Source organism: Scleropages formosus, chromosome 15, assembly GCF_900964775.1.
Source record: "Scleropages formosus chromosome 15, fSclFor1.1, whole genome shotgun sequence".
In the NCBI taxonomy this organism is placed as follows: Eukaryota; Metazoa; Chordata; class Actinopteri; order Osteoglossiformes; family Osteoglossidae; genus Scleropages; species Scleropages formosus.
The window spans coordinates 12,118,865-12,190,375 of NC_041820.1; the positions used below are offsets into that span (position 1 = coordinate 12,118,865).

General features: G+C 44.6%; 3 protein-coding genes across 4 annotated transcripts; all 3 read left to right on the top strand.

Moving 5' to 3' along the window:
• Positions 1–6,050: 6,050 nt before the first annotated feature.
• slc24a4a (solute carrier family 24 member 4a) lies at positions 6,051–44,257 on the top strand. Its single transcript, XM_018754385.2, has 17 exons — positions 6,051–6,879; positions 18,355–18,462; positions 33,082–33,158; positions 34,249–34,323; positions 34,688–34,772; positions 35,045–35,148; positions 35,273–35,347; positions 35,749–35,774; positions 35,859–35,912; positions 36,562–36,707; positions 38,279–38,448; positions 38,794–38,929; positions 40,319–40,485; positions 40,690–40,804; positions 42,491–42,603; positions 43,033–43,098; positions 43,390–44,257. Exons 1-17 carry the CDS (start codon positions 6,720–6,722, stop codon positions 43,540–43,542), a joined length of 1,830 nt encoding a protein of 609 aa, XP_018609901.2. The 5' UTR covers positions 6,051–6,719; the 3' UTR covers positions 43,543–44,257.
• Positions 44,258–49,017: 4,760 nt separating this feature from the next.
• rin3 (Ras and Rab interactor 3) lies at positions 49,018–59,728 on the top strand. Of its 2 annotated transcripts, none has more exons than XM_018752724.2 (10): positions 49,018–49,619; positions 50,414–50,666; positions 51,637–51,751; positions 52,439–52,511; positions 53,103–53,194; positions 53,898–55,115; positions 56,943–57,251; positions 57,572–57,706; positions 58,009–58,172; positions 58,262–59,728. In XM_018752724.2, exons 1-10 carry the CDS (start codon positions 49,573–49,575, stop codon positions 58,604–58,606), a joined length of 2,751 nt encoding a protein of 916 aa, XP_018608240.1. In that variant the 5' UTR covers positions 49,018–49,572; the 3' UTR covers positions 58,607–59,728. The 2 variants fall into 2 exon arrangements, with proteins under 2 accessions (XP_018608240.1, XP_018608316.1); XM_018752800.2 differs by having other exon boundaries at positions 57,575–57,706.
• A 3,728-nt stretch (positions 59,729–63,456) lies between these two features.
• pth2 (parathyroid hormone 2) lies at positions 63,457–64,269 on the top strand. Its single transcript, XM_018727987.1, has 2 exons — positions 63,457–63,545; positions 63,900–64,269. Exons 1-2 carry the CDS (start codon positions 63,457–63,459, stop codon positions 64,267–64,269), a joined length of 459 nt encoding a protein of 152 aa, XP_018583503.1.
• The last annotated feature ends 7,242 nt before the right edge of the window (positions 64,270–71,511 follow it).

The window sequence follows — 71,511 nt, forward strand, 5'->3', positions numbered from 1 at the left end:
AAGCAGGGTGGTGGCGAGCTGGAGCCTAACCCGACAACACAGGCACAAAGCCGAAGGGGGGAGGGGACGCAACCAGGACAGGATGCCAGTCCATCTCAAGGTACCCCAAGCAGGACTTGAACCTCACACCCTCCACACAGCGGGCCCCGGCAAAACGTGCCACACCACCACACCCCTCTCACTTCCAGGTACACAAAACCCCAATATATAATTCCACTACAGTGTGGCTATTCAGGACTAATTAGAAATTATTACTAAAATACCAGAAACACAGTGACAGTACATGTAACTGACTCTTCTCTCCAAAGCAACACGCAACGTTAAGCTACTTCCGATTATTTATCCATTTATGCAGCGGAGTAAATCTAGGGTGCGTACCTTGTTCGAGGGTAGTACAACTCCAGTCGGATTTGAAGCTGTAACCTGGGGGCCTAAAGGCAGCAGCAGCACTAACCACTACGCTACCAGCTGCCTGGTGGTGCTCTTACACCAATCACATGGTGCATTTACAGGGCAGCTGGTAGCGTAGTGGTTAGAGCAACTGCTCTTAGACCCCCAGGTTCGAGCCTCACCTCCTGCTGTAGGACCCTTGAGCAAGGCACTTATCCTGAATTGCTCCAGTAAAAAAAAAAAAAAGAAAAAATTGCCCAGCTGTATAAATGGGTAAGTAATTGTAACCTTAACATTGCAAGCTGCTTTGGAGAAAAGTGTCAGCTAAATGAATAATAAATTTAGGGGCACTGGAGAGCACAGTGGTTATGGGCATGGATGTAACCTGACCATGGTAGTGACCAGCTTCACACTTATCTCCTACTGTAGAACCCCAGAGCAAGACACTTACCATGAGCTCCTTCGGTGAAACCTGCTATGTATTTAAATGGATCAGTGCTCAGTTTTTTTCATATAACAGCATCAGCTAAGCGATGTGTTGATAAAAATGTAGTGCACCATATCAGATTTCTCCTTCGTCTTGTATGGCAGCTTCAAAGCTCTAACGTACAGTTAAACAGATGCCGTGTAATATTTCTTCAATGAAAAGCAAGCGGTTCTCCTCATTCAGTTATGGTCATTCAATGAAACCAATTCCACATCTGAAACAGTTCCCTAGAGTGAAAAAAAAAACAATTCGGAAACCACGCTCACAAAGCAGGGCGATTTCCCAGCAAGAATCAGAGTAGCATTGAATGAATGCTAATCCTAATGACTCTAGACCTCATCCCCTATGAAGAAGACTCCAAGCGATGCTGCTGTATCTGTGACGTGATGAATCACGTTTTATTTAATCTGCTTCCGACAACTGCCTGAAAATGGTAGGTTTTTCGAAGAATCTCGTCTTTAGTACATTTTTGCAGTTTTTGTAACATTTGACCACCCGTGATGCTGCAGTAAATCTGTTCATGTAAAGATAGTAACTTAAATTATTGCACTGCAGAATAACATCCTCCCTATCCAGGCAGCAGAATCCTGCACACACTGTGCCCCGTGACAGGACAGCAGACTGTCCTACTCATTTCAAACAGCTCTCTCCTCTTGTGGAACTTGTCGAGTCAGCTACTAGCCAAAGGGTAGCTCTGTTCTCGCCTCTTGAATTAAACTGCGTGTAGCACGTCTGGGCTTGTTACATTACCCCTGAAATGTTGCGGTGATGGTACGGAGAAGCAATACAGGTATCACCGATACAGAGATGTAGAATAGTGGTGGACACAAGTGCAGGGTTTTGTTTGTCGTGACCAAAACTCAACGGCCAAGATAAGACGGAAAGAGGAAACAAGAGTGCAAATGGAGAATGACTGCAGGGACACTTTGAAGCCAGACAGAGCAGATCTGGGTGGGCTCTGGTGGCTCTGAGCATCACTCCGTGATGACTGCCTCCGGGGGGGACTCCTATTTGAAGTCCTCCTTGATTTGCTGACGCAGCTTTGGTGTGCGGACAGGCAGCCAGATCTCAGCGGATGAGGGGTCATGCTGTTTTCATAGGGCACATCTTGTGGAGTTTGTAACAGTTTACGGGTTTCAATCCTCATTTGGGTTTGGGTTGCAAACAAACTTAGTGATTTAAAAACTGCGGACAATAAAAGTAATATTTAAAGATCAGTTTTGGATTTGCATGGATGGCGCCGCAGATGGCTGCCGTGATGCATGCTCCAGCACGGCAATGCAGTTTTTTGTTCATTTTAACTATTTTAGCTATTTATTTACTGTTTTTAGTAGTAGAAGTAGTTAGTTTAATAACGTATGACAGAGATGCACTTATAAGAATAGTCCATTCGGTTGCTCATCGTAAACCGGATTTTAATTTCCTAAACGTCGGCCATTAGACTGTTCAATATGCAGGACTGAGACTAAAATTCAAATCCGCTGTTTTATTTCCCTGTATTCTCTGTACATACATATAGATAGTTTGTTTTTTATTTCTCCATTTTTTTTAATTATTTTATTTATTTATTTATTCTTCTGTTGTATAATCTGCGAACACAATTGGTATATACACTGGGTTTAACTTATGGCATACTCTTAAAACTGCATTTTCTGGAGCTGCACTAAAGATTTTCACTCTTCTCTACATGTTATGTTGACGATGATGTGACAATAAAGCTTCACTTGACTTGACTTGACTTTTGTAACAGATTTGCAATCGTTAATTAGCTGGACATTCATCATATCAGGCCTGTCAACCTTGCGAGAGCCTGCAAATTGTGGACACCGACATTCTTCTCCACGCCAATTCCTTAGCGCTTCCAAAAAAGCCCAGGTGCAAATTCCAGGCAAAACAACGTGCAGATGCGTGACTTGGAATGGCGCGACAAAGCGCGGCAGATGGACAGCCGTGGGATGGCATCTAGAGAATTAGTCATCAGACACTTCAGGCTGCGCTAACTCGTTTGCAATTTCATAGAAGAGTGTGCGCCGGGCATCGGACTGTTCGAAATCAAGAGCTGGCAGCGAAGGACACAGCGGTTTTGCTTTGAAGCCAAGGTCACTGGAGCACAGCATAGTATCAAAGGAGTGGCGACATACTCCAGCAGAGAAAAGCCCATTAAAAACCCTTGCTGGCTCCTGAGATTGCCTGCTGATTGGGCCCAGGCATTGGGACTAATCTCTTGGCACTGGGGCAAACAGCACATGTTGGTTTGTGACCTGGTGCCACCAGGCTCCAGTGAGGCCTGAGGGCCTCTGTTGACTCGTCTGTAGATGCACGTTTCCCAGATAGCAGTTTGAGGTTCATGTCTGCTACTCAATCTCACGCTGGCACAAATATCTGGATCCGAACGCACTCGTAGGATATCATATTCTCGGAGATGTCTTTTCAACGAGCGCTCTGATGTTCTCTTTTCTAATGGGACAGTTATTCACATAATGAACCAAAAGATAAAAGAAGGATGACGAAAGAGGAGGGTGCGATGGCACAGTGGTGCAGTGGGTTGGACCAGGTCCTGCTCTCTAGTAAGTCTGGGGTTTGAGTCCTGCTTGGGGTGCCTTGTGATGGACTGGCATCCCATCCTGGGTGTGTCTCTTCCCCTTCAGCCCTTTGCCCTGTGTTGCTGGGTTAGGCTCTGGCTCCCTGTGACCCTGTATGGGACAAGCAGTTCAGATAGTGTGTGTGTGTGTGTGTGTGTGTGTGTGTGTGTGTGGATAAGGTAAGGCTGAATTCTGCTAAACAAATCCGTATGACAAAAAAAAAAACATTTTCCAAAGAAATACAGGCAGCACTATCTGAGAAGCATGATTTACGATAAACTAATAAAAATTGCTGTTTTCATCAATGTTATACATGCAGGCAACTCTCAATCTGTCTGTTATTTATGGACTATCATTTTTGTCTTCATTCTTCATCTGAGAAGCATAGAATGACTAGTTAGTTGGGTGCCGCTTCTGTAAAATTTTTTGCTGAAGCACCTCCTACAAACTAACGTAGGAGGATGGAAGCTACCGGGTGTTTGAGATGCACCCCTCCCCGCTCCCGGGGGGGCACTACGTCACCCATCCACCCAACCTAAAATGTAAGTAATGGACTTGACACAGAGAAGAGGTGGGGGAGTACTATCACTTAAGACTTTATACAACCCCAAAAAAAAATCTATCAGACCTTACAGCACAATACTTAAACTCAATGGCAGCAACATCTGTGACTGATGCTGTGACTTTCACAAAAACATACCAATGTGAGTGTCCGAACATGACTGACAACAATATTTGTGTCATTGTCTATTAGAGCAAAGATTTTCTTGGATTTTCTTCCACGATATTAGGTTAATAGAATAGCAAAGGGAGCAAGAAGTTAACAACTTAATTATAAAGCATCTGGTGTCAGTATCCTACAGTATTTGCATGCTTTTGAGTACTGGGGCACTGCTCATCTTTCCCTCACTGCATTTTGTTGTCTGTTTTACAAGTGCTATTTTGAGTACAAGACCCTGTAAGAAGGTGCTCTACTTCAGGCTCCCTTTCTCTTTTTATTCTTGCTCCTGCAAATAGCAACCAAACCACCATGAGCCACCCCTCATGTGCAACAAGGCTTGTTCAGGTGTTCCCCCAATGTTCAACTGAGGTTACCACGGTATGTCCACCTAGTTGTGTATAACTGCACTGAGCACTACAGGTAAATATTTTTGGTCCCCCAAAAACCTGACGATGTGTTTAACACCTGAGACGCAACCATGGGACCAGGGTAGCGAAGGGACAACAATTGATGCGGTGGGTAGTTTGTGACCATCACCCAACGGTTGTGTGACTTAATATTAAAGGGAAACTTCCGTGGTCCCTTTGAAAACACGGGTGCAACAGTTGTATGTCACTGCAATGGACTGGCATCCTGTCCATAGTGTGTTCCCCGTAGCCTAGCTTAGCTTCCAGTGATTGTGGGATAGGCTCCAAAGTGCCGCGACCTTGACGAGAATAAGCGGTTAAGGAAAGTGAATGAGTGAGTTGGATGTCAGTGTATGCATGATAATCTATTTGTGTGTCGAATTGTCCCAGTTTCTCAAGAGTTTCACACGCATGTACATTTTAGAACACTGTGGATTTAAATTATTAACGTAAAAGTCCGAAGTAAAGATCTGCTACCTGGATTGATACATTTGTTTTTGGCATGGGGAACATGGTTTAGTTTGGGGTCAGCAGGTTGTGTCCTATTTATGGCTTTTGACTTGCAGTGTGAAGGTTTCTGGTTCAGATCCACACTCCTGCTATAATACCCATAATTAAGCTATTTAAACCATACCAAACCTACCACATGAATAGGTAAATCACCGTGTTTTCTTTTGCATTTAAAACCAACACTGAACAAAGGTGTCAGCTCAATAAGTAACAGTAATAGTGAAGTGCCTCAGTAAACACACTACGGTAATGGGAACACACACACACACACACACACACACACACACACACACACAGAGGTAAAATGGTGGGCTAAATCACGCTGAAGAAGCATCTCCTAACTAAGCGGCAGGATCTGTTGTGTTTGTGAACAGGGTTCGCTGCTGTGGACGTGGTAGAAAAAAAAACATCATCATGATCATCATGTCCCGAATGATGGCCCAGATGCCCCGATTGTCCGCTTGAACAAGTGTGGATGACGCGTGGCGGGGTCTCGTAAACAAGCTCGCGGTCGTCCGGAGCAGCGGCATCCATCCCACGAGACGACGATCAGGTGTACTAGAGGCACGCATCGCGAGACGCTTTGCTCGCGCTGCTTCCACTCGTAGCGACCGGCGTCGTGTCTTACCGTCATCATCATCATCATCACCACCATCATCATCATCATCACCACCGACTCCGTGTGTCCTCCTCGAGAAGCGACCCGCGATCCGGACGCACACGACGAGCGGGTCCCAGACAATTTTGTCTCTGAAGGTGAACGACACGGATCGCGAGGGTTTCGAGGTGAACGCGACTCGCGAGTTGCATTTTCCGCACGAAGAGAGTGTAGAAACAGACGGATCCATCCATCGCGTCGCATCGCCGTGGAAGCGTCACGTGCCCGCGCGTGACATTCATCCCTGTGTTACAAGTAAAAGTTGCAGGTCCAGTGAGGGAGGGAGGGAGGGGGCGAGAGAGTAAAGGGTTTTACTACATGGACCAAAACGGTGTATTCGGGTGCGTCGGCGTTCAGGCAAGGGGAGGGATCATTTTTCGCTGCTGTTTTGGAGGGAAATAGTGAGGGAAGAAGAAAGCAAAATGACAGAGATTCATGACTCCGCTGCCCTGCTGCTCCGTCCACTGTAACACGAGCCTGTCATTCACTCATTGAGCTGCGAAGTGCACGCTGACTGAGATATCGCACCAAAGCAGGCGGTACTTTACGGGGAAGAGGCGCTTAAATCTGGGCTCGGAAAGTTGGAATTTATTTAGCAAACCCGGAATTAATTAAAAAAAAAAAAACAAAAAAAAAAAAAACAGGAATTCCTTTAACAAAAGTGGAATTTAATAAAAGCGCCATTTGCTCGCACGCTGCTTTGCCTCTGGGACACGCCGATCGCAGGCAGCTGACGAGCATCTCCCAGAGCGGCATCCGCACCGCGCGGCCACTTGGAATGAGGAGCGCGACGCGCGCCCGTCCCGCGTGAAGCCAGTCGCGGGCCATTCCCGCGGGCTCGCTCGCACGCTCCCTCGCTTGTTCGCGCGCCTGGCGGACGGAGGCGGGAAGGAGAGGACGAAGAACACGAGGGCGAAGAGAGACACGGGTCGGGAGAGGGCGAGAGGACGACAGAGGCGCCACCATGGAAGCCGGCGACGGACGCCGCGAGCTGTCCAAAAAGGACGTTATCGCCAAGATCTTCAAAGTTCGCAAGCGGAGGGAGATGCTTCTCGCGCAGGTGTGCGTCATATGCAGCGTCCTCTTCGTGGCGTGGTGCATGTCGGCGCTGCTCACGAGGACAGGTGAGTGCGACGGCAGGGGTGGCGCGTGTTGTGAACGGCTGGGGCAGTCTGCAGTGCGCGCGCGCGCCTTCTTCATGCATCAGCCCGGCTCACTGAATGAATCCCCGACACGCGGGTCCTTCACAGTGCAGGGTCATGCGTGTTCTCTACATGCTTCACACTGACTGACTGTGCTCGTTGCATAGAAATGCAAAAAATCCTCCACGGTATAACGTCGATTTTTTGGCATGCGATCTCCACAATGTGAAATGTATTCTTTGAAAACAAGAAGAACCATTAGCGTTAGGCTGTTTGCTGCTCTCATTTTTAGCACTGAAAAATATTCATCCCATAAGGTACATGATGATGATCTGATCATGAGGGTCGCCTGGCTGTCCTGTCACCTGCGCGCGCATGGCTGAATGCGTTCCGACACGCTCCTCCAAGCGGCTCCTCCAATACACTATTTCATTTTCACATAACGTCTCGACTCCTGTGGTTATACCGTAAGGTCGAGGCTCCGTGTGTTCCTGACGCCGCCGCGTGCGCGCGCTTCGGTGAACGGGTGCACGCGCAGGGCGCGTTCACGGCTTGCCGCAGTAAGCGAGCGGGACATCGCGGGAATGGTGCGCGTGTGTGGAGAACTCGGTCGCTTCGAGCGCGGCGTTATGATCTGCAACAAACCCACTCGGCCGTCCTGCGGCCCGTCGAGCATTTCACGTCGTTTTTTTTTTTTTGCTGCGCGGGGATGCAGATGATGATGATGAAGATGCTCAAATCTCCCACGTCCCAGAACTTCACACAGACACATACCAATCGGACGGGGACTGACGGTCACACACACACACGCACGGCACGCACAGTGTGTTAAAGTGATGCGGGTGGGAGAGATGTGTCGTGCGGAGTCCTCCAGACCACCTGCTGTGGACATGTCGAGTCTCTCTTGTTGTCCCACACATTGTCCACGTGGGGTGGACAGCCGAGGCAGACAGCGGAGCTCATTTCGCTGGTCATCATGCCCAAACTATCGATTTTATTATATTCACACACAGACACACGTACAGCATTATATACACCTATATACATAATACATGTAATACACTATATACATTTAAATTATATATATAAATTAATTATATAATATTATATATGTACTTTTTTTTCTTTCTACATATAAACTAATATAAGAAAAATACTGATATTTGTTATATATACATGTAAACTGTATTTCTTTATACATATGAACTGATATAACAAATATACAGGTAGATGAAATATAGCATTTGTAAACAATTATATACATACATGTATAAATAAATGCGTATATGAATGCACAGATTCCTACATTACAATTTTTTTTTTCTTGAAAATGTTCAATAAAATCAGAAAACCGAGTATTGTCAAGTATTGGGGCTGTATTATTATTATTATTATTATTTTCTTTTTTCCCCCAAGTCTTTTTGTCTGTGAATAGATTTTCAGATTTTCTGATCATGAATTTGTTTTTGATGTTAAAGTGTATAAATAGAGATTTCAGGGTAGTGTTCATGTTATGAATGCATTTGAAGAAAATTGTGGCACATTTCACTGATCAATTTGCTCTGGTTTTGACCACATATATACTTATTAATGGAACTTCAGTTATGGGTCTCAGACTTTTTTCCACCCCCATCCCACCCTTCCAGCTCAGCCTCTGAGTTTCTAAGCCAGACTAAAGGTCAGAGATGCCTGTAAAAGTTCAAGAAAAGGTCAGTGCTGAAAGGAATGATTTTTCAAAGATGAAGTTCTTTGTCTTGTCTCCTTTCAGTGGAGCAGTAAATCTGCCTGTGAGGTGTGTGATAATACTTATATTGAACCCTGAACAACACTGTAGGACAGAACTGTGGAGGGGCGGATGTAGAAATCTGAAATCCAGATTTACAGCCACACTGTAACACTACTACACTTTGAAGTTTCAAAGCCCAGAAATCAAAGCTGCTGTATTGGAACTTGGGAAGAAAACATGTTTATACATTGTTTTATTTATCTTATACCTTTGTACATTTATTTTGTCTGATACCTGACAGGGTTTCATGTGTGCACTAAGATATTCATAATTATCCATTTATTCAGTTCAGTAGTTTTTACTGTATAAACCTGAGCAAATACCTTACTCAGTGGTACTACAGCGGGGGCTGGGATTGAAACCAGCACGTTGCCTCACAGCTTTGGAAATGTGTTCAGTTCTGAGTCTCTGTTTGGAGCTTGCATGTTCTCCCCATATTTGCATGGATTTCCTCCAGGTGCTCTGGTTTCCTCCCGCAGATGAAGTGACGAAGTGACGATTCTGACTTGCCTGATGTGTACGTCTGAGTAAATGAGTGTTTGCGATGGTCTTGCGATGGACTGGAATCCAGGGTGTACCTTTCCTCATGCTCTGTGTTTCCAGGATAGGCTCTGGACCACCGAGACTCTTTCTTCAACACAGGCAGACAGAGAGACACAGAAATATGGAAGACCCTTAGAAAATGATGGGTCTACCTCCACATTTGTGTCATTCATTCATCCCCAAATACTGTTTATACAACTGAATAATTTATTGTTTTTAGTTACATTCTTTGTGATAAAACAGCAGGCATGGAGGATATCTAGCTTGTTAGCCTAATGATTTTTTTGTAATGCTTCCTTAATGTGGTTGCAACAACAAGGAGCACGTGACAGCCTGAGACTACTGCTTTTGAAAATATAGAACCCAAGCCAGGCTGACATCAAACCACTGTTGATCTTATGCTGAAGTAGTAACACTGCAAAATAAAGCTGGCGATTATATGAAATACGTTATTTGTAGGATGGATTTAAAAATTAGCTTCTTGTGCCTTAACTGACTGACCTCATTCTTCATGTATTTCCACTAAATAATCACAGGGCTTTAGAAACATTCTATAAACTTACTGAATTCTAATTAAAAGTCACTTAAAATTAGCAGTAAGCAGTTTGTGTCGTTAAACTTGCTTAAGTGTTTAATCTTAGATTACTTTTCAAATGTAACTGCCTTAGTTAAAACCCTGTAATCTCCGAATTGCAAATCTTTCAGATTTAGTATCGGTATTCCACAAAGACTTTCACTCAGGCTACATCAAATCATTTGAACTTGCTTTATTATTTAGCAAGGAATCTGTTCCTATTCTTCCGAGAAACCTGATCTCATGAAAAAAAGATAAAAAATTTGCTTTTTGTAGTGTCTGAAGTAGACTGTTTTTATTAAAACACTCAACTGTTTGCTGAGCACATACACGTCATGCAAAAAAATTGACACGTTTATGGTTAAATTGCACTTTTTATAGGCTCCTGTCCTTTAGTCATAAGAGATTATTTTGAAATGTAGACACAGTTTGATCATTCAGATTGTAAAAACAAAAATCTATTTTGCAGTTCTGCATTACAGTTCATTTTAAATTAGGCTGTTTTGAACCTGGCGGTTTATTAAAAGCAGACTGAAAGAGCCTCCTATCGTTTTCCAGTGCTGTATCTGTCAATTGTCACAAAAGTTCCCGAGGCTAACATACCACAATGTGAAATATATATAGAAGCCTGATTTGATAAAGTTTTTAATTTCCCTTTTTTTCTTGTTTTGCTGCTTTTGTTAGTGTCCTCCCCTGTTCCACCTGAGTCTGTGTTATGAAAAGGGATTAATGAGATAACTCATGTAAAGTTCGACTTTTCCATTTTCTGAAGCTCGCTTTAAAAAAAGCAGGCTTCATTTCTATGGTAATAGAGGGACCATCAGAAAGCAGTGTCAGGGTTAGGCTAACTCCGAGCAATTCTGAGTCTGCTCATGGAGACTTTCATTTACATGTAATGAAAGGACATATCCTCCATATCGAGAGAACAAAGACCCCCCCGAAGTCTGAGCTGATTCAGTTGGGAAAGCTCTGCGATGGGGAAAAAAATTAAAAGTCACTCCCGTCTTGCCTAACTGGAAAATTAATTTGCAATGAACTTGTTTGTGATGTTTATTTGGTTCATAGTTGGAACGGCACCTCGGTTTTATCATTGTTTGATCACTGGAGCAACGTTGTTTGTTTACATAATTTTTACCAGTACTGTAAATTTTATTTCTACGTAGCGCGCCTCGGAACAAGATGACGCTGATTGCAGAACAATACAATACATACAAACATAACAAGCAGACAATAAATTAGGTCAGACAACAAAATTAAAAGGTATATTTTCACATCTATTCTCGCAGGCCACTTTATTAGGTACACATTGCTAGCACAAGGTGGGTGTCATGCCCCTGGGAGCAAGCGGAGCAACGACACCTGCGCTCAGTTAAGAAGACGCGGATAAAAGGAGCTCCATGTCTACCCGTCAGTGCGGATTCTTGCAAACGCCCTTGCGGTTTTGCAGTCTTAGCGTCTTCGTCTTGCTACGTGTCTTGCTTGTTTTCTCGTTCCTGGTTTCTGACCCTCACCTGTTCTCCTCGACTACCGAGTTTGGATTGCCTTTGTTGTGACATTCACGCCTGGAAAGACGTTTGCCTGTCCATGACCTTGACTGTGTCCTGTCCTATGAACCTCGTTAAAAGATGAAAACCAACCCACATTTGGGTCCACTTCTCACCTGTCTCCAGCCTGCCTGTCCTCAGCATGCCAGAGGGACCTTTTGGCTCTTGAACAGCAGGAGTCTAGCAAGGTGCTGGATACATTGCACAGTGTTGTTGGTCCACACCGGCTGGAGAACTTCACACACTTTCTGCAGATTTTTTGGCAGGACATTTATTCTGATAATACGAAGCTCCACCACATCCTGAAGATGCTCTGTTGGCTTGAGTGCTTGGGACTGTGCAGGTCACTGGAGTAAAGGCACTGTCATGTTTGTGGAACCATCATGAGATGATGTGAGCTTTGTGACATGGCATTATTCTACTGGAAGTATCAGCTGGAGAAAGGCTAGACTGGCTATGAGGGGATGTTTTGTGGAATTCAAATGATGCTCAGCTGATAGTGAAAAACCTAAGGCGTATCAATAAAATATTCACAGCATTACAGCACTGCTACCAGTATTGTTGACACCAGACAATGGTTCCATGGATTCATTCTTTTTATGCCAATTTCTGACCTTTCAATCAGTATGACACATCAAAAACTGGGATTTGACAGACCAAACAATATTTGTCCACTGTTCAATGGTACAGTTTTGATGTCTGCATGTTTGTTGTAACTTCATCTTCTTCTGAGGTCACAGGAGATGAACGTGGCATGGTCTTCTACTGCCGTAGTCCATCCACTTGGTCATGATATGGCAACCATGTGATTCAATAGCGATTCAGGGGCACGCTGCATGTGTAAAAAGTCCGATTTTTCTAATAAAGTGGCCGGTGAGTATCTGTAAGATGTTATATTACATATTAGAAAACATGCCAATAGCCAAATAGAGCAAGAATTGGCGGGGTTGCTATTTGTCAGAAACATACATGACCAGAACTCATGACTACAGATGTTCCTCAACTTACGATGGTTCAACTTACGATTTTTTTGATTTCACAATGATGTGCTACCAATAGAAATTCAGTAGAAACTGTACTTCACATTTTGAATTTTGATTTTTTTTCCTGGGCAAGTGATATGCGGTGCGATACTCTCTCGAGATGCTGGGCAGCGACAGTGATCCGGATCTCCCAGTCTGCCACGCAGTTGCTAGTGTATACAACCCTTACTCTACAGTGTTCTGTTTCCAACGTTTTTTGGATACTCCCGCTACGTTGTGTTTTGTGCATCCATCATGTGTACGAAACACCCATCTGTGTCTCCTTCTACTGGCGAGAATAAGAAGAGGAAGGCAATTACTCTTGAGGAGAAACTCAAATTAGTATGTTTATGTCTATAGTATTTATTATATTGTAATAGCTTCTGTTTTTTTACTGTCTATTGTTTCTTGTTTAGTAATTACTGTACTGTCTTGTGCTATTTTGCATACATCTTGCACACATCTTGCACACATGCACTTTATGTAGTCCTCTGTAGGTAGCTTTGTGTCGTTTTATGTAGCACTGTGGTCCTGGAGGAACGTTGTTTCGTTTCACTGTGTACTGTGACAGCTCTATATGAGAGTAATTCCACTTTGACTTTGACTTCAATGAAGGCGACAAGCCCGTAAAGGCCATCGCACTTGATCTTTGACTTTCGCAATCAACGATCTCGACTATCTCAAAGGATAAGAAGCGATGATGCTCGATGCTTTTTCGACTTACGGTATTTTCAACTTACGATGGGTTTACCGGAACGTAACCCCGTCGTAAGTCGGGGACCACCTCTGTGTACAGTAATAATTTGTTCATTAAAGTAATATTCCAAATGCACTGTGGTTTGGTTCTAAACTATGAAGGACATTCACAGTGTTGTACTCGTGTTGAGGTGAATGGCCATCTACGTCGTCTACAACTCTGCTTCTCCTAGGACACACAGTCCGAAAAGCCTCTCCCAATTAGCCACATCTGGCCCCTGTTTTGCAAACAAGGGAATGATGAGCAGGAGCCAGCTGTGGTGCTGTGAGGAGGGGAGCGGGGAGGACGTAGGCTGTGGGAGCCGCTTCGGACCCCGAGGGGCCTCAGCCCCATGGGCTTTCAGGAACTGTACCTTTCAATTAATTGCACATGCGGTACCACGTGAGACATCTTAATGCCCAAATAATGACTTCAGACACACTGCTGAGTGCCGAGATAAAACAAAAGCCAGCACTCGCAGCGGCCCTCGAGTACTGCAACTGCCCACTCCCATACTGACACTTCAGCGTTTTGGGCTTGTTTCAGTAAAAGCTGAAATCCGTTCTCACGTTGCCATGTGCCTCCCAGAGCTTTTTTTTGCTGAAGACCTACCATTTTCATGTTGTATTGGTTTTTCTGTGACATAGAAAAATACATTTTCAAACAAGATTGAAAAAACACATGCATATATATATACTGTATATTTGTGTGTGTGTGTGTGTGTGTGTGTATATATATATATATATATATATATATATATATATACACATATATATAACATGTACACACACCCATACCCTTATTTGCTCTTAAGCAATTTACAGTAAAGGTCAGTCGGTCTGAACCATTTTACTCTCAAGACACTGAGTGTGTTTAAGTTTTTTTTCTTCTTAAAATTTTGAAGAATTACTTTATTGCAAAAGTCTTGGCCTTATAGTATGATTCTATAAGTTTTAGCCCTCTAATTAGCAAGTTTTATATAATTCAGTACAGAAATGATATTAGATTAAGAGAAACGAAATTGTGGCCTGGATTTCCAGCCTATATTTATGCATGTTCACATCATTTAACAAGATGTGAAAGCAATTCTAAAAAGGTTGATCAAAAATACATGGTTCATAATTATTTAAATGCTTTCTTTATCTTTTAAGTAACATTACCATAATCTCTTGTTCTCGATTTCCTGTGTAGTCTTTTAAAAAATAATAATCCAAAGAAAGTCCAAGTCTTCTGCTCACTGGATTTATACAATTATGTACATATAGAAAAACAGTTAATTAAGAGGACAGCTGCGCTGCTACACCATTTCTGTTTTGCAATGCTTCCGATATTATTGCATTGTGTATATTGCATTTTGCACACCTCAGCAACATAGATAACTTCCTTCAAGTATATTGCATTATTGCACCTGTTAATGTTTTTCATGCAGTCATTTATATTGCTTGTAATATTAAAATTCTAAGTCAATTGCTGTGTATCCACATTTTTTAAAATTCTATGGAGTGGCTAATTGCTAATAAGAGTTTATTTTTAGATTGCTTTATTAAAAGGTGTGTGACCTAAGGACCTGATTTTCCAACATTAAAAATGTCTATTTTGCAACCGGTCCGTTGCCGTATGAAGCCTAAATTAATTAAGTTTTCTGGTCTGCTGAACCAGACCATTTTGGGGAGATTCCATTTATGATGGCTGGTGTGGGAATGAGGAAGGCAAGCAGTGCAGTTGACAGGGGCATGCAATCTGCAGGTTTCTGGCACACATTCCGGGAGAGAACCTGCAGTTGTACCTCTCGTACGAAGCACTGCTGTAGAAATGGGTTTCGGTCGCTTTGGATAAAACATTGATTTTTAAGGTGGGTTTTGTCTGTTGTTGAAGTCACGCTTACTTGTGCGGAATGATTAATGATTAGCTCAAGATAAAGGTTTGGCTGCCTTCATGAAAGTCAACCTTGCTATAGATGAAACCAGTGCAAAACCCATCCATATTTCAGGGATGGTTGACATGGCAGAGCTTCTGAATCGGCTCTCTCTTCCCCCACTGTGACCGACCTCAACACTAAGCATCTGTGGATATAGTCTTGTAGATAGATACCCACCCCTGCCCTGATTGAATTATGAAAGCCAGCTGCCAACACCTAAGGACTAACTGTAGGGAGTAAAAGGCAGCTGGTCTGAGGACTTGTTGCAGACAGTGTTTTGGGTGCTGTTTTAGGGGGATGGAGACTTGTTTCGGTTTAAAGGTTCAGCTGTCCTATGCCTCAGTCCTGCCCTGTGACAACCTCTTTCCCATAAAATATATACAGTATTGTGACGCACAAGACGCCAGAGACCGCAGGTGCGTGCTCGTGTGTCCCTCATTTTCACTTGACACAGACAGTGGATCAGGTCACGGGAAAGGGAGTGGAGGAAAGGAGGGAACCGGGAAGTGTTACAACGAGAGGGGGTCTTGAGGTGCGTTCGGGGTTGGGCGATGTCGTCTGCGTTCCGTGATCCAAGCGCGTGCGTCTGGCTTCCGTCTCTATCTCCTTCTCCGTCTCTGCCTCTTGCTGTCGGCAGAGTTTGAAATAGCAGTTGTTATTAGCCCCAGGTGTGGCAAATCCTTCCCTCTCCCATCCCCCCTCTCCGTCCACTCGGGCGTACGCACACATCTGTATATATGACCACAGTTGTTGAAGTCCTTCTTTTTTGGCTATGTTCTCAGTTAACTTACTTCCTCATCAGATAATTTGAGACAGATATAGACATTTACGATACCTTAATTGGGATTGGTTGATATTTACAATATATGGTGAGTCAAGAATAAAATGTTATGGTAAGGCAAAACATGAAGAAAACATTTAAATAATATTGTAGTTGGCACCAGCAGTACCCACTGTGCCATCACATCCCCTATTAGTTCTTATAGTAGGGTAATTTTTAGTGTTAAGTACACTGATCAAGGGTATATCAACAGAAGTAGATGTTTCAGTCCAGGGAATGTGATTCCATATGGAAATAAAATACAAACACGGAACTTTTAATTAAATTATGTAAGTGATGTCAAATGCTTTTATAACTTTAATGACGTTAAAGTAGTATTTTCATGTGTCCGTGATTTTGAGATAAAGAAGATTGTCTAACGTCAGGAATTTGTCATAAAGGCTACACAGTGATCTTGTGAACTTTGTCTCATTAATATCAAAAACATCCATGGGAAAATTATCAAATTGTTTCCATCCGATTAATGAATTATTGCATAGATAAAGAAGGTGTGTGTAAAAATAGCATCTGAACATTGTTAAAACTGTATATGTGGGAGTGAAGGAACTAGATGGGGAAATGTCCTCTCTGTGCATATTGCAGAGATATTAAGAACACCACTCGATTTCCATATTTTTCTCACTGCAGCAGTATATACTCAGTCCTTTAAATGACTCGTCCACATCATGAATATCATACCGCTGCTTGCATTCTGAACAGATATATCTGAGTTCATTAATGATGTTTAAATAACAAGAGGCTTAAAGGATTATTTTGGGAAAATATCATGTAAAAAAGGCCAAATCTGGTATATCTGAAGAGCACCTATTAGAGTTAAGTGAGCTCTGCCAGCCGTTGATAGCACTTTGTTGTTTAATCGTGGGAACACGTTGTTCGTAGTACATTTCGTTCTTCTGTATGCTGTCAGGCAAGTAGAAATTAAACACACATTTGATTTTTATATTTTAAAACATGTTGGGCTGTGGCAGAATATGATTAATGTTATGAACCAAGTTTAGAAAATACTTGAGTTTGGTGTTTTGAAGAGACATTCAAATATAATATGCTTTTAATGCTCACATCTAGGCAGCAAATGCATTAATCATGGACTCTAACCTCCTTGCATTCAACCATTTTCTTCTAGTTGGATATATCATCTACACATTACTGTTCAACTGAGAATTTATTCTTCCTTTCTTGCAATCTTTCAATAACAGCATCCCAAACATCTGAGAACATAAACATCTTTATGTTATCTATCATGATGCCATGTAGCTCCAGTTTTCCTGTTCCAAATTTTGGTATTATTATTCAGCTGTACTGTATGGAGGTTACTGCATAGTTATCATACTGCAGTAACCTAGTTTTATGCCTAATGAAATCCATTTTTCCTGCAGATATTTTTTTTAGGAAATTATTTTGTGTAACTTTCATTTCATACAAGACTACGTTTTGCATTCCTCTATTCCTGTATAGACAGCATAGCAGTATTTTGCAGTGTCCTATGTGATTATTAGTATATCCATTTCTTGAATAAGTAATCTACAAAAACAATAATACATCTGCAGCAACGAGCTAAGGCCCCACGGTGAGAGTACGCTGGAGATCGAGGGCCGCCTCTCTAGCAAAGGGGCAGGTGGGCCAGGTGACAGCTCAGGAAAAGACGGATCGAGGGCTCCTTTACCTGTGTCTGGACCTCCTGGGGACAAAAGCCGGCAGCGTTGACTGATGAGCTGTGATTACACAGCCAGGGGGTTGGGGGGGAGATGCTCATTTTCAGGGTGCTGGGATTTTTTCTTTGTAGAATCCTTCAAGTTGCTGTTCTGTCTCGGTTTATCTTGCACCCTGTGCACACAAGCAAACTTGGGGTTTGTTTGTACTTTCATCACTGTTTAATGCTCAGTATTGACAGAGTCAGTTATATTTTTGACTATGACAAATTGAGGCAGTTGCACATTCTGTTGGTGCAATACCCTGCAATCCGTTATTATGGCTTTTATTAGATGTAGTTCAAGTTTCACTCAGTGGTGTGATGGTGGCATTGCTGCAACTAGTGCTTGAGCAGTATTTAAGAGTAGTACTTTTTCATATTGATTGAACTCAGCATTTGGGTCTGTTTCAAAATATTTACATTTGCTTTAGCTGCGCAATCATTTCTTTTTTTTTTTTTTTTTTGCATATGCTTTGGCTTCGCTGGTGCTGTTGTATGCCTCATGGGGTCAGCGGGTACAGTCACAGTGAAAAGTCCTGTTTTGCAGTCACAGTGTGCAGTTACGGTGTGCTGGCAGTGTGCAGTCCAAGTGTGTAGTCATGATGTAGGTTCACAGTGTAATACGGTTTGATAATTGCATGTAGTCCCATTACGAGCCTATGGTGTGCAGTCCAAGTGTGAGGCCATGGGGTAATCACAGTGTGCGGCCTCAGGGTGTGCTCGCGGTGTGCACTGCCAGTGTTTCCTGGTTTCCCGTGTAAAAACTGAAATGCACAGTAACACTCAGTCTCCTCACTCTGCAGGTCACGGACTGGTTATGGAGGAAGGCGCTCAGAGGCACTTTGGCCGGAGGTTAATGGCCACGGCGGGGGACAACGACACAGTCGAAGAGAAGAACTGCACAGAGCCAGGTAGGCTGGGTCCAGTTCCACCATGGGGTCATCTTAGGGGCCAGAAAGCGAGTGGGGGAGGTGAGAGTGGGATGGATGGAGCCTCTACATGGGTGGCCACACAAATTCATGGCCTGACCTCAAACAGCAGTTTTAGGGAAAACACAGTTGACACCTTAAAAACTGAAGGGGTAAACACATGTCAGGTCAGGTGAGGTCAGCAGGGTACGAGTTCATATCATAAACACCTACCTGTATAAATACATAAACTGCATAAGTTGTTATCTGTGTAAGTTTTCCTTCCCTTTCGTTTTTGGCAGGAAAAGAGAGTTTTTATAAAGGTCCGTTATTTCACTTGCTACCTAGTAAGGTTTGCACCCGTGTTGTTTGTTGCTGTTGCTTTTTGGTGTGCGTTTTTAGTATAAATTAACAGTGTTTGCTTACAGTTGATCGCCACCTTCACAACGATCCAGTGAAAGCTGTTGGCGAGACCTTCTCTGTGTTAATCCATTACTGGGCAGATTCTGCCTTTCAACGATTACGTTATATGATTACAGCTGCATCGAGGATAATGTCCTGCTGGTGTTTAGGCTTTTTCCTTGTTTACTGTTTGTTGGCTCTGAAGTACATAGAATTTTAGTTTATATTTCACTCTGTCAATGCCATGCAGGTGCTGACCCTGTATACATCCTGCACCTGCTAATTGATGTAATGCTACTAATGGCAAGTTACAAATTCGCACCTTTGGTCACCGATGCACAACTCAATTCTAACATGAGAAGATAATGGGAGAATTATTTTTAGATCATTTCTTTAGCCTTGAAAGTCTAATATTTCCTTATTTCAAAGGCAAAGCATGTGTTTTTTCCCTGTGTGACTCTTATTTTTAAGATAAAACAGTCTAAAAATTAAAGTAGCACTGATTTCAGTTTTCTCCTGTTGAATAATGAGCCGTTTTTGAGAAATCAAAGGAAAATAGCTCTTGGACACGGATCCTAATAGCACAGGCTGGTCAAGAATCAGCCGAGGGCTTTTTCTGTCATGCTGCTTTCATCCTGAGTCCGGTAGGACGAGCCTTAACCTCTAAACATATGGTGGGATGTGTCCATCTCACTGAACAGCTGAGGAAGAGCTCGAGGTCAAGTGGAGGTCACTTTTCTCGAAGGCCGAGCAATATTTCCCACAACTCAGTGCATTTTAACCAAGCACTGACCAAAGAGCGAGCAATGCCGTGACACACAGCAAGCGCCGCTTTGGCAGTGTGCTGTCCGAAGGGTGGGAGAAACTCAACTGACTGTGGCTCCAAGGTGCCATTATTTAAGTGCCTTCACCTCATAATTGAGGTGAAAACCAATCAACTGCTGTCGAAACTGCAGAAATTCCAATTATTTGTCTACACATGGATTCATAACCAAATAGATAAGCACATTTTTTTTTCGAGAGCCTTTTCTTATTTCGAGAACTGGCTTTTAAGAACCGTTAAAATACAGCTGTCAGCATGCAGCACATTTGTCAATATAATTGACGTTGCACAAGAAGCTTGATTCTGAAAACTCGTCTCAAAAGTTATAATTCTCAACTGTCTTCCTGACCATAGTGTTAACTCATTCCAGTTTTGAGTGTATGCTTGCGTTCCACTTGACTCAACATTAACTCTTAATTAATAAGCTTTGTTCTGTTTTCCAGAGAAGCTGGTCTCATTCTGTGTGGACTCTGCTACGTAAACAGACATTTTCATCATTTATTATGCCTTTAACGGAGAGCATTTTATACTGCCTTCACACTTTAACGCAGAAATAGGCATGTTTTATATTATTTAATGTTAGTATTGTGTGTTAATAATGCGGTGTATATTGATAAGGTCAATGTGGTGGTGCAGTGGGTAGCACAGGTGCCTCACTTCGCCTGGGCTGTCTGAGGTACGTTCCATCCCAAATCGGCCTGTTATAGTCTGGCACCGTACCCAAGGGTATCCTGATTTGTACCCTGCCCTTAGAGAACAGGACCGATAAAGTGCAATCCTATTTATTGTTCTCGGGATTTAAGTTTTTCTACCTTTTAACATTTATTCACTTAGTTGACACTTTTCTTCTGACAATGTTAAGTGCCTTACTGTTATTTACCCATTAGTACACCGTTTTTTATTTTTACTGGAGCAATTCAGGGTAAGTAACTTGCACAGGGTTACTACAGCAGGAGGTGGGATTCAAACCTCCAGCTTAACTTTTGGATCCAAAGGCAGCAGCACTGTCCACTACTCTACCAGCTGTCCCTGTTTTATTTCCAGTACTCTGGCGTCTCTAAATCACTTTTAAGAATTATTTCTGTAATGCTTTTATATGTGCTATGGAAATAAGTATATAGTTTCCGTCATAAGGCATCCGCTTTAAACGAAGGAAATTCAATGCAAGAGGTTACCTGCTTTCTCATCCATACTGTCATATATCATCAAATCAGATTATGTATATATGAGGGAAAATGGCCCTGAGGTGGTGTAAGATTACCTTAAAGCTTTAGGCAGTGCCAGATCACAAGATCAAGTTCTGGAAATCTTGTTCCTAATCTCTGGGGATTGTTCCTTTTTTAAATTGTACCACCCACATGCCCAGGGTTACTACATTTAAACTGCAGCATATTTAGAAGGAAAAAAATGGTCTTTGGAAATCCTGCCTTGTTTTTACCAGTGTGGCTTAATAAGTCATAAGGTTCAATCCTCTTGGTGACGGATAACTCCCTGTCTGGGGTTACTGTTCTCTCCTGGGTCCAGCACCTTCACAGCACATCTGAGGCTGGAGTCCCCGTTGCTATGGAAATGTCCCCCTACTCTTAGTCCCTAATTTGTTGCAAGACACAATGTTGTGGAAAGGTCATCCCAATACTTGGGGACATACATAAAACAACACATTTATTAGGTTGCGCTAATGGCCCATGTGCTGCCTTCTTGTCCAAATAGTTCGATTCCTAATCGTTGTTATTACCCTTGACTGAAAAGGCTGAACTGACATGTTTATTTTTCAAACAAAAAAGCTATACCACAATGACAACAGTAATCATTTAAAATATAGTGCGGGACAGTTCATTAGAATGATCCCAGAAAGGGTCGAAACAACACAACAAAAGCAAAGACAACATGGTAGATATGTAGTAGTTCAAATTTTGTTAGAAACTCAGTTATTTTCAATATGAGAAGCTTGCAGAAGGTTCGAATATTAGAACAAAACTGATACACCCAAAATGAGGTGGGTGGTGTTACGTTATCGCGTTCATGTCCCAGTGCTCCGCATAAAGGGTAATACTTCCCTTCTCTTTTTAAGATCCCCGTTATTTAAAAAAGGGGCCATTATATAAAAATTGCCCTGAGAAATGCTTATATCATAGAATTTATTCTGCAAATTGTCTTTTTTGTTGAGGTTTTAGAGTTTAGTTATATCTCTTGTTTGATAACTGCTTTGTGTAACCAGACCAACTGAATGTGATGGTTCACAGAGATTCAACGTGTACCTCTTTTGGTTTTGCTGAGCCAATGCGTACACCTATTGTTTAGACCCCTCGTGGATTGTGGACCCACTCTCGTCATGCCTGACGCACGCATGAAATGAAAATGAATTTGAATTTTCAAATAAAAACAGTCTGGTCTGACCTTCGTACTGCATGTCTACGGCAATTGCTGGGTGATCCATCCTTTCAGCAGAACTGATCATTAATTAGGTGCCAGTTTTTAATTCAGTATTGATCTCATTTCCCAGGCGAAATTTTTTGTTGACATTCTTTGTGAAAGGGATGTTTGCACTGACAAAATAAGTGTTGAAATTATGTAATCTGAAGAAAGAGGAAGTTTTTTCACATTTAACATACATTTATTCACATATGGGAGCCAGAATTTTTTGTACTGCAGTAAAGTTCAACTGTAATACCATTAATTGAACAAAAATAGCTTTTGTTGGTGTGGTCTCACATTCTTGTTTATCATTTATTTCTTGAACACAACTATGGAGGTTGGCTAAGAGTATTTGATTATCAAGTAATAAACATCTAAGAGTCCCATTTTAAAAGAAAAAAACACTTCATACATGACTGGTTTGGAAAACTAGGGCTAGAAATGACTTTTCCATCTGAAATAGATATGATGTTATCTTGACAGCGGTCTCTGTGTTTCCGGGGAGGATTGTGTTAATATTTGATGCTTTATGTAGCTGTTCCAGTAACAGAGGATTCCATGCATAATGTAAGGTCTGGTCCTGAAGTGCTGCGAGATCAGAATGCCTCCCCCCAATCTGGAGTCTGCCGTGAGTCAAACGGCAAGCAACTGGGCCTCAGGAGGAGCAGGCGCTTCTCCGTTCGCAGCTTTACCTGTTTGTTTGTATCCGATTTACACCTGAAATGTGAGGTTGACTTAGGTGAAGCAATTAGGTGAAACTGATGCAGAGTACCTTGAGAGGCAGACCACTGACTTAGGACTTTACTTTGCTGGAACTGTAATCCCTTTGAAAGCAGAAGTCACTTCTGCACAGTCATGGTGTAACCATTTTAGAAATGTGAGCACTTGGTTTCCGTACGCGAACCATTTCCGCAACACCATTGAAAGGAAGTGTCTTGAAATCATGACCCTGGCGGTGACTGTGCTGCAAAAGCACCGTGGCTTGGAAATCATGCAGTGAAGTATATTTTACAATGAATCAATTAATCAATTCAGTATATTTCATAACGTGACGAAAATAAAGGAATTTCCCTGCTGAAAGCATCCATTTAATCCATAATTTTTAATATTTAAAGTTTTTTTTTTTTTTTCCCCCCAAACACCATGTAGGACTCCACCACAAGAAATAAAGTCCAGGCATTGTACTGGGGCAGAATGGAATATTATCTGTGTATGCATGGGAATTCTCACAATTTACAAGGATTTAGAATAGGTTAGTTTTCTTAGGAGGGGCTGCGGGGGTGCAGCGGGTTTGCCTTGCTCCTGCTCTCTGGTGGGTCTGGGGTTCAAGTCCCACTTGGGGTGCCTTGTGATGGATTGACGTCCTGTCCTGGGTGTGTCCCCTCCCCCTCCAGCCTTTCGCCCTCTGTTGCCGGGTTAGGCTCCAGCTCCCTGCAACCCCGCATGGGATAAGTGGTTTCAGACTCTGTGTGTGTGGTTGCCTTAGAGAGCATGAGGTATGTAACGATGAAGGCCAATGTATGTAATCATTTACACTTGTTTACCACTCTTAAAAACTGTGGTGGGGGTATGTGAGGATAAAGGCAAATGTGCAGTACGTAATCATTTAGACGTGTTTACATACACACAGATTATGTTATTGATTTGCAAATGTACGCAAGAATTTATAGTATAATTAATAATTTTTATAGATTGTTTAAGTGAACCATGAAGAACACATCTAAGCATTGCATACATTATGTAATCTTAGTCATTACTTTTTACAAAACATTATCCTTGAAAAATGTTGTTTCACTTTAAATTCCCCTTTAAATGCATAAAAGAGGAGAAAATTGAAAAACTTGGCTTATCTTTAGTGTTCTGACATGACAAAAGTGGGACATATGGCAGTGAAACACAATAAGATGTTACAACTGGCCCTCTGTAAGCAATCTCTCTGCCTACTATATTTTCTGTTTTTAAATCAGGTTCTGTGGGTTGAGTCAGTTAGATCAGCTTTTTAGAAGAGCAAATCTCTACAGGATTAAAATAAGTCAGGACAATATAATGTAGCATAAAAGCAGGTCTTTGCTCAACATTTTGCAACAGAGAAGTGAAGGGCTTCTTCATACACACACAAGTGGTGGTTGAGGGGGGAAGTGCTTAAGTAGAAGAAGTAGAAGCAGAGACACTATTTATAGAGCTCCCTTTTCATAGTTTTTTTCATTCAAGTGATAACCACTAATAACCCTTTGTCCAGTTCAGGTTCATGGTGGTCTGCAGCTTATCCCAGAGCGTAGATCATGAGGCAGGGTACACCCTGGACAGGATGCCAGCCCATCACAGGACCTTTTTAAAAACTTCTAAAACTTCATTTTATTGTTTTAATTCCAGGGTTGCATACCATAGCTAGCCTAGTATGGACTGTAGAAGTCAGCAAAAAATTCTTAGTTTACATCTTATTGCAGAGGAGCGTTGATGTGGTGTGTGTACGTCACCCAGACGTGGTAGTTGTACCATTTTCGGGAGTCAGTGGAAGGGAAAGGTCAATGCAAATAGTTCTACCCTCAAAAAAGTGGAGTAACACTGAGATGCACGGTGCACTGGATGTGTGTGGCTGGGAGTGTGCACGTGTGCGTGCACGTGCCTGTGTCTGCGGTGGAGAATTGCACACGTAGCACGTGGCCAGATGTGGAGAGAATTGCACGGACAGGCAAAAACGAGGTTCCGGAGAGTGCGGGGAGTGCACTGCAGAGCATATTGTGGATCCCCATATCGCATCATTTCAGACTTGCGTTCCAGTGGCAGCAGGATAAGCGACACACAAATGGGCCTCAGGTCTCTCGCCCGTGTCAGATCCTCTGTAGAGCTGAGTGTTGCTGTGGACTGCAAGCGTTGTATTTTTAACAAAGCAAAAAAGAAAAAACATTTAGCTTTTGGTTGAAAAATTTCCAGAAATAAGATGTGGAATCAATCGCGTTGGCCTTCATTCCACTGCTTATTTGTAAGATATAAAAACATAAATGCATTATATTTTTAAATGTAAAGTGGGGGAGGAAATATTATGTTTTGCAAAACAGAACTTAAATATTTCTGTGAACTTACACTAAATGATCACAATAATATAAAAATAAAAACATGTGAAAATTACACAGATTACATAGGACAGCATCAGCACTGAGTTTTAATTTTATACAGCCAGCTTCCAGCTGTTGCTTATATAGACACAACACGTGGAAGAACTTTTCAGATAAAGGCCCTTCGATTTTCACAAGGTGAACAATGGATGCAGGAAGGTATCAGCGTAATGTGCATCGAAAGAGCAGCCTTTTCTGGGCAAATATTAACGGTACAAGCTGGGAGAGGAGTGATGCGGGGTGTAGATCACCAAGACAACACAGCATCTGGCAACAGCTGGAGATCTCTCCGGCGGCCTGGCGTCATCAAGATGCAATATCTCAAAAGCTATCATAACATCAGCTGAGAATCCGACACTCAGGGCAGAGCTGCGGGAAGAGAAGATACTTTTGAGGGAGGAATATGGAAAGAAGTCGCAAACAGATTTGGTAAACTCTCTCAGCGACAGTTGTGACAGACTGTGTTATATGAGATTAGCAGAGATGCTTGTCATGCCTGCGTTTCATGTGGAATTTGTTAAGCTAATATCACCGTTGCTTCTGTGAGGATGTACTCTTCACCCTAGGATCAATGTCGGGCTTATGAAAGACTCGAGAAAGCATCCCCATTGTGTCATTGTTGCCAAAGGGGGAAGATCATATATTTTTAAAAATATTCTCACACCAAAAGAGTTTACAACACTTTGGAGAAGGTGTGGAATTTGGAGGCTTTGTGTATGTTTTGTGGGCTCTTTTACATGATAATGTGACTCAGAGAAAGGTTCCCAACGTGCAAAGAATTGTCTCACTCTTTTTCTGTATCTCTTCAAATGCCACTTTAAAATTGCTCAGTTAAAAAAAAAACAAATCCTTCACTTTTACTATGAATTAATTATGTGGTTATGTTGTGGGAAAAAGACATTAGTGTTGTGTACAATAGAATAGAACATGGGCATATTTACTAATAACCTTTATGCACAGTATAAGCACATAAGAAACTCACAGAGGGACGTCTTGCTTCAGATTATGAGCCGGTGTCAAACCAAGGTCATACCAGCACCGTCAAGACTCCATCACCTCCGTCATTTGCACTGTCCTGCAATTCCCAGTTGAAAAGTAAAATTAATCTCAGTGCTCTCATTAAAGAGACAGTGACAGCCCATAGCCTCTGCTACTATTTTTAAATATGCAAGGGAACGATTGATTATAACCTGAGTCATCACCTGCTGTAGATCTCCATCCAATCCATTGTTCATGCTCTTGATGCTCTTCTTGGGCAGTAAGACATTGATAAATATTGATTTAAAAAAGAAATCTCTTCTCTTCTGTTGTTTCAGCCCTTTCTAGTGGATCATCCTTTGAGTGTTTTGTCCAACTGCTCTCACACCTCTGTTCACCATGAGTATAAAAGTATACATAAAGTCGCAAAGGATCCTTTGCAGTACTGTTGATACGTGTGATGGGAAAATAATGGGAACCTTTAAAAAGTGAAATAATGGGAATCATTATGCAACCCGCAGCGATTCTGGAAATGTTGCTGTTTGCAACAAGAAGTAGGAGGGAAACAGTACTCAGTTACACGGCTGAGTAATGGTCACGCTTCTTTTCTTCGTTCACAAGCTTTATTTTGCTGTTGAGTTTTTGAAATGGGGGGAGCAATGAAGGATCATTTGACACATAATTGAAAACAGCTCTTAGTATTCATGCTCAGGCAGCCTCTTTGGAAAACACACACACAGGCTGAAACCATCTGTCCCAAGCAGGGTCGCACCAAACCGGAGCCTAACCCGGCAACACAAGGCACAAGGGGTAGGGGACACACCCAGGATGGGGCACCAGTTCATCGTAAGACACCCCAAGCAGGACTTGAACCCCAGTCCCACCAGAGAGCAAGTCCAGGCCAAGCCCGCTGTGCCACCGCACCCCCTCTGCTTGGCAAACATCTAGCACAAATCTGATTGTCTACTGCTGACTGTTATTTATCCATAGACAGAAATAGAGTTTTTCTACAGGTACTTCTTCGAATCGTACAGTGCCCCTCGCGTACTAATGCATGCCGTGTGGTGTGTGTGCAAACACGCATCCTGCACTCCCCATAAATTGGGCGCTTTGGTCGTAGATAGATGACTGTTTGTGCTGAACTGAGGTGTGTGCCTTTTGGTCAGGTTTCTACTTTTTTATCGCACTCAGGTTGAAACGTGGATCCCACAGCACCACCACATTGCCCTCAGGAGGACCTGCTGGGTCATATGGCACAATTAGGCTTGTCTCATGATTGGGCCCCAGGGCAAACAGACATTGGATGCTTTTGTATCTGTTTTGAGCTCTTCGGTAAATTATGGACATCCATTCTGTGGACAAAGACTGTTTTTCACCATGTTTATGACTCTATTAGACATGCCCTTTCCTGTTCCTTTAATTTTGATGTTTATCGTACTTGAAGTTTTTACTGACAGTGTTATTTTTAGCCCTTGTCACAAGAAGGGCATGCAAAAATATCTACTGATACATTTTATTTTTGGCCCTCATGGGCCGGAAATACAGAAGAGAGCAGGAAACAGAGCAGACCGAGACTCTGTGCTATTGAGGGCTGAAAACAATGATTCCGTTTAGTTTCAGGTGAAAATTGTACTATTTCTTGTTCACTTTTTTATATGAATTAGCTCTTCTCCTGTTGGTGTATACTTTCTGCTGCCTGTCTTTTGTCTTTTAAAGGCAAATTAAATGGGTGTTAAAAGTCAAACTCTTTCTGTCTACTGCCACACATGCGCTAACCCATCTTATTTATGCAATTAGCTGACAATTTTCTCTAAAGCTAGTTTCAGTGTTAGGTTTGTAGCTATGCACAAATTTAAATGGCCAATTAATTTCTGCTGGAGTAACTGAGAGTGAATACCTTCGTCTGGGTTACTGCATCTCTTACCGTTACGCTGCTTGCTGCCCCATCACAACATCATAAAGAGTTACACTTTATTTAAGCAATGCTTTGTATTCCTTGTTAACATTGTCATAAAGATGTGACAGGTCAGCTGCTCTGAGACCTCATGACGTGTTACAGATCACAACATAACATGTTGCCACATTCTCACATTTTGCATAAAATATTACATCATATTTTGTAACAGGTTATGACAGCTGCTGGAGATATTGCAGCGTGCCGTGACATACTTGGGAAAAATGGTATGATAGTACTGTTCTAGAAAAGTTGAACTGTATCGTCACTGTGTTAGGAATCTGCTTTCAGAGAGAGTGGTCCCTAAATACAGCGGAATTTTTTTCATGAAAAAGTGATGAGGAGGTATCTGCCTGGCCACTTCATTAACATGTTCATTTGGCCTCTTGTAGAACTGTGCAATATACCTTTTTTTTTCTCGTTGTCATTTGTCTCATATAAATTTGTGACCAGTTTTGAAAAGGCCTCCATGTGCCCTCTGTGTGGGGTGAACTGTGTGCTTTGAATGCTGGGAAAGGGCCACAGGGTGCCTGAAGTTGGGGAATGTGCAGAGGGCACATGGAAGACCTCCAACATCTTAGCGAGAGAATTTGCTGTTCCTTATAATTACTCTAGGGATTTAAAGAGTGTGTGTGTGTGTGTGTGTGTGTGTGTGTGTGTGTGTGTGTGTGTGTGTGTGTGTGTGTGTGTGTGTGAGAGAAAAGGGTTCTGAAAGATGAGCCAAAGCACTGGCAGCCAGCTCTTGTGTAAGCAGTCCAGTGAGTCGTCCAAAGGGATGAACATGGACGTTATTTTTAGGTGTGAGCCCAGCCTCAGTCAATGTGGACCTTTTTTTAAAGTCCTGCAAAGAAAAACAGCAAACAAATTGAGCATCGCCGTGGCCCCCTGGGAGAAATGGCTCCATAACGCTGTACGGAGCTGCTCTCAATGTGCCCAATTGTTGATATCAAAGGGATATTTTCTTCACTGGATGAAGCTGTTCTTTAAAGGGACAATATAATTTCACAAATACTCATTAGCAAAAGAATTTTGCCTGGTTGTAAATTAACATCTTATTTCATCAGAATTTTAATAGTAACGCATTTCCTTAATTTCCTTAAATGTATCTAAAATGGGATGCGGTGGCGCAGTGGGTTGGACCGGGTCCTGCTCTTCAGTGGGTCTACGGTTCGAGTCCCGCTTGGGGTGCCTTGTGACAGACTGGCGTCCCGTCCTGGGTGTGTCCCCTCCCCCTCCGGCCTTACGCCCTGTGTTGCTGGGTAGGCTCCAGTTCCCTGTGACCCCGTATGGGACAAGCGGTTCTGAAAGTGTGTGTGTGTGTGTGTATCCAAAATAGAAAGTGTATTGTTGAAGGTGCACACTATAAAAATGTTTAATATAACATGCTGTTATTTATTAATTTATCTGATGCATTTCTCCAAAGCAGCCCAAAATGTTAGGCTTCTGTACTAAACTATTTACTATGATTTATTTATTTATACAGGTGGTTAATTTTTACTGGAGTAGTTCAGGGTAGGAACCTCGACCAAGGGTTCTACAGCAAGAGGTGGGATATGAACCTGCGACCTTCAAGTGGAAGGCTGCAATTCTAGCCAACAGATTTACGTTTGACAAGTAGCTGTACTTGATCGATGAAATAACATGAGTGTGTGTGTGTGTGTGTGTGTGTGTGTGTGTGTGTGTGTGTGTGTGTGTTAGAACTGGCAACTGAACTGTCAGCCCAAATCTGGTGAAATGTGGAAGAGCCTGCACAATACATTTTTCACATTTTTCTGCAAACAGTTTTGACTTCAGACTTCAATATATATCTACACTGTGTGGTACAGACAATGACAATGACGTTTGGTGCATTTATCGCAAAAGTTGGACTGAGAGAGAGCACAAAAGTCACCTTGACCCAGTTGGTGTATTAATCTATATTGATGCTATTCTTGGCCAAAGCTTGGGAGATGTCATTTAATCAAGCTGTAATGGGCTGGTTCAGCTTGCCTGAGACTGAGATGGTGCCCAACCAACCTCCACTGCCCCGCTACGCCCCTGCCTACCCACTGGACGAAAGAGTGGGCTGTGAGAGCTGCATTTCGGGGAGCATCAGTGAAGCTGATTCTCTCGCACTAATAGTGGGGCTAGAAAGGCAAAGACAGTCTTCTTGTTGAATTGTCCCAGTGAAAGTGCGCCCTGGGGTTCCACCCACACCTCCAGATCCAGTTTTGAAATGGATTCTGCTCAGTATTTTAACCAGCTGGGTCATCATGTGCACAATTCTCATCTTGACATGACACCGGTCCATTGTAATCATCAATAATGGAGTGTGTTGGCACTGATTTCAACTATTTGAATTTCACAAGGCATTAACTACATGATCTGTTGAAAGCCACAAATAAAGTGTGATCATTTTGCGAGGTGAAGACAGCACATTTGCATTCATTTATTGAACTAATTCCAAAGCAACTTGTAAAAGTACTTACAATTTTTTACCCATTTGCACAGAGGAGTAATTTTTACATGGGCGATCCAGGGTAAGTACAGTACTCTGGTTGAAGATACAATAGCTGGACGTGAGACTGAAGACTGTGCCCTTGGAGCGCAAGACAACAAAACTAGCGACTGTACTGCCTGCTGTGCCCTGGATATTTATTGCACATTTTGAATTGTCTTTAGTCCCAAAGGGGCCACATTTGTGGATGAAATGAGATTTTGTCACTTGACCAAAATAGTCATTGGATCATCTAGGAGCTTATAGTGCCTCTTCATATTAGCACATTCTGTGGTCCATCACACAAAATATGTAAAAAATAACGTTGGTCAAACTTAACAAGGTTCTGATCTGAGACTTAAAAAGCACTGTCCTTAAAGTGTGTTCCCCTGAGGTGGTATGTAACTGGGTCATTTACTCTGACACATCATTCTGACATAGAGACATCTAAGAGTCTATTCATCCAGAGACACATGGCCCCGGAGATGCAGCAGATGTGAGATCATGCACCCACCACCTCTACACTGACTTGCTGGAGGTTCTGAAGGAGGATCCTGGTCCACAAAGGCCACAGGAAGACCTCAGTCTGTTCAAACATTGCTTCATGCACAAGTGAGATAGTGGGATTAACAACAAAGTAAAAGCAAGGGTACTTTTACCTTGCAAAATATCTGCTTAGCTAAGGTAAATCTTGACAGCGTCATTAAAGCCAACAGTTATGCCTGGTTCGGTTTACCTGTGACTGAAAGATAAGTCTGTCTTTAATGGTGGCTATACCCAATTTTTTTTTATTGCTCTCTTGTTTTCTCCCATGTTTCTGTGCTTTCCAAGATGTTCATTTCCCCAGTTGCCTTGGGCACCCAAATTAAATCTTTCTTGGTTGCTCTCCTCTCAGAATAGGTTAAATTACAGCATTCATTGGCATTCTGCACCATGTGCCTGGGTTCACTCATAGAATCACAGCCTCCTCTCACTTCACTCCTTCTATCAGTTCATACACCTACGGTACCTCTGCAATGCCAACAGGAGATTAGCACTGGCAAGCCAGAAGATGACAACGTGGTTTCCAAATGCTTTGATCTTAAAACATAAGCAAGAGAATATTAAAAGGTCCCACTGTAGGGTTTATGGGTCCTGCGGTTTTATCTATATTCTTCCCAATGGAATTACCATTTTTTACAAAGAGCAGAATAAGATCATTCCTGTTTCCAGGAGCAAGATTTGAATGTTTCAAATTTTACCATATTGTGCTTTATACAAAGAGATACTACATATACTCTAGAATTCACAAAGTCAGAATTCCTGTGTCACGTCCATGCCCACAACACAAGCAACAACAACACCTGACTCTACGCTAGCTCCTGATTAATCGCTCATCTTATAAAGACCCTCTTCAGCCCCCGTTCCATTGCAGAATCTCGTTTGGGACAACCGCCCTTCCTCGCGTTACTTCGCCCACACACGTACTCTATTCTCTGTTCACGATCTCCAGTGTTTGACTCCTTGCTTCGTTTTCCGACCACGTCCATGGATCCTCGTTTCTGTCCTGTTCGCCGATCGACCGACCCTTCATCTGTCCCTGGTTTTGAGAACTTGCGTCTTCCCTCAACTTCAGACGAACAACGCTGCACTTGGGTTCAGCCATCCCGGCTCCCTGTGTTCCGCATGACATCCCATTAGCTACTCGGAAAATTCCATCCTTTTAAACTGCCCATAAATTGTCTTAAGCTTCTTATTGTGGAGTCTTAAATACATTTAAGCATAGAAACATTTTAATATATAAAAGTATATTATGTAAGTGATTTGAAATTTTGCATGAATTCAGATATAAACATTCTCTTATAGATGGGCGTTCAGTTATATTTGGGCAAAAAACTTTTTGCAAGGAAATACAATTTTTTTTCTGCATTTGGCATCTGTTTCAAATTAGCCGTAAAAGAAGCAAGCAAAAAAAAAAAAAAAAACAATTAAAAATAACAAAATTGTGTTTATAATACTGGATTAAAATGACTTCTTGACATTGAACACTCATCATAACCTGATAGCAAGCACCAAAACAAGATGATGTTGAAGATGATGATCATGACATGTTGGTCATCAGCAAGTAGAAGCATACATCCTTGGGTGTCAAACACAAGCCCCCTCACACTAACTCACATGTGCCTCTGTTTACATGCGTCTCCACCAGTTCCCACTAAAGTTGCTTTGAATCCCAAACATTTCTTCTGAATGGAATAACATTCCTAGCTTCTACCAGAGACTTTTAAGGTCAGTAAACTGCATGTAGCACTGAGAGCAATAGGTAATCCCTTTTCTTGAGCCACTGAGACCCCGTTAGTGACCACCCTGTGGCTCAAGGCTCGAGGGGTGGTGGCAGGGTTCATTTTTGCTGCTGTTCTATTTTGAGAGCTGCTGACTCTGACTATGTTGGTTTTTTTTCTTTTTTCTTTAATTTCAGCCATTCACGAGTTTCCCGAAGACGTGTTCACCAACCGGCAGCGCAAGCAAGGGGCCGTTCTGCTGCATATTTTTGGGGTAAGGAGCTTCTAAGTTCACCTCCTGGCTCGGGATCTTGTGTTATCAAGCTAGGTGCTTGGGCTGAACCACATGCGTGACACGTGTGTCACCGGATGTGTGATAAAATGCTTTTTAGGGTTTTACACATTTGTTTGGGAGATTTTCCAGTTGCTTCATTTATCACATGTTATTCTTGTGGAGTGAGCTCATCCAACCACATGCAGCTCAATGGATGCATGATGAACAGCATGGTGGTTAAACACGTAGCCTAGAGGTGATTACTGATCACTACTGATTTAAATCCCTTGTGGAACTCTACTCTTCTACAAAGATTTTCAAAGTCTAACCCCTGAAGACATTTTTGTAAAAATTCAAACCCCTGCAAAGTAGTTAAATCCCAATTCAATAAATAAAAAGGAATAAAGCAGCAAAGGTTTGGTTATTTACCACAATATCCATATGAGGAGGATGATAGCGGCTCAGCAACGTTTGATCACCCCACCCACTAAACACAAATCCAGCTCGCTAGCTGCCAAGGTAACACAAAGCCGGCAGTAATCCCAACAAAATCATTCAGATGCCAGTAATTAGCAGGATCATTCCAGTTATTTTAAAAACATTGCAAAAAAATGTACGCGTTACAAGTTATGATCATTGCTGGTCATTGGTTTGGAAAGCAGCTGGTGTCTCATGTCTTGCAAGTAACTTAGTAGTGCTGTCATTCATACCTGCAGAACAGCATGTATTCAAAACCTGCAGAGAAAAAAGCAGGTATCACATTTATCTAGTTTTCTCCAGATTGATTTATAATTTAAGCTCTTTACAACTATTTACCCATTTGTACAGCAGGATAATTTTTGCTGTATCAATTCAGGCCATGTACCTTGATTGAGGGTACATCAGCAGGAGGTAAAATTCATACCTGGGTCCTTCAAGTGGAAGGCTATGGTTCTCATCACTGTGCCACCTGCTGCCAGGTTTCTAAATAGAGATGAAATCATGAGCATCTTCAAGCTGAATATACAGTACAAGTTGTTGAAGTCTCTAAAGGGTTGCAGTGTTGCCATGCATCCAACGCAGTAATGTCTGCATTGTTTCGTTGTTTCAGGCACTATACATGTTCCTAGCCCTTGCCATCGTGTGTGACGACTTCTTTGTCACGTCTCTGGAGAAGATCTGTGAGGTGAGTGAACCAGACAGAGTTCCCATCAGGCCAAGGCGATGACTTGTCTTAAAGGTCCCCTCATTGTCCAAGCGCTGTCTTCTCACTCGCTCAACGGAAGGGCCTCGGTCCACAGCCCTCGGGCGCCACAGTGCTTCAGGTTTCAGGGAAGGTGTTTTAATTAGCGCCCAGACCGTGTGTGACACACTGGGTGAGCTGGCCTAATATCCTAATAATTACTTCAATACAGCAGTTAAGGCTTGAGGCAGAGCGGAAAAGGAGCACCAGCGGCACATCTTGAGAACCAGGCTCAGCCAGCGCTGTATTACTAAACGATGAACCTGCCCTTGCCTCTCTCTGGTAGCGAATTGTGCTTTTCCTGCAGAAACTGCGCATGAGCGAGGATGTGGCAGGAGCGACCTTCATGGCAGCTGGAAGCTCCGCTCCCGAGCTCTTTGCTTCCATCATAGGTGGGACACCTGTCGGTTGTTCGGTTTATATTTGTACTGTCTCTTTGTCCAATTAATTCTGAAACTCAATTTTTAAATCTGGGAAAGATAAGCAATATGCAGTGTTTTCACAGATGACTGGTGTGTGACTCATACGTGATGTACGCAGTACTTTCACAGATGACTAGCATAATTGCCTCCAGAGATCTGGATGCTCTTTTTTCCCACACAAGCTTGACGGCTTCTGTAAAGATACGCGCCTCTGAACGTCGACGCTTTCCGCTACCCTTCAGGTGTCTTCATCACCCACGGAGACGTGGGGGTTGGAACAATCGTGGGCTCAGCGGTCTTCAACATCCTGTGCATCATCGGTGTGTGCGGGATCTTCGCTGGGCAGGTCCGAATGCACGCCCTCTTATAGCCCCCATGTCCCTCCGCCGTCCTCCCATTTCAGTGCCAGGCCGCAGTTCCTGCTGTGCGTTTTAGGGTGGCACAGCTGTTCCTCTTCCTCCTCACTACAGGTGGTGTACCTCACCAGGTGGGCTGTATTTCGTGACTCCATCTACTACACTGTGTCAGTTGTGGCCCTGATTGCGGTGAGTACTGCTTTCCCAAAGTTGCCCACACCCCCACAAACCACCTGCATCTGTTTCACCCCTCTCACACGTACACAATTGATAGTGTAACGGTTAGGGCTGCTGCCCTTGGACCCTGAAATCACAGGTTCAACCACCTCCAGCTGTAATTCCCTTCAGCAAGGTGCTTCCCCTAAATTGCTCCACTAAAAATTACCCAGTTGTATAAATGGGTAAATAATTGAACATAGCTTAATGTTATAAGTGACTTTGACCAAAAGGGTCAGCTAAATGAATAAAATGTACACAGCTTCAGGTTAAGTACCTTGCTTGAGGGTACTACAGCAGTGCCCCCCTGCAGCTTGAACCAACAAGCTACACTATCTGTATAGAAAATGACCTCCCATTTCTCTCTTTTTCAGTTCATATACGATGAAAAGATAGTGTGGTAAGTGGCCCTCTCTTTCTGATCCCTATGCCCTTTGACTGGCTTCAGTGCAGAAAGGTCTCAGTTGCTACTCTTCTGTCTCAGGTGGGAGAGCCTGGTGCTGGTGGTGCTCTATGCCGGATACATCCTGATCATGAAGTGAGTCCTCCAACAGGGGAAGCCACACCAGCCGTGCAGTAATCACTGCTCGAGATGGCTCAACTCTTCCATGGTGGATAGGGTCTAGAAAGTGCAAGAACTTAGTCCAGAAACTCAGTGGTGACAGGAGGGTTCTGTCTGGAAGTGTGAGTGTTTGTACGTGTGTGTGTGTGTGTGTGTGTGTGTGTGTGTGTGTGTGGCATTATATTTAGCTGCCCTTGAGGAGACATATTTGAGGAAAACATTCTCGGAAGGATACTAAACTCCCCAAGAAAACCCTTGTGAGCACTTCCAACTAAATAAAGAGTAGCATTAGGAATAATTTATTGCATTAAATTGAGAGGCAGTGTGACATCCTCAAAATGACAGGAAACCGAGGGTGTGTGTGTGTTTGTGTGTGTGCGCGCCCGCATGCACACAAGAATCCATTTCACCTTGTAGCTAATTTTCCATCTCCCCTGGCTGAGCTCTCCTTCCACACCAGGCATTTCTTTAGCTGTCTCCTTGGCTGCTCAGAGCAGATTGATGGATCTTAATTATTCCTGTAAGGTTATCTCTAATTGGAGCCTCGATTGCGGCCCCTCCATTCACACTGTGACACGAACCGCAAGGAGAGCTGCATCTGACCCGGGCTGTTTCTCTCGCTCAGATTTAACACAAGCATGCAGGATTACTTCACAGGGAAAGAGGACAAGAACATTGCCAACGGTAACACAGTGAGCAACGAGCTGGAGGACGGTAATGCCTGTTATGACACTATCTGGGATGACCCATCATTGCCATTGCTGTGTCCAGGTAAGGGTAACCAGACAGGCTCCCCCCTGTAAAGGTCCAAGCGGTAGATGGGGGGAGTGCATTCACACCAACAAGAAGCCTTGTTTCATTCTGATGAACAAGACCGAACAGAGCAGCGAGCGAGTACTCCCGTACTTTTTCAGACACCTCTGATGCACGATGACACCGAACTGCTCATTTCAGAAGCGCTGTGTTTTTCCTAGTGTTATTTCTTCCATTACACTGGCTCCTCAATTTAAAAACATAATTACATAACTGGGACCTGAGATGCGTTTTCCATCTGTAAATCCAAAAATACCTTTACTACTCGATGCATATGCTACATTAAAGGTTAATAACTTAAAGGTTAATAATACAGATATACTGACCCACTCACTGCTTGTCCTAATGCAGGTTTGCAGCAGAATAGCTTTAAAAAAAAAAAAAAAAAAAAAAATTGTTAATTTGAATATAATTTAAAATAAAAATGTCCCTTCTACAAGCTCCTGTTGGATCACAGTATTTAACCAGTTCATTCCATGAAAGTTCGTCCTCTTGTTACTGACCGCAAACCTCAGAAATCGCAGACCTGAGTTGTAAACACTGTGGAAGTGAGTTAAGTCAAACAGTTTTTCGCTTCTCTTCTGTCTCCATGTGTTTTGCTGACGTCAATCAACCGGCCCCACAAAAGACAGAAATTTTAGAAAATACGTTGCGCAAAAATACAATCAAATATAAGTAAGCTTTGGAAAATGTATGTATCTTCAAAAATTCCTAACTCAGTCATTGACAATATAAGGAATCAGTGTATTTGTGTTTTTAACACTTTCACTTTCTTCTCTAAAACGTTGTTTCTCTTAAAAACTCGCTGTGCCACTTTTTGTCCGGCAGCCAAATTGATTTCCATGTTAACCAGCGTAAACTCACACTGTCCCTTTGCACTGTACTGCCACTCCACATCTGTATGCTTCTCAAAGCTCTGTCACTAAGCCTGTCTGTTTACCTTTACTTAAATCGGTGTTGCTTTTGTCTTCCAGTGTCTTGCTGTGTGTTTCCTTGCAGTGTCTTGTGTTACACTTTTTCTGGTTCATAGGTGTGTGAACTTGCTGGCTGGATACATAGAAAAGCAATGTCCTGAAATAATTGTTGACAATTTTTGACAATGGCTTTTTGATGGACTTTTTTCAGGTAATATTATAAATGGTAATAATAATACTAATAATAATGTTATCTTAAAGTATAGGAGTATCATTAGAATCAAGAGGATGGTCTGTCTTGTTCTACTCTTAGGATGAAGCCGGTGATTGGCGAGTTCTTTAGCTGAATTCATTAGTGCTCAAGATTGTAATCAGATAATCATGAATTAAATCTGATGTTGATGAAGGGTTAGTAGAGTGTTTTCTTGTGCTTTTCTTTATTCTGTCCTATTGGGTGCTAACAGGGAGAAAGAGTACTTATGTGCACCTCGCCATGCTTTGATCTTTGTGTTAATTAGTGTTTATGTAGAAAGACATAGCGGTGTTGCTGAGTTTGCATGTCTGTGTACATTTGCACAGTTCTCAGCATCTCTGACGATGTCTCTGCACCCCTAGTGAAGCCCAGTAAGAATTACAGCCGAGGCTCTGTGGTGATGGTGGACGAAATCATGAACTCCAGCCCCCCAAACTATCGCTTCCCGGAGGCTGGTCTCCGGGTCATGATCACCAACCATTTTGGACCAAAGACTCGCCTCCGTATGGCCAGCCGGCTCATCATCAATGAGGTGCGAAGAGGCCCGGGAGTGTTGATTATGTGGGGCAGAGAGACCGGGGACAGTGGGGAGAGCCTGATGGGGCTGGGAAAGGTGCGAGCAGGGTGGGAGCAGGCTGGGAGCACTTACTGGTTCAAACACAGACGTAAAGAACTCATAGGAAACGCTTCGCTGAGAAGGTTGTTGTGGATGGTGCTGGGGTTCTTTCCCATTAAGCCTCTTGGTTCGGAAGTCTGGCCTCAGCCCATTAACCGTATGACCGACAAGTCGTCCCTTCAGCACATATCCTGAGAGTAGTCTAACTGTGTTTCCCTCCGTTGTGCCGCTGTTGGGCGCCCGCCTTCTGGCCAGCGGCAGAGGATAGTCCAGGCTTCGAACGGTGTGGACGCTGCCGTCGTGGATGGAAAAGTCGACATGGAGAACGGAACAGTACTGGAGGACAAACAGCCAGAGGAGGCAGCAGCCGAACTGTCCTCCCCATTTGTCGTGCCAGGTGAGAGATCTTCATGGGCTCTAATGAACTGCACGTTTGATTGTACTCTATTAACAATATTGCGGTACACAGGGTAAATAGCAAGAAATTAAATGCATCGTACCAGTGAAGTTGATCATTCTTGTGACATCGATCCAAGCAGTTAAATACATAGGACATAATCTGCAGAGGAGGTGATATTATGTTCCCTGATGAGATGCCAGAGAGAATCACACTGGACCGCAGAGCCACAGTGAACTGTTCTGTGACTTGGTCGAACAAAAAAGGTGATATTGTACAGCCCAGCCTGGCACCACTGCCACTCAAAAACCTGTCGGATATATAAAGGCATTAGCAGCTAACACAGCATGATTCTGGCAATGCAACTGATCAGAAATTTTATTTCTCAAGGGTAGAAGAAGGGAAAACTCCCATTTCATCACACAAAAGCTCATTGTTTCTACTTAACACATTCAATTCAATTCAGTTTATTTTTATAGAGCCCTCTTCTCACGCAGTGACACAGAGCGCTTTAACACAGGCATAATGCAAGAAAAACAAATACATCAGATAGAGAAACAAAGCTGAATAATGACTACCATAAGATAGTACCATAAGTACTTTTATAGAGCTATAAGTATGCCTACTGGCCACATCATAAAACAACATGAAGCAGCAGCCCAAACAACCTGTCATGTAAACAACAACCTGTATTTCTCACTCATGAACATTTTATAACCTTATAATTAAGTGCTAGAAATAATCAGACATTATTTTCACGTACAGTCCAATTAAAAATAACAAAAACCACAGATCAGGTGCATTTCATAAGCCACAGATCAGACTTACCTGCGTTTTTAACGTGATGTTAATTTGCTGTGTTTCAAAGCTCTTAGAGCAATGAATTTGAGATACCAGTAAGAATGATATTGCACTATAATGTAATATTTATAAGGGGGCGCGGTGGTGCAGTGGGTTGGACCAGGTCCTGCTCTTCAGTAGGTCTGGGGTTTGAGTCCCGCTTGAGGTGCCTTGTGGTGGACTGGCGTCCCGTCCTAGGTGTGTCCCCTCCCCCTCTGGCCTTACGCCCTGTGTTGCCGGGTAGGCTCCGGTTCCCCGCGACCCCGTATGGGACAAGCGGTTCCGAAAATGTGTGTGTGTGTGTGTGTGTGTGTGTGTGTGTGTGTAATATTTATACAAAGCATATACCGTTTTGTTAAACCACTCAAGCAAAACACACCGTTTATTGAGAGTCGTGTACAAAGAGCTGCAATCATCATATAACCTTTCAGAAAATCAAAAATTAACAACACATATTAAGGGAAAAACTTGCTGTACCTGTGGTACTGTATTGATGGATATGAAAACCCCTGGTTTAGGGTTCTGGTGCACTCCTCCATGTGTCTCCAGGGGGCGCCGTGGACAGGATGAAGTGGTTGATCTCCTGGCCAGTGTTGGCACTTCTCTATTTCACTGTGCCAAACTGTGCGAGACCACGCTGGGAGAAGTTCTTCATGCTGTCCTTCTTCCTCTCCACCCTTTGGATTGCCATCTTCTCCTACTACATGGTGTGGATGGTGAGTGCCTCTGACAGGGTTCTGTGTGAGACAGAGTTCCAGTGTTTGTGCGTGTGTGTGCGCGCATGCACGCGTGTTTTAACTCGCAGAACATGTCAAGCGTTAGTGTGTCAGCATGTGTACAAGACTGCTCCGAAACCGGACTTTGCTAACAAATTTGTTTGTGTGTGTGTGTGTGTGTGTCTTTGCGTGATGTGGACGCAGGTGACGATCATCGGCTACACTCTGGGAATCCCGGACGTGATTATGGGCATCACATTCCTGGCAGCTGGGACCAGCGTCCCCGACTGCATTGCCAGCCTTATTGTTGCTCGGCAAGGTGCGTTTTCACTGCTCAAGATAGAGCTTGGCCTGGGAACCCTGTGAGCCGCAGGGTACGAGGCTTTCCTCGTAGTTCAGCTTTTAATTAGTCAGCTTGCCTCGGCGCTTTGATTGGGCTCTCGTGATTGGAGGCACATTGTACTGCATGAAGTCGCTAACAACTCAGCATGATTTTTCCATTACGTTAACACAAACTAAAATGTAATAACCATCATACGGCATGTGCTATATGTTCTCCTTTTTTTGCTATTTTATAAAATCGAATCAGAACAAAATAGCTTTTTTAATTTTTTTTTTCTTTTTTTTTTTTTAAGTTTTGGTCTAACCGACCACTAGTAAAAAGCTAGAAATGACTAATTAAAATTAACATTTTTACTGATTTTCAAGTGACAAAAATCTCAATCTGTTTTTCTTATCATCATTATCTTGATTTTTTTCTCAGTTAGCAACAATTTGGATTAAAATAATTGAAAAACAATTTTCAGTTCTCAACATATTTCATTTGAGTACGATTTGAATCGTGAAACTTATTCTATCAAAGTCTCAATCAAGGCTGATTAATTTAGGGCTCAGCTGGAACAAAAACCATCATATCTCAGGCGGACCATACTTGCGGGCTTCCTGTAATAAGGCATTCTGTGTATCTCAGGGAATCTAGCTGAGCTTTTGTCTCCGAACTGTGTGCAGTATTGGAGGTGGTTCCATTTCGAAATTATTTTATATTTGCATTTGAGTACTTAGTGAATCAATTTATGTTATATAAAATAACCCAAAGTCAAAAACACAAATGCAGAATGCATACTACCGCAGAACTTTTGTTTCTGTATGTATGTGTGCAGTTCACACACACACACACTTTCCAAACCGCTTGTCCCGTACGGGGTCGCGGGGAACCAGAGCCTACGCAGCAACACAGGGCATAAGGCCAGAAGGGGAGGGGACACACACAGGACAGGACACCAGTCCGTCGCAAGGCACCCCGAGCGAGACCCAAACCCCAGACCCACCGGAGAGCAGGACCTGGGCCAACCCACTGCACCACCACACCCCCCTTAGAATACTAGAGCAGAAGGGGGATTTGAACCTGTGTCCTTTGAATGTAAGGCAATGACACGAACCATTACGCCACTGTGTGCAGTTCAGCTAGGTTGTATTCCGTGCACATCAGCAGGTTGCGCGTAGCTATTCTGAGTTTCTGCTTAGTATACTAACTCCTTAGCTTACGAACGCAACTGAGACTAGAAGTCTATCTGAAACTCGATTTGTTCCGAAATCCAAAGTCGTTTTTCCTACTAAGTCATAATCAATAAAAGGTTAACAATACAGACGTCCATTGATTTTAACACTTTTAACGCTGAGCTACATTAAAATTAAAACTCGTTAATGACTGAAAATAAAAATATGTTTCCTTCAAAAACTCTTGCTCAATGCTGACTTTTTATTGATTTATCCCTTTAACACATACAATGTTCTTTATCTTTTTACTGATGGGTGTGTGAGTGCAGCTTACTTTCGGTCTGCCACAGTCAGAAGTTTTCGAAGTGAAGAAAATGGAATTAAAAATATATGAACTGGAAAATGTTTGTTTGTAAATGAATGACTCATTCACTCATGAAACAGGAAGCTAGTGTACTTCTTGTCAGCTTTTTCAATGTTGTAGATAAACCACTCCCCCTCTTTGCAGGTCTTGGGGACATGGCAGTGTCTAACACGATTGGCAGTAATGTCTTCGACATCCTTGTGGGACTGGGTGTTCCCTGGGCCATACAGACTATAGCTGTCAGCTACGGCTCGGAGGTAACAGGCTCCCATTGCATCCATTCCATATGATCTTCATGAACATACATGTATGTGACACACACAGTGGACCCTATGTAGAGACCGAGTATTGGCCAGCAACCACAGGCAAGTCTGAAGCAGAGCCAGGAGGGAGCTGCCGGGTCCCCTGGTGGCTCAGTTAGTTAAGCTGCTCTGCCAAAGTGTGGGACAGCACAGCTCAGATTATGGTTCAGATCTGCATTGGATCATCTGCTGGTTGTGACCTTGCAGCATGACAAGCTGGTGTTGTTTGGCACAGCAAGGGGCTCCTGCAAAGTTGCTTAGTTCACTGATTCCCAAAATCTCTCCCTTGGGACTGTTGGCCATCTGGGTTTTAAAAAAAAAAAAAAAATCAGTATAAATAATTTCCAGCAGGACTTGGATATGTTTCTTCTGATGCCCTTCTAGGTCCAGATCAACAGTCGAGGACTGGTATATTCAGTAGTGCTGCTTCTGGGATCTGTGGCTCTCACTGTAAGTGAAAACACATCTTTGCCCTTTATTCATTCTTTTAACTGACACTTTTCTCCAAAGTGACTTACAACATTAAGGTTACAATTATTTACCCATTTATACAGCTGGGTAATTTTTTACAGGAGCAATTTAGGGTAAGTAACTTACTCAAGGGTACTACAGCTAGGGTTGGGGATCAAACCTGCAACCTTTGGATCCAAAGTTGGTAGTACTGACCACTACGCTACCGGGTGTAATAACTAGCTTGTTTATGCCCACTGGCCCTATGTGTCATTTCTGGCATCCCTGCAGGTTCTGGGGATCCACTTGAACAAATGGAAGCTGGACTTAAAGCTGGGTGTGTACGTGCTGGTGATGTATGCCATCTTCCTCTGCTTCTCCATCATGATCGAGTACAACGTCTTCACGTTTGTCAACTTGCCCATGTGCCAGGAAGATCTGTAGACCATGCAAAACCTTGAAGTTTACCTAACCGGACCCCCCAACACTATGGACTCTTAATCCTCTTCCAGTCTGTGTTTCTGGACTCTCTTAATCGAAAACATGTTTGGGATATGAGTTAGGGCCTACCCCTCGCTCAGACGGGGCGAGGATCTCACCGTCTCCTCTAGCTGAAGGTCTCGCATCTCGGGGATTGATCTTTACAGCAGCTTTCCTTCAGTCCTGCAGGTATCAAACAAAGCAGAATAATGTCCACCCAGGCTGGTCCTGGCATTGCGTCCTTGGCCGCTTTGGCACAGGACACACTGCCCTTTATCCAGCTTCTGAAGCACTTCTTCACAGGTCAATTGCTCAGAATGATTGTATCTCAGTCAAACTTTATCGGTCAGATACGCAAGTGGAAGGCGCAGACCTTACAAGAGCACGACACAACGAAACTCATTTTTACCCCTCAAGTAATCATATATTCGTACTGTTTCTTATTTCTTTTAAACTCTTAAGAGAAGAAAACCAAACATGTGTAAAGAACATGTTGCACTTTAGGAAAATCTTGTTGAAAAATCAACCAGGATGTAACGAACAGTCGTTTGGGAAGATTTCTGGATCTTTCCCAGAGTGGTGCAATAAGGAGATGCGAGAGAACTTGTGAGGGTAGCTCTGCTGGGCCATGCCGACAGGAGACTCAACCCAGGTTCTTTCTGCAGGCTCTCAAGTGGTACAGAACCAACTGCTCAAGCAATGATGCATGACAGCAAGATATCTTAACCTGTGTGTCTGCGTGGATGTGTGTGCCCGAGCGTGAGGTTCCTGCATGTTTGTGTTTGCGTTTGTGTGTCTGTGTATGTGCTTGACTGTCTCTTATTAATAGAAACGCTGGGGTTCACGTTCCCGCCAATGGGAGCAGGACCTTAATGAATCCACCCCAGCTGGGACACAGGTGCCTGATCTTTCAGGCTCCCTGTGGTCTGAGAGCAGCTCAAAATGAAAGCACCCCTGCAACAGACCTGCAGGTTCAAAACCAGACCATCCAGCCCCTCCCACCCCGAGGTACCCATGAACGCCTTGTTGGTGTCCAGTGGGGGCCCTCGTGTAATGGGCATCTGCACATGTGGGAAGTGTATGACAGAACCCACAGGCTGCTGAGTCTCATCAAGGCACTAGCACTACCCTGTGCGACCCGACCCGTTTCGCCTCAACAAGGATCCCTCAGCCTCTTCGCCAAACATTCCACTTCAGCATCCTCTTCGCTCCTCCCTGGAGCTGGGAGGTGGTGACTGGTGGACATGGTGGAACCTGCTGCCCACCTCAGGGCTCCTGGAATATTCTAAAAACTTAGCGTGGTGTAAATACAATGTTGATGTTTGTACCGCTGTGGGATCTTCATGCAAGCTAGACCCCGCTCGCTCGGGAGGGGAGGGGAGGGGAGGGTCCACTTTACTCAGCGTTGCCCCCTGGTGATGTTGTTAGGGGCCGCGTTCCTTGCCTGGTCTTACAAGCACAGGGTTCCAGCTGTCGGCACAAGGATGTCAGGGAGGGAGCCACCGCCAAGTGCGGAAAAAAGATAGTGTCTGTTGTTGCAAACGCTGCTGCTGTTTCCCACGTTGTGAACTACATGTAAACATGACACTTTGAACGTGCCGGAGTTGACACATTCTCAAACAGTGCTTCCTTTCGTCAGGTTTGGGTGCCAGATGTTTTTCAGTCCCTTCCTACCCCTCGCCCCTATAGACACTGGCTGTCTACGTCTGGCCTCCAAGATAAATTCCGATGACTGTACGTTTGCAGTGCATGATGGGACACGGGGTGATCACTGAGGACTTGTCGTCGTGACCCCGCCCTGCGGGGGGTCCTGCGTCTCTCTGCGCGCAGGCAGCTACACGCCCCGCCGTGATCTGGCTGTTTGGTGCCACGCGGGAGCCCCTGCTGGCAGCAGACGTGCTCCGAGTCATTGTGTCGGTGTCTGTGGTGAACATGTGGGTGTTTTTGGTGTCAGTGTTGAAAAGCACCCGTCTCTGTCTCCGTGCTGAAAGGCAGGTGTTGCAGTGTTAGCATATGCAATTTCAATAAATACAGCTGAGTTGTTGGTTTCTGGGAAAATACGAGATATATATATATTTATATATATATATGCATTAGAGCAGTGGTTCTCTCGTCTAGTCCAGGCGGACCTGTGTACGGGCACGTTTTCAAGCTGGTGAAGATGGTTCAATTTATTAAATTCAACAATGAATTGATTCAGCGGAGTCCTCGCTTGCACCGATAGTCCGTCAACATCCGCATATGCAGATCTGCCCTGGTAAAGTTTGAGAAACCCTGCATTAGCTGAAGGTACCCTTATTTTCCAGGAGCTGATCAAGGCATTCGACTCTCTCGCTCACACACACACACACACACACACACACACACACACACACACACACACACGAACTCATGCATGCACACACAAAGACACACCCTTACCTTTTGTTGATACACTGCTGGTCACTTTTCGACTTTGCCCGTTGTTGGGGGTTTGCGTTGTGTAGTTAATGACTGAGTTGACTACATGGTGCCCCGCTGAGGAGGGCGTGGATGTGACGCAGTCTCACTCAGTACGAACCAATGATGGCGATTTTCCGGCATCATGGACAGCTGCTAAAAGCCGTGCCGACTTATAGGGTAACACAATAGGTTCTTGGAGCCGACTCATACAAGGGGCATTACTCTGTCCTCCACCTTACCCGAGCCACGTGCAGTTACACCGGTAAGGTGAGAGCTTTGAATCATGAAATTTTGTCCGTCCCCTGTTCGCACTCACCTCAGCCGGCAAGAGGATTCGTTTTATTTTATTGCGTGTTTTCTCTCTCTCTACTTAATGCACTGAGCGCCACACTCCGCTGTGTTCCCTGCAATGAGGAAGTGACCACACTCCTTCCACAGGCTTCTCGCCGTCCCCTTTTCCCGCTTTTCCAACTGTCCAATTGGCTGAATGTTCCGGAAATGCTTCGGTGCCATTCAATGGTCAGATTCCTTTACTACACTCTAATAGAGTGGGAGCTGTTAGATTTTTTAAGTTTACTTTTGGATATACAGTACATGTCTCAAATACAGTGAAATAATTATTGCATGGCACGTTTATTTTTTTATTAGTTTGTTCTTTTGGCCCGTGGTAAAACTCAATTGTGTGGTCATATCCTTATCACAAGGAGAAAAGGTGCTGTGTCAGGTTCACACAGTGTACACATGTGTTGCATACCTTTTTATGAGATCACTTTTATAAAATCAAAACTGGTTTCTGTAACGTAATTTATATCTGCATAAATCTGCATTGTCCAACATACAATGAATAGAAGACAGACAACATACACTCACAAAATTACACTAACAAGCATAAAAAAGTGTGTATTTTCTCTGAATGTGACCTCAATCACTGTGAGCACAAAGTGATGTGGGTTCATTCATAAAATTAAAGTATAAATAAAATATAAAAGTATATAAAGTATAGTTACTATGAAGTCAACTGAAGACATTTGTGTTTAACTTATATGAATGTATTGTCTTGCTATAAATGGATGTATCCTACCAATGCATTTTACTGTAAAGCAATAAACTGAGAAATATGGGACAAATGCTCCTTTCTACCTCTTTACAAGAAACTTCTTTATGAATCATCAGACACGGAATGTCACATTTACAGACGGTTTCCTTTGCTGTGTTTCTGTCAGCGGCGTATATTATGGTAGCAACTGCTTATGGCAGGATGAGAAACGGTGATAAGTCCATGAATTTGTAGAACATATTGAGGGCCAAAACAGCGGTTCTACCAATGCCACTAATGTCACTAATATATAGCCTGATAATAGACAGACTGCAAGACATCACACCACAGTACTGAGAATTTTTGACATTTTCTCATTTAGCTGACACTTCTCTCCAAAGTGACTTATAATGTTGATCTAGTTACAATTATTTATCCAGCAGGGTAACTTTACTAGAGCAGTTTTTTTGGGCGATAAGTACAACATATTTAAGAGTATAACAGCTGGATGTAAGATTCCAACCTGTGATCTTCGGGTCCAAGGGCAGCAGCACTAACTACTACACTACTAGCGGTCCCTTTTTTAAACTGCAGATCACAGAGAATCTATAGAAACAGCAAGTAGTCTTTTGAGCTGCTGCCTTGCAGCCAATGGCCCTGGTTTTGAATCCCAGCTTCTGTTTTAGTACTCCTGATCAAGATACTCGAAATAAAAATATGCCCAGGTGTATAAATACGGGGGGTGCGGTGGCGCAGTGGGTTGGACCACAGTCCTGCTCTCCAGTGGGTCTGGGGTTTGAATCCCGCTTGAGGTGCCTTGTGGTGGACTGGCGTCCCGTCCTAGGTGTGTCCCCTTCCCTCTCCGGCCTTACGCCCTGTGTTTCCGGGTAGGCTCCGTGACCCCCTATGGGACAAGCGGTTCAGAAAATGTGTGTGTGTGTGTGTGTGTGTGTGTGTGTGTGTGTGTGTAAATATGGGAATCATTGTAAGTATCTTAGTATAGCAGCCTAATAGTCTAGGTGTCTCTGGAGAAAAGCACCGGCTAAATGAACATACACACGCATCATCCGAAACCGCTTGTCCCGTACGGGGTCGCAGGGAACTGGAGCCCAACACAGGGTGTAGGGCCGGAGGGGACGCACCCAGGACGGGACGCCAGTCCATCGCAAGGCACCCCAAGCGGGACTCGAACCCCAGCCCCACCAGAGAGCAGGACCTGGGCCAACCCACTATGCCACTGCACCCCCTGCTAAATAAACATATAATAATCCATAAAATGCAAAGAATGACCAGTCTGCCGCAAAAACTTTTCCACATTTTATAACTAAGCCAAAGCCGAATGAGCAAAGTTCTGTCCTTGCGAGGGCCTGCAAAGCACAGGGTAACATTTCAAAGACATCTGAGAAAGAACTTCAGCAGAAATTAGAGAGCTGAGCGAAAAGTTTGGAGGGAAAATCACCGGGAGCAAACAGTGAAATATGATTTTTCCATTAGGCTGCTACCATTTGTTTGCTGAGGAGAAACTAACTTCGGTGGGGTAGGAGAAGGGGATGGGGGTGGGGGACTCAGCGTTTCCTGATGTCGCTTTCACTGCTGAGCAAACAGCCAGCTGCCACGCTGCCACGCTAACGCGCACACACACGCAGATATCACATGCTACAAGTCAAGCAGAACACCAAACATCTGCCGTGTACGGTCTCTCGCATTTACCCCTACGGTGGGACGGAGTGGCGCTGAGCCACCCCGCACCTTGGGATGGCTAAGGGGCGCATCAGAAAATAACGCATTTACTGTGATTCCTGTCAAAAGCTCGGCTCATTCTCGCGTCTGGTGCGGAATAAACAAACGGGGAGGTACTAAAAGTCGTTCGGTGTCATCGGTGGGAAGCAGCATCACCCTGCATGCTGAAGGAGGGGTCGGGGGGGGCATCTGGATTTGCTTAACTGCCGACAGAAGTGGGGGTGGGGTGTGCTGTCACGGGCAAGGCTGAAAGTACCCCGACCGTTCTTGTTCTTTTGCAAACTGTTTTGTCGCTTCTCGACTCTACGCCCCGGAACGCTGAAGACAGACACTTGAGCCGAAGCTCATAATGGAGGAAAACCCAGCAGAAGACGAAGAAACGACTCCGGGCCGCCAAGCCGGTTGAAGGTGGCATCCTGCGATGAGAAAGAGGCGAAAAGGAGGTTTTTCCTAAAGGGAAGGGGGTGGGTGAGAAGGGGGGAGACCGGAGCGCGGGGCCTCCCACTTCCCCTGGTTGCTTGTCGGACTGCCACGGCTCACACGGACTCTCGAGGAGTCACAAGCTCCTCAGACAGACGGCGCACGCACACGCACACACGCACACGCACACACGCACACGCGCTCGTGATCCACCGTTGCCCAAGGGGCTGGGAGACGGAGAGCAGGACATCATGAAGCACCGATCTGGACTTGCGGAGACCAGGACCAAGGGGGCAGAAGTAGGCCAGGGAGCCTGAGGCGAACCAGCCTTCAAGATCTGACCTAAATCCACCAGGATGATGGAAACAGAGGTTCTGATTCCAGGTGCAGGACCTTCCTCGGGGTACGGAAGTGTTGTTTTCTCTCATAAGCGATGTGTGCTATTTCTGCTGGTGCAGCTAGTTCGGCTGTGAAATGGGGCTGCGGGGCTTCCGGGGAGCTGTGTCCTCCCAGGTCCCACACAACCGACTTGGGTTCTCTGCTTAAGTTTTGCAGCCTTTGGGGATTTTTGGTCTTTCGTATTACGCGCTGCGTTCGCTGCTCCCAGAATGTCCAACTTAACAGGAATGAAAAGCAGCTTAAGAAGTTTAAAGCAGTACAAAGGGAAACTTCAGAAAGTGAACTTAAGGAGTCAAACTTTTAACATTTTCTCTTTAAATGCTCCTTTAAGGCAAAGTGACACAAAGAAAGATGATACAGGCATCTGTTCATAAAAGGCTTATTGCTTGTATTGTGTCTAATACTGAGTATTAGATGGAGAAATATTTCCTGTTTTTTATGACTTGCTCATAATACTGTTTTCCCTCTATTATTTGAATGTGGATGGGGACGCGGTGGTGTGGCGGGTTTGGCCGGGTCCTGCTCTCTGCTGGGTCCGGGGTTTGAGTCCCGCTTGGGGTGCCTTGCGATGGACTGGCGTCCCGTCCTGGGTGTGTCCCCTCCCCCTCCGGCCTTGCGCCCTCTGTTGCCGGGTTAGGCTCCGGCTCGCCGCGACCCCGCTTGGGACCGGTGGCTTCAGCAACTGTGTGTGTGTGTATTTGAGTGTGTATGAGTTAAAATGGCACAGTGTGTCAAGAGGCTTGGCAGTTAAATGCACACAGATCTTCAGTGTGTAACTCTCAGTGTTTTTCACCACAGGGCCACGGTAGGCACCCGGTCCCCAGGGAAGGTAAAAGCCACGTCCAACACACCTCAGGGATTCACGCCTTCCATCGCCCCGCTTCCCGTCCCCTCCTCGTGCCCACACTGGGGGTCTCCGTCCGCACAGGGCACCAGGTCGACTCCAGGTATCAGCGTCTTGGAGAAGCTGATAAAGACCTGCCCCGTGTGGCTACAGCTGGGCATCACAGAGAGCAGAGCCTCTCTCATCCTGCAGAGGGAGCCACCGGGGGTGAGCCAGCAAAGAAATATATATGCAGTATCTATTGTAATATAAATGGATTTTTTTCCCACTGTATGTACCACATTCCCTCCCACAGTTATGCAGAAGTGTCTAGTGTTTTTCAGAATGTATTAGTATATATTCTGATATGCATGTCAGTGTGCTGGTATATGTCTGGCATACATTTAATATTTTTCCGATCAACAAATACTGCGTAACTTAAAGGCATATATGATCGCCTTACATATGACATGTGAATTTATTGTAAAATACCTGGCAAAGCTTTTATTGCTACATTTTGTGAACCTGGTTACCAAGATACATATTCAGACAAAGTTATCGCGGTGTTTTTCCTTCATTTTCTTCTGTCAAATATTTCTTCTGAGGCCACCAGCAATGTGCCCATTTCTTCTCCCATTTTTCTCCTATTTTTTTTTTTAACCGCATGTCTGTTGGCTCTAGAATTTGTGTGCAAATCATGGTTACTGTTGAGTCTTCAGCGTCAGTCTGCTGTCTCTGAGAGTCTTCATTCCGTTGACATGTGAAGACCATGCTTCTTTCTGTCACGTAGTGATATGAAGATTTAAGCATTCTATATATGGTTTTCCACAATCGTCAATATTTTATGAATCTGCCTTGTTATGATGAGTAAGTGGCATAACCTAGATTATGGGCAAATTGTTGCTAGGAACTGTATGAAACTCTCAGCTGTGATCACCACCCCTGGAAACTAAAGCTCAAAATGCTTCTTTTTTCTTATGAAAATGAAATCATTGTTTTGTAAATTTTTACACGAGGAAAAACATGTGAATGCACAAAATTAGGGGGTATGATGGAGCGCTGGTGAGTCACAGCTCCTTGGCTGTGTGATCAAATCTGGGTCAGTGTGGAGTTTGCAGCAACGTTCTCCCTGCGTTTGCGTGGGTTTCGTAAATACGACGATGAAGTCACGTCTGTTTTTTTTCTGCTGGAAGTGTAGATATTCTTGGTGAGGAAAGATGCCGATCTCAAGAAGATGGTCCTGTCAGTGCGGCTCTCTGGCCAGGAGGGATCGTCGCCGATTCAGAACCTGCTCATCAAAGAGGAGAAGTCATGTAGGTTTATTCAATGAATGGCCGGCTATTTATCTGAAAGGTATAAAAACACATAAACTGCTCCGTACTATCGTACACAAAAGCATCTGTGAAATGAATAAATGTACAGTAGTGCAGCACATGATCACGTAAACCAGGGTCGGTGCGGAAGCTGCTACGCAAACTTGTTCTTAATTTCCATCCGCTGAACAGTTAACCCACATAGAAAACGGGTCTAAGTATTTGCGGATCAAAATATTTGCTCAGCACATTTTCCAGATTGGTGGACGGTGCGCATCATGGTCCGTAAACTGCACCGAGCGCCAGGTACTCGCTATTTACTCTAATTTATACACACATTTTATCTGTAGATGTTTCGTATGCAAAACATCTTAATATCATGTAATTTGTATATATTATATATTACATACAGTAAATATATTATATTTAGTTGTTCCATATATAGTTTTTTCATTTGACATAGAGGGATGGTGGGGGTGTGTGGGTGGTGTTAGCTGTTTCCATGCTGGTAACATCATAGTAAAGGTTCACTTTTTTGCCTTTAACCCCCCTACGCTTGAGAACATGTGCAGGAATTCATAAATAATGTATCAACGCACCTCCGCGGAGCTTGGCTGTTGAACATCAGCTGCATGTGGCAGGGAAAACGCTCATTTAAGTATTTCCTTCCCTATCTCACCCATACAGTAATGTATCTGGAAGGTTCCTTCCTGGTCTTTGACAACATCTTCAAACTCATCGCCTTCTACTGCATGAGCCGGTAAGATAGAGCGCGATCCGCCAGGGAAACCACGCGGCGTCAATGTCACCTTGAACGGCGCCTCTCCGGGAAAACGTTGCCAAATGCTGCCCTCTGCTGGGTCAAGGTTCCCGCGCTTCGTCAACGTGCTGTCAAGCGGAGCCCTCGGGGGGGCTGCCGGGCCTTGCTTCTGGAGCGCCTGGGCGGATTCCAGCTGATTCCGCTAAGTACTGCCTCCATTGATCCGGCTGAGCCTTCTTCACGCTTCCGTTTGGGTTATTGATTCGAGGGGAGCTGTAAAAACCTGCAGGACCGAGGTTCTCCGACACTCGGGTCGCCCTGCTCTGTACCATCTCTCATGGGTGCCCTTTGTGATTTTCATTTAATTCCTCTAAGCTTTTGATGCGTTATGGATGAAGGCTGCTGTTTTTGGGGAGGTTTTGCTCGCAGTAACTGCGTTCCTTCCGATTCGCCCCGATCTGCGCCGTCGCCCGTGCCTCGCGGCTGTCCCCTGTGCGCAAACACGCCGACCTAACGGCACATTAACGTGAGTTGCCCGATGTCACTGCACTGCGGCTGATGTCCCAACCGTCCTCTGCTCTTCTCCTTCAGGGACATCCTCCCATTCGCTCTGAAATTGCCCCGAGTCATCGTCCAGGCAACCAAATATGATGATATGGAGATTATCTCAAGCCTGGGTTCAGGTAACAGGGGCAGGGATTTCATTTCAATGCTCCACTAGGTATGGTAGAATAATTAATTATACATTAACTCAGTTATTGCTTTGCAGCTGCATGTAAATATGGCTAAATGGAGGTGTTCTCGGCAAAGCAACACCGAGAGGGATAAATTATTTTTACGTTTGCCCGGATACGAGGGAAGCGTTGCATTTAAATGTAATGAAATATTGGAGTTCTCTGAAGGATATTGTAAATGATGGAATCGCTGCCTGAAGCCGGCCTCAGGTAGGAGCTGAAGAAAAAGTAAGACGTGTCACAGGGACAGATGATATTGGCTTCTGTGCCAGAGGACACGCCATTCTATCACATGATTAATGTATGCGAAACCAGCCAGTTGTGAAAGTCCGTCAGCAGTGGAAGTTGTGTAACATTCGGAAGGTGTCTCTAGTTCACGGGTAGGGCTTCCTTATTCGATGCACATTTAACAGCCTTGTGTATTTCAACAGAAATTACTGTTTTATGCTCTGGGATTCATTTTTTTTCCTCGACTGGTAATTGATTAGGTGCACGCAGCTAGCAAAACGTTAAATAGACCATTTCCTGATTAATTATGCAGCACATCTGCGCTTTTTTTGAGAGAGGCTAGGCACGCGCGTTCGATGAAGGGAAAATAAAAGCACGTACAAGAAGAGGAAGAGCTTGACCAAGATCCCTCTCTCCCCCGCAGGTTTCTGGGGCTCTTCCTTAAACAGGCCCTTAGAGGCAGTAGAGGGCGGCGCCAGCAGCAGTCACCGCTCTTGCGAGGTCGAGCTGCCTGTCGGAAGCAGCAGTCTGTGGTACGTGAACCCTGTGCTCATCGAGGAATTCCAAGACAACCTCCCAGCTACCACTTCTCCGCCGGGCCCGGAGCAGCCGAAGTACAAGAGGCCGGCCCCGCTGCCCCCTCGGCCGCACCGCCCCCCGCCCCGGTCTGACGCTCTCAGGGTTCTGAGAGAGGAAGGAAGTTGCAGCCAGCGCAGAGAGACCACCCCGGGTATGGAATTAGACGCGGCCGACGCGCCAGGCACCTGCCATCCTGCGGCTTCTCGCCGCAGACTCTCAGAACCGCAGCTGGAGGAGCGAGCCGCACAGGGCGGAGAAGGTGATCGTCGAAACGAAAGTCGACAGTCTGACCCAGTCGCCGCCCAGCTGCGCGTTGATTGCGCAGCCGCAGCCAAGAGGCCCCCTACGAGAGAAGTTGGGGTGCAGCAGAAAACGGACATGACGGACAGCGTTCCGGGCGCAGCTGTCGTCCACGATGCAGGGCGGAAGGCGGCCCCGGTCCCCCCACCCAGAAGGAAGAGGTTCTCGCACGTTGGCGTCCAGCCGCAGTGTTCGGTATCGGAGGGGAAGCCACGAGGGGCTCAGAGGAGCCCAGCTGCAAGGCGAAATCACTCCTACGTGCCAAGATCCTCCAGGCACTCTCAGGCCTCAATGTGTATGGTGGCCCCCAAGGGCCCGGATGTGTCCCTGTATTCCCCAGAGGGCGGAGCCCCAAGCCTGAACCACGAGTCGCATTCCGCCAGCAGCACCGAGGAGGAGGCTGATGGGCAGAGCGGAGCGAACGTCGCACTGCCCTTCAAGCGCAGCCCCACCTTGATGCTGGACCGCGCCAAGAAGAGGCTGTCCCGGGTCAACCTGTCGTACATGTTTACGGGTCTCATGAGCCACGAGCACAAGCTGCAGAACCGCATCGTGCAGCTGGCCCGAGACAAGGACTCGTATTTCGGGAACCTGGTGCAGGACCACCGCACCTTCACCCTCGAGACCATGCGGAAGCACGGCACCAGCACGAAGATGCTGCAGGAGATCCGGCAGATGATGACGCAGCTGAAGTGCTACCTCATCCAGAGCACCGAACTTCAGGCCCAACCGGAGTCCGCCATGTACCCAGAGGAGAAGTTAGGTGAAGCTGCAGTAGCATTTAAGACTTTAGCTCGGCACAGCCGGAATCACACAGCAGAAACGACATTTGCCACTTAAGGGCGTTTATGATTCTGCGTTTCGCTGACAACACGAGACAACAGATAAATGCTCAGTAAATCATATCCATCCGTCGAACAGCAGTAAAGCATATAGACAGAAGATAGGCCCTTTCACTAGTAATGAGTACTGAAGGCGATGATATTAGGTGGTAGGTGGACTTGTTATATTTGTGTAAATTTGAGGTAAATCGATAAAACCGGAAATGTTTACTGAGGATTAACGCATTCTAATGAGACCCCATGTTCTTATCTGCTCTTTCTTTACGACACAAGCCAGGATCTGTTTTTTTTTCCCAGTGTTCATTAAACTTGCTGAAAAGTAAGACTTGTATGACAGCTGCCAGAGCTGCTTCATTTGGACCCTTAGGTTGCGGGTTTGAATCCCACCTCCAGCTGTAGTACACTTAAGCAAGGTTCTTGCCCTCTAAAATTAGTCAGATGGGGAAATGCGTGAAGGTAGTTCAGCACTGCGAGTTGCTTTGGAAAAATGCATCAGCTAAATTTGCGAATGCTGTGAAACGAGGTGTGATCAACAGCAGCTGAGAACAGAGTTATAATTATTTTTTTTTCCAGGAAGTGCTGTAAGTGACCTCAGCCAGTCTTTGAAGTTAGCTGTTCTGCTCTTCTAGCAGCTTCTATCCTTAGCGAGTCAGCAGCCCTCACACGAAACTAAGCAGACACGGTTAAAATTACTTTTATTTTGCAGTTTTCTTTCAGTTTACACTGGCTGCCATTCTGCAGTTTCCTTGCTGTAACGCAGAAGGCCATTTGGTGTCGGCTGAATAGAGACATTTTCACTTATGCGTATGGAAGATGTTTTCCTCCAAATCCACTTACCGTTCAAGGTAGACAAAAGTGCGTTCCACAGCAAATGAGAAGTACAAATAATTCTTAGTTTTATTTATAATGCTTATATTTGCAAAGCGTCTTAGTTCCCCAATCTGGGGTCATAGCCATTGTCTCGCTGTTGGGTTTTTAAGATGAAATCTTTGTCCTCTAGTCTGGGCAGCATGGTGGTAGAGCGAGTAGTGCTGTTGTCTCACAGCATCTGGGTTGTGCAAGAGACCGTGGGTTTGATCCCTGATCAGTCTGTCTGGCGTTTGCATGTTCTCCCTGCGTCTGCAAGGGTTTCCTCCCACACTCCAAACACATGCTGTTCAAGTTCCCCCATAGTGTGTGAATGACACAGAGAGAGTGTGTTCCACTGATGTGTGGATGAGTGACCCAATGTAAGTAGTGTATCTAGCACTGTAAGTCTTTGGGTGCTCTGGTTTCCTCCCACAGTCCAAAGACATGCTGTTCAGGTTCCCCCATAGTGTGTGAGTGACAGAGAGAGTGTGTTTCACTAATGTATGGATGAGTGACCCAGTGTAAGTAGCGTATCTAGCAGTGTAAGTTACCTTGGTCAATAAGGTGTCTGGGCTGGTAACACTACATAGAGTTCATTGGAAGTCGCTTTGGAAGAAGCACCTGCTAAATAAATGTAAGTCCAGCTGTCAGCACTCCATGCTTTTAAACTGGTGCCACATAACCCTGTATTTAAAACCTTCACTGAATGTGCTGTTGAGGGGTCATGAGCTGAGCTCATGCTCTTATAGCTGTTATATAGCTATTTGACTGAAACAGAAAGGATCATACAGATGACCTTCATCGTATGTATCACTCGTGCGCAATCAAAAACTTTGATAATGTTGCATGAGTCACATCTGGAGGTCTGATTTCCTGCATATCTTGTGTGGTCACCTCAGAGGCGATCGTCGAGGCCGCGCTGGTCAAAAGCGTGCTGAAGCCCCTCCGGGAGCCCATCTACACCTGCCTGCGGGAGATCCACACAAAGGACACTTCATTTGCACGGCTCCGCGACAACCAGCAGGTGGTGCTCAACACCACCACCACCGACCTGGGCGTGACGACCAGTGTACCGGAAGCAGCCGAACTGGAGAAGATCCAGCTCCGCCTGGACTTGATGCACAAGGAGTACTCACCTGAGAAGAAGATCTCCACCTTGCTCAAGACTTGTAAGATGATCTATGACTCCATGTCGGTGGGCTGTCCAGGTGGGTTCCTCGTTCTCAGTCCTAGACTGGCAACCTTGACATTAGAGTTGAGTGTCCCACAAGCCAATCCAAACACTGCTTGCTACCCTACCATCTCTGTGTGTCTTTGGACCTCTATTTCTCTGTTTAAAATTTGGTGTATAATTTGTATTTGTCAGATCCCTGTGCTTCAGATGTTATGGTGTACTGTGGTATGGCGTACCCGACTTTCATTTAGCTTGTTCCCTTCCTGTAGCTCAAAATTGCTTTGTGATTTGAGTGCTTGTGCAGCTGTATGTACTGTGTGTACTCCTCAGTCCCTTACTCCCGGTCCTTCTCAGCAGGGAGGACCCTTGGCGCGGACGACTTTCTGCCGGTGCTAATGTACGTGGTTGCTCACTGCAACATTGAGGCCCTGATGCTCGATGTGGAATATATGATGGAGCTGATGGATCCGGCACTGCAGCTTGGAGAAGGCAAGGCACCTCGTAAAACTCAAAATGCACTCATAATCCCCATAATAACGTTGTTTCCGTATGCAGATCAATGAAGTATCCAACCATCTATCTATCTATCTATCTATCTATCTATCTATCTATCTATCTATCTATCTATCTATGTGTAATCAATTTTGGGGGCTGTGGAATTGCACCGCAAAACCTCATCTGATTTACTCTTAGAAACATTCAGTCTGCATAACTTGCTGTATGTTTCCGTGTGCTGATCAAGTTCCATTATAATACATATACTGTATATATTTCTATGTATACATATGCAGGATCCTACTACCTGATAACTACATACGGTGCCCTGGAACACATCAAGAACTATGACATTCTGCCAATGACTCGGCAGTTTAGCCTGGAGGTCCAGGACTCCATCCACCGCTGGGAGAAGCGTCGTACGCTCAACAAGGCCCAGATGTCCAGCTCTTCTGTGCAGGTGGGAGCTGGGAATCCGGGCTTTGGCGATGGGCTCATGAGTCAGAGGAGCAGAAAAAAGCGCGCTCACACCTCTTTTCCTCTCGACAGGACTTCATTAACGTGTCCTTTCTGGAGGTGGGCGCTAACACCAAGACCCTGGGCGTGCAAGCCAGCACCACCACCGAGGACCTCTGTGGCCAGTGTGCTGAGAAGTTTGAGATCGCGGAGTCAGAGGCCTACAGACTGTACGTTGTGGTGGAGGGAGTCCACCGATCCCTGGCACCCGAGGAGCTGCCCCTGTCCGTCAAGTCCAGCTTGCACCACAGCGAACATCGCGGCCAGTACCACTTTGTGTATCGGCCAGCAATGCACGAGCTGGAAACTGACCCCACCCCCTGTCTCGTATCGCAAAGTGCGGACGCACCTGTCGTTCCCTGCGCTTCAGCAGAATGAGAGCGAATGCAGTTTCTACGCGCCGTTCCCGCGGAATAGACACTGTGTCTTATTACTCAAACGCTACGCTGCAGAAATCGTTCCTCCGAAGACAACGCAGTAAGTGCACACATATGGCGGAGGCACAAATGAGCACCGCAGGGGGCGCTCTGCGAGTGTCGCACCTGGAGACAGAGACTGATGGGGACTGACGTGTCATTAATGAGATAAGCCTTGGAATCGATGCTGATGCTAACCGTTCGTCAAGTCATAATACGCCCTTTCCCTCCCCACATTGTTCTGCAGCACCTTAGTGAAGGGCTCACACGCTCTCAGGTCAGCCCTCTCTTGGTACTGTTTTCCGAATGCTACAGCTTCTTCCCTCGCATTTGTTTTGCTCCTCTGGAAAAGCCTCTTTGTGCTCGCCATTCTTTCCAGCTCGAATTTTTCTAATGAATCCTATTACGTTATGTTTCGGGAATAAAAGAGCATACATATTATGTAGCCGTGATAAACACATTTCAGCATTTCTGGGGCTGATAGGCAAGGCTATACATGTATTTAAACTGCAGATTATTAATAATGCCATATATAATTTAGTTTGGGATATCCGAAAAATAATGGGTTCCAAAATCCATCTATTGTAATGTTTTCTTATAATGTTGCCTTATATATTTTACACCATACCTACATGCATACATATTTACATATTGCATATATATACAGTATATATACACACATTTATACATATACATATATATATATATATACAGTGCCGTAAAAGTTGGAGAAGCCAAAGGGAGTAAAATTCTGGTTTTCGAGGGCAAAAATCGAAAACTTTTGATTTATGCATGAACCCTTAGGTGATCCAACTAGATAATTTAAGAGCTGAGTTTGAGACAAAACCTGTAAACCCCGTATTCCTGGAACATCAAAGTCCTATAACGTTGCAATAATCAGAGGACGACACAAGGCACAACACGTACATATACACATTTTTATATGTTTGTACTTACTGCTCTTAGTTGACTGGAAGTTTTACCAATTACACAACAGGGAAAATTTAAAAATACATGGAAGCATCACCTTGAGCACATACATCTGCCAAGCAAAGAGAAGAACACAGAAATAAAACCTGTCTAAAACAGCAGATGTCTTTCTGATTGATGTGAGGAGTGGAGAAGAAATTGTTTTTTTTCTCTCTGTGTGTTTCTGCGTGCCACGTATTGTTACACATGTTTGATTCGGGAACAAAGGATCGAGGGGGTGTCCTGACTTGTGTACCGCGGCTGATGTCGTACAGAGTGAGCATTCGCACAAGTTGGGGTGAGATGAAGAAATGAAAACGGGGAGAAACGACTGGGGGAACAGAATTAGGGTCAGAAGGCGGGGATCACACTGAGAGAGAAGAGGCCATCCGCAGCAAGAAGAATGGAGGAAAGGAGAAGACAAATCAGGAAGAGCAAGAGGGATGCGCACGCAGGACAGAGGCCTGGCTGGGTGGAAAAAGAGGATTATTAAAATGTTCCAGGAGAATTATTACTAATTCTGTTGAGACAACTCTTCAATCCAAAGATATCTGAGCCATTTACACAGCTGGGGGTCGTGCAGAAGTTTAGGGTGAGCGCTGTGCTCAAGGGTGCTACAGTAGGAGCGGGGTTCGAACCGACAGCCTTCGGGTTGCGGCGCCACGTCCCGAACAGCTCTGTCTTCTAAAGCTACTGGACTTCTTGGGAAATTGTTAAAGTGAGTATGTGCACCCGGTATGGAGTTTGCCGATGCTGAGCGATGCCCCATTAAATGAAGCGGCAATGCATGCCGGACACCTCGCCCACTTTTATGTGGCCGTCGTCGTTAGCGGGGCAAAAAGTGTCTCACCCCCATCTCCGTGATCAGAGCCGCGGCTCGGGGACTCACGGTGAGTCAACAGCGAGATCGTCTGAAGCCTCGAATCAGCCGCCTGACCCCTAGCCCCCATCCGCGGTAAATGGTCCCTTTCTCACCGGTCGAGCCGAGCGATAATGAGGGGAAGGATCCCTGCTCCAATTCCATCGCCCCCAAGTCGCCAGCCATTATTTTAAATGAGGTCATAATAAAGCAGCCCTTACTGTGGTTCATAGGGCATGTAAATGGCCCTCGCTTCCCAGGCCCCAGGTCTCGCTGTTCAAACGAGGAGGACCCGCAGAACTGCTGTGTGTGTCCCAGTCATACACACCTCTTTCTCCAGATGCACTTGCACGGTGCCGTTGCTTCCTCTCGGAAAAGTTCATTTTGCAATTTCTGCTAATTAGCCTTGAGCGCTTGTAACATTCTTGCTTTTTTTCATAGTCGACAAAGTGTCCCTTGGACAAAGACGTGCGATGCGTGGTAATTGCGGGGCACATCTTCTCCCACGCTATAGCGAGCGGGTAGCGCAGCCATGGGGGGAGGATGCTGCCCGATTGGTGTCTCACGAGGGGCCCTGCGGTTGTACCCGAACGGGGGGGTGCATACCCCGAAATCCCTAAATACCTGTGTTCCCATGTAAGAACTATGCCTAGCTGTTGCAGAGAGTTTGTATTCGGATGTGAATTTGAGAGTGTTGGCGGGTGCCTCGGCATTGTTTGCGTGTGCGCGCGCGTGTGACAAAAGGGTCTTTTCAGGTTTAACGAGGCCCGCGTGTTCCCATATCTCGGCACTTGCGTAGGCGCGGAAGGCAACCACTTGAATGCAAATTGCGATCCGCCTGGTCTGAACTTCCCTCTGGGCCACAGTATCATCGTGGCATGGGACCCCACCGCTCCGTTCAGGTCTTGGGTGCTGGGTGTCAGGACTTTTGGAGATTCGGGTAAGAGTGATCAAACGGACGCTACGTGGGATTGCGAATGAACAGCGGTTTTCAGGGCTTGATTCCTGGAGCACATGTAGGTGCGTGTATTTTTAACTTCCGATTCCTCCCATTTTCGCTCACAGCATCATTATCCACACTGACGTCCAAGCCTGCCTTCCGATCCACGACGCTATGTCAAGAATCGTAACAAACAGGACATCCACGGGCGGAGTTTGCTGGGTCTTTGAAACATGAAACATGCTTTTTTACCTCCTCGCTCCATCATCCCATCTATGCACACCCCATCAGTGGTGTTGGGGTGGAGGGGGGTGGGACGGTGGGATATATAAGGAGCCAGACAACCTGACGGACAGCGACGGATCTGCCTGCGACACCTGAGCACCACGCAGGTGCAATCACACCTAAGCGCGGCCCACGCGAACGCCCACCCGACACCCTCCGGCGCCCGAGGCGTGGCACGCGCTCCGGCCGAGCCGAGCAGCCCGAGCCCAGGCACGCGGCAGCGGAGACGCCGCGGGGTGCCCGCGGAGCGGCGGCATCGCCTCTAAACCGCACCTGCGCCGACTCCGCAGAGCTGCCGGTCCGAAGGTGAGTGACGCATCGCAGCGAGTTCTGCCACAAATACGGTCACCTGCGTGTTTCTGCAGTTTTTTTACTCCAAAGTATTGCCTTATTTACCTGTTTTGGTCAGTGCTAATACCACGTTAAATTGAAGAGTATTTCTTGGGAAGCAAGCGTTTTGTTGACACAAGGGTACCGCTGTTTTCGGCAATACGCAACATAGCGATATATGGTGTTGTACAGTGTCTCAAAAGAAATGTACAATAATAATAGTGGGAATTTCAATATCGTCTCTTTTAAATAGCAGTGTCTCCAGAGTCATACACAAGATACTTTCAGATTTTATATTATTGCACTTTTGAATTACCAGCACAAATTCAAGCCATCGCTCGTTTGACTTTATAAAGTCACAATATTCCACAAGTACTATTAAAAATAATACAAAGGGAAGGAAAAAGTACCCAAAATAATATGCCTTTTACCTGATTAATATTGCAGATACTTTTTGACTTATGCTCATATATTATTTTTGAAAGTGAAGGTTTTAAAAACTTTGTTTTATCCACACTGTAACCATTTTCCTTATTTTGAACTAATGTGTAGTTAAATTGGGGGTGCGGTGGCGCAGTGGGTTGGACCACAGTCCTGCTCTCCAGTGGGTCTGGGGTTCAAGTCCCGCTTGGGGTGCCTTGCGACGGACTGGCGTCCCGTCCTGGCTGTGTCCCCTCCCCCCTCCGGCCTTACGCCCTGTGTTGCCGGGTAGGCTCCGGTTCCCCGCGACCCTCTATGGGACAAGCGGTTCTGAAAATGTGTGTGTGTGTGTGTGTGTGTGTGTAGTTAAATTTGACTTTTATGGCATCAGTTGTTTTGATGTCATCTTAATTTGTTATATTTATTATTAATGCCGTTTGAATTGTTTCCTCAGTAAGAAACTGATTTTAAAGATTACATTTTAATTTGTAGTTATCTCACTGATTACAACAGCATTAAAACCTGAAATGAAAACTTAACACTCTGCAGATGAACATAATCGCAAAACGTTTATTTAATTATAGCTTTTAAATGTGGTCCTGTATAGCACTTTATTAGACTGTATCACTTAGAGTATTTCCTTTGTCTGGTGTCACCGTGAAAAAAAACAACACGTTCCACAGTTAATTAATTAACCTTAGAACTGTTTCGATGATGCGCTGATAAACATTCTGTTTCACGATACATTTTCCGCTTCTCACAATCTGCACTATTAGTAATTTTAAATGTGACTTTTATGATGGTCTTGCGAGCGCCGTTGCAGACACTGCGGATGGGAATACACAGATACAAAACACACTCTGGGAGCTGTATTGTACTATTTTGCTGCTCTGGGGAAGCGGAAATAGAGAGTCGGTCGGTCAGAACGGAAGGGGATACCCTGCGCACGGCAGCACGGATTCTGGATCCAGACATGAAGTGAGTTATTTGTCCATGTTTATCTGTGCAGATGTCTGCTGTGGTTCCTCCTCCACGCTCTGCTCTGTTGCTGCTGCCTCTGCTCTGCATGGCACTGGTGTCCTCCAGCTTCCCTCTGAGGTGGGACACAACACCTTGGCTCTGCGCTGTCAGGCGCCCAGGCGGCAGGGATCGGGGCCGGGAGGGGGCTTCCTCCTGCCGCTGGTCTCCGCGCTCCGATGTGTGCGTGCGTTTCTGTCTCCGTGTGTGTCTTTTCCTGTCCTGCCAGAGTAGGTTCACACGTAGTGCCCTCAGCACCTCTCAAACACCCTCCTTCTCTGAAGTCATACTGAGGTCATTCATATTGACCCACTGATTGGGAGCAATTAGCAAGTGTACTCGTTGATGTAAATCTTACTCTCGTGCATCAGTTCAATACTCATTCATTGTGAGTTAGAAAGCAAACAGGCTTCTATAGTTGTATGTCTTCCACAGTTCCAGACATTCTCCTGCCGTTGCTCAAGAGGACTCCAAAATGTCCAAGTGGGAAGTGTTGTACCCTTCCGTCTCACTCCTCGACTGGAGCCTGCAGATGATGTCGACTCCAGAGTTTGCAGAACGCAAAACCAAACCTGGACTCATGGCTAACAAGGCCTGGCTGCCCACGAGCCGATCGGAGACGGAGGGTCTCGCCAAGACCCGGCCGTCCGGCTGGTCGACGCGGGTGGGTCACGAGGGGAAGAGGAACATTGTGGTGGCAGATGATGCAGCCTTCAGAGAGAAGAGCAAACTGTTGACCGCCATGGAGAGACAGAAGTGGCTCAACTCCTACATGCAGAAACTGCTGGTGGTCAACTCCCAGTGAGACAACTGGGGTTTAAAAAAAGAGCAAAAATTAAAGAATAAGAAACAAAAATTGTCTGTGTCATATTTTAAGGGCTTCATAAAATTTACAGACAGAGCGGCATGGAGCGATTAGTGACAAAATGAAAGAAAACAACCAAGTGCTGAGAAACCAGCGACGCACAGTTGTGGGGTTCCAGATGACCGTGCTTACGTCACGCAGCCCTGCCAGATGTGTGCAGTCTTTAGATTAAGAGATGGCTGAATCAAATCCAGACTGAACTCTGGACTCAATTATTGTCATTATTGATTTTCCAGTCTTTGGACCCTTCTGTTACTACGACCTATAGCACAAAACATACCTAAATTATTGTAAAAAAGCCTCAGAAACAGCCTACCCTAGAGCCAGAGGTCATGCAGTTAAAAACGTGAGCATCCCAAGCGTAAGAGGAAGCACGAGTGCATTCTGTTGCCCCAAACCCAAGGCACAAGGAAGGGGTAAGCTGTGTCCCTCCTATTTTCAAGCAAGCCTAATAAGCCCCCCGATGTTTGCGGCTAAGTCCGCTGAGTACTATCGCTAATATTTTTTGCTCCCCAGATACTCAACAAGTTGTTCTGCCACCACATCAAGAAATAAAATGCAAGCTGCAACTTTTTTTTTTTTTTTTTTAACTAGAGTGATACTTTGAGTAGAGACAGCTAATCAGAAACAATACTGAAATAAGTAGCGTTACTTAACAAATAGTGAAATAAAAGTATTCATGCAAAGGTGCGAGTAGTAAAAATCAACAGAAAACAACCAAAGTATAAAGTTTCTTTAATTCACATTAGGCTTTTTAATGTTCAGAACCATGAGCAATGCCAAAAAACTTCAATATATTGTTTTAATGTGTAGTTTTTTCAGATATATCCACATGTCTATTCAATAAATTAAATCTGCAATACCAGTAAATTTAGATATTAGTAATAGTAGATACCAATGAATTTAGATTTTATTAGACTAATAAATAAAAAAACAAAAATACCACAGTCTGGGAGGTATTAATGTTAAATGTTATTTCGCTAATGTACAATGTCAGGTTTGTATACCAAGACACTTACACTTATTGACTCACTCAGTTTCCTTAACCTGAAGTCAGGGTCACTGTGGTGGGGAGCCTATCCTAGAAGAAAAATGTGCAAGGTTAAGTAGTACACACTCTAGACAGGATGCCACTCCATTACTTGCTAATATTTACACATATATATTCAGCTGGGTAATTTTTACTGGGGTAATTCAGAGTAAGTATGTTGATTAGGGGTTCTGCGGCAGCTTACAAACTGGAATGCTTTAATTGCAAGGTCACAGCTCTAACCACTATGCTGCCTGCAACCTACAGTCATTATTCATCTGCTATTTAGATGACATCATCCAGAGCAACCTGCAACTGTTTGCCTGTTTATACAGCAGGATATTTACTGTTTACCAGAGTCATTAAAGGTAAATATATTCCTCAAAGGTAACACAGCAGTGGCAGTATTAATAAAAGTGGAGACCATCAGAAATGGCTTTTTGCATGGTTACATTTACATATTTATCAGACACTTTTCTCCAAAGCAACTTCCAATGGATACTGTGTAGTGTTACCAGCCCACATACCTTATTCACCGTGGTGACTTACACTGCTAGATACACTACTTACAATGGGTCACTCCTCCATACATCAGTGGAACACACTCTCTCTGTCACTCACACGCTATGGGTGAACGTGAACAGCATGTCTTTGGACTGTGGGAGGAAACCAGAGCACCCAGAGGAAACTCACGCAGACACGGAGAGAACATACAAACCCCACACAGATTGAGTGGGGATCGAACCCACGTCCTCTCGCACCACCCAGGCACTGTGCCACCATGCTGCCCATATTCCTAATAGTTACGTAATATTTGAAAATTAAGTTGAAAATCACTATGGCTCATAGGTACCATTTTATTTGGGGCATCCTCTATTGACTCCTTTACAGATGTTCACTGACTGCAGCTGGAGTGTGTTCATCAGTTACATGTGTGCATTTCTCTCCACTGGCTTCCTATAGCTGCCCGAATCAAATTCAAAACCCTGGTTATTGTGTACCAATGCATCAATAGAACTGCTCCCGGCTATTTACAGGACTTGATCAACCGGTACATCCCAGCCCCAGGCCCCTTCGCTCATCTACTTCTGCTCGCTTGGTGGTCCCGCACATGAAAGGTAAAGCTCGGAGGTTCTCGGTTCTGGGTCCCTTGTGGTAGAATGACCTTCCCCTGTCACTCAGAACTGCTGAAACTCTGTCTAGTTTCAAGAAGGGTCTGAAAACTCATCTTTTCCAGATCCACTTCGCCCAAGATCTCTCCGGCTCATTCACGGTGTAACTGTTCTCGCATCGTAACTCCATAAGCATCCCCAGATACAACCTTTATTCAGCCATTACTCTGGTATGGTACTTGCTCATTTGTGCATCTTACAATATTTAAAAAGAAAAAAAAAATTGGTGGGAGGGTATCAGGATTGGTCTATCCTGTGTTTATGCACCTACTTGATCGATGAACCTCGGTGCAGCAAGTGGTAAGTAACAAACTAGGTTTGCTTGAGACTTTCATATCTGCATCTATGTCTCCATCTCTTAAGGTCATGCATAAATTGTACTTTTGTTGAGATGTACGTCGCTTTGGACAAAAGCGTCTGCTAAATGAATAAATGTAAATTTAATGTAAATGTTCTGCAGCGTGTCACACTGTCCAGTCCCTGCAGCCACCCATGAATATGGACCTGCAATCAAAGTAATGAACTTCCGTCTACCAGAATTTGATGCAAACCTTTAGTTGAAGTTATAGAGGTAAAACAGGTTGATTACCAACAGTATTTTCAGCTGAACTGAGTACAAGAGTTGACAGTTAAAAGCTCACAAAATGTTCAAGAGCACAGTAGGAGTGTCGTGAATGCGGTTCTGTCTCCCCCTAGTGGAGCGGAGTGGAGCCGCACCCTGCGATAATAAAACGCTCGAGCCAAAAGGCAAACCGAATTCCTACACTTTATCGTTTTTTTAAATTCAGCTAGAACATATATGCATGTGTATAAGCTTGAATGACAGTTTGATTTGGGTTCATGTGAAGCCTGCAGCTGCCTGGCATTGTATAACACAAATGCTGTATTTTAGCTCAGCATTTAGCCAAAACACATAGGTATAAATAGTAAAGCTAATTTAACACTGGCTGAATCAATTAAGCCAGATGAGTGGGTTTTAAATAAAGAACAGCCTACACAGAGCACTTTGTGGATTTGATTAGGTCTCCCCCGTGAAACAGCAGATATGCGGCAAGGCAGAGTCACACACTATGGCTTCCAACAATGGCCTAAATGAAAGCAGCATGTTGATCTGGGGGACGGTAGGGTGCCAGCAGTGGTGCTGGTAACAAAAGCACTAATCCCAGAGAGTGAGAGAAAGTGCCTGCTGGTGATACATCTAAGAGCCCCACTGAAGGACAACATGGTTCAAATAAAAATCCAGTGCGGTGATGTCTTTGAGACCAGTGACATAAAAACTGAAGACAGCTCTCTGTCCATTTTACATACCGCAGCTGAACGATTCGGTTTTTGACGCACCGTACGTAAGGTTTGTGTGTGTCATCGATGCGATTTATGCGCAGTATGTATCACATTTAGCGTATGTACACGAGCGCTATGTGTATATCTGTCTGTGTCAAATGAGTTGCTGCCCTACGCAAGTTTGTGTCTCTACGTTTTCCTTTGTCCTGTTTTGCATTTCCCATTTCTTATGAAGGTACTTTCTAAACAGACACTATTCGTGCAAATTGATCTAAGGCCTTTGCGATACTCAATACAATTTCAGCAAGCATCAATAAATACGTATGTGCCGCAACAAGCCTATGCCATTTTTTGATACATATAGTTACAAAGTAGGTCGTCGGACATATTCCCGTCTGTAATGGAGAAAATTAATAGAAGATTCTCGCTCTCATATGCATATTCACATGGTGTCATAATTACCTATAAACCCTGCAGATCACTGGCATGTTGGAAACGCTCATTCTTCATGTGCTTTTGCTGGACTGCGCTTTTGGTCTGAAAAAGTGTAAACCTGTCTCCTCCTTGTCATTCTGTCTCTGACGGCTTTTGCTCATCCAACGACACATTAAAGAAAGTCGTGTCTACTGCTCATCAGAGAATTCATCAGGCCTAACAGCCCGGGACCCTTTTCAATGTGACAAAGTGGAACAAAGGACTAAATTGCTCTTGAGCATTCAGTGAGGTGGATCTCTGATCATGTCCTTCTGGGTGTGACAAGTCTTCCTCTGGTGGTGGTTGAATCAAAGTTACTTCAAAAATTCCCAGTAACCGGATTAGCTTTGTTAGCTCTAACAAATGTTGACCGTGGCCAAGTCAAATGGACGATGTCTCGTATGAACTCCACAGGTGACATCTTTATTGCAGCATCCTCTATGCCACTTCACCCTTCTTAAACATCCTCAGCAAAATCCCAGCTGACCAAGTGTAAGTGACGGGCAGAACCTGCATCACGGCACCAGGATTATGTAGTCGACTTGAGGACCCAGGTCCCCTGCTCTCGCCCAGCAGACACTTGGAGACTCAGGTCCACCACATAGTTCTCTTTTCCAGTGCCTCTGGCAACCTCAGCTGAGAAACAGGCTCGCATCCAGGTCACGCGAGCAGTTCAATGTTGCGCATTTTGACGCAGACCGGGGATCGAACCCTGGCCAATTTACATGCGCCGACAGCCGCGGGAGAGTCACACGGGGCTGGTGGGTGTGGGGCAGGCTCTCGCGTTCGGACGCTGCGTTGCCGGCATTTTCCCCCAAAGGCAGCGGGTCCTGGGCGAGGACGTGTGTGCCAGCGGTCGGCAAAACCCTTATATTCCCAGCGTATATTTCCGAGCGTTTGTCGTGTCACCTTGGGAGCTGAACCTTATCAGGAAGCACTGAATTGCTCGCGTTCCTTGCGCCGTTCACCTAATTAACGGCAACGGCTCACACGAGTACTGCTGATATTTTTAAAGGTGATTGGTTCCCCTGGGCAGACGCATCCTCAAGCCATTGTTCCAGGTACGCGGGGGCTGGAAGATGGGGGTTCAAAGCAGTTGCTATCACAGCACGGGCGCAAAGGCAAAATCTCCCCAAAAGGCCAAACAAGGAGAGCTGGGATTTGCGTCAACGACTAATGCACGACTTCAAACTGCGAGGAGTGCATCGGACCATGCTGTCGCTCCCAGACGAGCGAGACAACAAGGAGACCCCTGCGGTAGTTTCGGGGGTCCTCCGGAAACTGTTTTCCAGCGTTGCCCCGTGTAATCCTCAACACGCTTGTTTGAGGCTCAAATTTGGCTGTTCCCACGTTCTCTTTGCTCTTTAGAGAGACTGTCATGTAACCAGACAAAGGAATGAGGCGCAAGGGGGAGCGCCGCGCTGCGTACTTGTCAAATAGGTAAGGGCTGTTGTCAGCCAGCGAGACAACAACCAAGGACCACACACTGAGTAAAAATTGCCGTTCCGCCGCCTTCCCGGTGAGCCCGAAGGTAGAGCTGTGGAGTTACATCGCTTCTGCCCCCACGTAGGCCCTACAATTCAAAAACAAACAAGCCAAGCGAAACCTAATGGAGCAAACAAAATATCCCATCCCCAGGGCGAGAAAACTCAAGTGCAGCCGGTCCGTTTTAGTGATTTATACTGCAGCAACATGAAAATTGCAGTTTGATACTGATATGGGGTCTGTCAGCAGCTGTCAATAAGCAATACAAATCATGTTGGGGATGCTTGATATGATCACTGCATGTGAATGACCGGATCTGATAATGCTTCAGCAATCCAGTCCTGTGAGCTCCATCATTAAATCACGTTATACCTTTACTAATCGTTACTGAACAACGTTCAACTCCGCCTGCGTCTCATCCGCGGAATAGGCAAAGTTTTTCTCTGCTGTGTTCTATTTTTTCAAAAATGCAAATATGTCACAGCCCGCCAAAACGAAAGAGCGCAGCCGCAGAAACCGATCCACGAACAAGGGTGTGTGGAGCGGAGCTCTTGGTAACAACATCAGTTTCACACCGCTGGTTAATAGACTGCTGGGCTTTAAAAGAAAAACAGAATGTCAAACAAAGAAAGGCTGCATGACGGTTGCAGTATCATAGGCACGGTAGGAGTCAGTGCAAAACACCAGGTAACGCAAAGGTAAATTCTCGTAAATTGAAGATGTAATCATCTTTAGTGGCAACGGTATTGCATTTTCATACACTCACGAGTCTCCAAAAATGATAGGCATTTGTGCTAAAATATCACCAAAACCCATTAAAATGGACTAAGTTACTTAAAGAGTTTGCACTAATTATCACAGTGCAACATCACAAGGCAGTTTCCCTCTCATTTCTGTACGGCCGTCTGAACAAAATACACATAGATATGATTCTCAATGCAAATCCGTCAATTCAGCTTCCAATACAAAAAACAACATAGCACAGAAAAGACGGAAGATACCGATGAAAACAACGTGAATGAATTCTAAAAAAAAACAAAACAAAAAAAATCCAGACGAATGGAGACTCACCGAAAAGCACGAGCCGCATTAGGCCGTACGGTGATGCCGGTCTCTGGTCCAAGTGCAGCAGCGGGTTGTGTCACAGCATCCGGGTTGTGCGGTTTCACGTGGACTTGAACCCTTCTCAGTCTGCGTGGAGTTTGCGTGTTCTCTCTGTGTCTACATGGGTTTCCTCCCCGCAGTCCAAAGGCATGTCTTACAGGTGAACCGGTGACTCTACAAGGCCCATAGTGTGTGAATGTGTGTATTTGTGTTACTTTGCTCTGGTGCACTGAATGCAGAACAATTTTAGGGAGTTCAGTGTAGCGTATCTAGCGTTTTAAGTTGCTTTGATAAAGGTGGCAGCTAAATACTGCATTATAATCATCGCGCTTCACATTCAAGGCATCGGGCGGAAGAAAAATATCCCAATTTGTTTCCCATTATTACAAAAAAATGCCTCGCACACCAAAAGTAGGGGTATAAAATTAAACTTCTTGTAAAGTCAAATTCGACCGGTTATATCTCAGTGTATGTGTGTGGTCACCATAGGAATAATTTTTCGGTCTTTTTTTCACTCCAACGAATCTGTTAAGCTGTTTGGACTGCCTGGGTCCTTGCACTGACCTTTGTGGTATTTCACTTTTTGTGCATGTCTCCGCTCGTGTCTGCGTAATGTTACCTTTGCCTTGCATGACT

What these genes read in the sequence shown, in the direction of transcription:
- rin3 (XM_018752724.2), top strand. Translation starts at nt 49,573, where the DNA reads ATGATGGAAACAGAGGTTCTGATTCCAGGTGCAGGACCTTCCTCGGG. An exon ending in TGCAGAGGGAGCCACCGGGG is followed by an intron (nt 50,667 to 51,636) that starts GTGAGCCAGCAA and finishes CTGGAAGTGTAG; the next exon opens with ATATTCTTGGTGAGGAAAGA. An exon ending in GGCACTGCAGCTTGGAGAAG is followed by an intron (nt 57,707 to 58,008) that starts GCAAGGCACCTC and finishes ATACATATGCAG; the next exon opens with GATCCTACTACCTGATAACT.
- pth2 (XM_018727987.1), top strand. Translation starts at nt 63,457, where the DNA reads ATGTCTGCTGTGGTTCCTCCTCCACGCTCTGCTCTGTTGCTGCTGCCT. An exon ending in TCCTCCAGCTTCCCTCTGAG is followed by an intron (nt 63,546 to 63,899) that starts GTGGGACACAAC and finishes TGTCTTCCACAG; the next exon opens with TTCCAGACATTCTCCTGCCG.
- slc24a4a (XM_018754385.2), top strand. Translation starts at nt 6,720, where the DNA reads ATGGAAGCCGGCGACGGACGCCGCGAGCTGTCCAAAAAGGACGTTATC. An exon ending in GAAGAACTGCACAGAGCCAG is followed by an intron (nt 18,463 to 33,081) that starts GTAGGCTGGGTC and finishes CTTTAATTTCAG; the next exon opens with CCATTCACGAGTTTCCCGAA. An exon ending in GCCGGCTCATCATCAATGAG is followed by an intron (nt 38,449 to 38,793) that starts GTGCGAAGAGGC and finishes GGCCAGCGGCAG; the next exon opens with AGGATAGTCCAGGCTTCGAA.